The 70,970-nt window shown below is 49.4% G+C and overlaps 3 long non-coding RNA genes across 5 annotated transcripts in view; 2 read left to right on the forward strand and 1 right to left on the reverse strand.

Moving 5' to 3' along the window:
- Positions 1-1,263, forward strand: part of LOC129137362 (uncharacterized) — a 15,107-nt gene extending 13,844 nt beyond the window's left edge. The window contains exon 2 of the long non-coding RNA XR_008539849.1: positions 1-1,263. This exon is cut by the window's left edge and continues 1,274 nt beyond it. This is a non-coding gene — a long non-coding RNA (uncharacterized LOC129137362).
- A 21,803-nt stretch (positions 1,264-23,066) lies between these two features.
- On the reverse strand, positions 23,067-27,250 carry LOC107968922 (uncharacterized). Its single transcript, XR_001710488.3, has 2 exons — positions 24,147-27,250; positions 23,067-23,579 (listed from the first exon to the last, which is right to left on the reverse strand). It is a non-coding gene; the product is annotated as an uncharacterized LOC107968922 (long non-coding RNA).
- Positions 27,251-29,674: 2,424 nt separating this feature from the next.
- LOC104002707 (uncharacterized) lies at positions 29,675-51,387 on the forward strand. 3 transcript variants are annotated; one of them, XR_675100.5, is made up of 8 exons: positions 29,675-29,909; positions 30,241-30,340; positions 34,903-35,155; positions 35,533-35,752; positions 37,232-37,315; positions 38,951-39,172; positions 39,818-42,311; positions 42,523-51,387. It is a non-coding gene; the product is annotated as an uncharacterized LOC104002707 (long non-coding RNA). The 3 variants fall into 3 exon arrangements; XR_008539851.2 differs by lacking the exon at positions 30,241-30,340 and having other exon boundaries at positions 29,676-29,909; XR_008539850.2 differs by lacking the exon at positions 35,533-35,752 and having other exon boundaries at positions 29,677-29,909.
- The last annotated feature ends 19,583 nt before the right edge of the window (positions 51,388-70,970 follow it).

Here is a 70,970-nt window from a genome sequence, read left to right on the forward strand (position 1 = left end):
TGGGACTACAGGCACGTGTCACCACGTCTGGCTAATTTTTGTATTTTTAGCAGATACCTGGTTTCACCGTGTTGGCCAGGCTGATCTCAAACTCCTGACCTCAAGTGATCTGCCCGTCTCAGCCTCCCAAAGTGCTGGGATTACAGGCATGAGCCACCGCTCCCAGCCTGGTGTTTTTCATGATTAAACTAATCAGGTTTTTGGGAGTGACACTTTTTAAACCCCTTGTTTAAGTTTCTATTATGAAGGATAGGAGAGAAGAGCTGATAACTTTTGGGGATAGCTAAGAAGAAAGCATGTTGCTACATTTTTGCCTCCACTCAATTAGTGAGTGTAGTTTGAGGCCACCTGACTACAGGGCTGCCTTCTCTCCCCTTTCCCATCTCTACGCTCCAGTCTCCACTGCCTGAAGGAAAGAAGCTTTTGAAACTTGAATCCCATCTCATCACTTCCTGGCTGAAAGCGCCGGCGCTGCTGTGGCTGTGGTCCTTGGGCAGGATTCCAAATCCTTCTTCTGAGCTTTCAAAGCCCTCATCTGGCTCCAGAAGTTCCTTACCCCTGGTCTTAGTTTGAGACAAAAATTTGGATGCAAGTAGTTGATTTGGGGTGGGACTGGTGATCCAGGAAGCAGGGGAGAAGGGGTGGGGTGGAAGGAAACTGTGAAAGGGCATGGGCAATGTCAGCAAGGGGGTCTCGTTTCTGCTGGAGACCCCCAAGGAGTGTGCAGAACCTCCTCTGAGTCTGCCAGCTCCTGTTCTTTTTGATTTGGGGATGCTCCTGGGTCATTACTGTCTGGATGTCCAGCCTGCTTCCTGTTAAGCAGGGTGGTGTTGGGGACCTGCCCCCTCCAGCTGTGGGGGCATCCAGGTGGGCCATGGGAGGCGGTGGGCCCCACAGCCTCCTTCTCTGATGGGCTTTCCTGGACACATTGGACACTGTCTTCCCACCACCCCACCTCCCGGTTAGCCTGGCCACCTTCTCACTCAAAATGCATGGTCTCCAAAGTGGGTGCTTGTGGGTCAGACCACCTCAGAAGTGACCTCCAGGAGAGGGAGGTAAATAACAGAACTTCTACTTACATCTTTTTTTCATCTCAAAGTAAAAGAGACCAAGTCTTATGAAGGCACTGACACCATGGCATGTGTTCTGTGAGGTTTTCCTCCATTTGGAGGTGCTGTATTAAAAATGTAAGAGATTTTTTCCCTTTCTGAGGAGCACTCAAGAGGGATATTGAAATAAACTAAACTCAGAACCAGATTCTTACATCTCTGTGTTAAAAAGTGTGAAAGATTTTCAAAACAACATTGATCTGTAATCACAGTGCCTCTGAAAAAAAATGAGAGCAAAAGTTTTTTTACTGTTTATAACATAAAATGATACTTAATTATTGCTTTTTTGTATTTAGCATATTCTTTTAATTTTTTCTATTTTTGTTTTACAAAGTAGATGATGCACATGGAGGGCCTGTATAGAATTTATAATAAATGAGCATGGATTGTGTGGCGTCAACATTTTTTACCTGATGGGAAGCAGATCAGGAGGGTTTGGACCAGGTTTAGGTATAGCTGACACGCTGCTTCTTCCAGCTGTGCCCTGATTGTCCAAGTACTGGTTTGATAACTCGATGACGAGGTCCTACACTCCCTCCACCTCTCTCCTCTCCCATTCATGTTCCTAATCTCAACTGTGTCCCCGATGCCTTTGTTCTGTGTGATGTCATGGTCCCATAGCTTAGTGCTGATGAACAAATATCTTTTTATTTGGAGGCCCCTGAAAATGTGTTTTTTGTTTTGTTTTGTTTTGTTTCTCTTTTGAGATGGAGTCTTGCTCTGTCGCCCAGGCTGTAGTGCAGTGGCGCGATCTCGGCTCACTGCAAGCTCTGCCTCCCCGGTTCACACCATTCTCTTGCCTCAGCCTCCCCAGTAGCTGGGACTACAGGCACCTGCCACCACGACCGTCTAACTTTTGTATTTTTAGTAGAGATGGGGTTTTACCTTGTTAGCCTGGATGGTCTCTATCTCCTGACCTTGTGATCCATCTGCCTTGGCCTCCCAAAGTGCTGGGATTACAGGCGTAAGCCACCGTGCCCAGCCGAAAATGTCTTACTCCTTGGCCAGCTTGTAATCTCCACAACAAAAAGATCTAACTGTAGGAGATGACAGAAACTCCAGGACTCAGAGCAGGGTGCAAAGGTTACCAGGGGATATTCAGGGGATGATCCTAACCCACGGGGCCCGCCAACACCCTGACAGGTGGCCTCTGCGGGTTTGTGCATTGTAGGCAGACCTGTGGACAGGTGAAGAGGGCCAGGTTACTTCTCCTGCTCAGCGAGACTTCTCAGGTGTGCTCTTTGAGGGCCTCCGCTGTTTCTGGCTGTAATGTTCTAGAGTTTGCACGTGCGCGGTATCACACGCACACATACACACACCATGCTCACATGCAGCACACCCCAACACACACCCTCTTTGTACAGTGAGCTCATTGTGAGTTGGTTGCCTTTCTGAATACTGAGCTCAACAGGGTTTTTACGAGGTCAGGTTTAGGGGATTTTATGTAACAAAATAAACTGAACATTGATAGAGTGAAATATCTTTCTTTAAAAGGCTGGGCTTGAAATGGCAAAAGAAAACAAGACTGCACATCCTCAAAGTGGCAGAAGGAGACAGAAAATGAGCTTCCTGCATTTCTTGATGAATTCAGCTGCAGGACCTCAAACAGAGAGGATGAGCTTTTCTTTTCTTTTACATTTTTGTCTTCTCTTTTTAAAAATAAGAATGAATCATGCTGAGAGAGATTTCTCTACCAAGAGCTCTTCTACTGGATGGAATCCAATGGAATGTCAACTTGAAATGTGGGCTCACTGGTGAGAAGGGGGCTGGTTGGGTGACAGCCTCCCACCCCATCCTTTTTCTTCCATTCCACCCGCCTGGGCAATTGCATGTGGTTCCAGCCCTTGGTCCTGGAGAAGAGCCCAGGGCGGTGTCAGGGGAGCTGCCATCAAACCTGCAGCCTCTTTTGCCAATCTTCACCAGCCGTGCTGCCCGCCCCACCTGTGAAAGCAGGGGAGTGAGGCTGCTGGGAGGGTGAAATGCGACGGCTCACAGAGGTCGCAGCCCACGCCCAGCTGTGGGAGGGCCTGTCGAGTCCCCGTTCAGGAAGGCCCACGTCCAGATGCCTTGGAGATGCCCCGGGTTTTCATCTTGGAGGCATCTCAGATGTAAAATGGCCAAACGGGCCCTCTGGGCTCTGCCGAGGCCTGCTCTTCCTCTCCTCCTCCATGGCTCTGAAAAGGGCACCCCACCCTCCACCTCCCAGAGTTGTCTTTGTTGAACTCCCCCGTCCAGCCCTCCTTGACTGTGGACCGTGCAGCCTTCCATGGGCACCCAAGAAGCTCCACAGCCTCCACACCTGAGCCAAGCTCCATCCTCTCCTTCCGGAGGACAGAGCCAGCTGCTTCCCTCATCCTCCGCCACCTGCAGTCCCCGTCCCACCGTGGCCCGGGTCATGGCTTTCCATCACCCTTGGAATCGAATCCAGAGGGCTTCTCTGGGCTCCCACAGACCTGCACGATCCAGGACCTGCTCCCTTGCTCCCCTTTTCCCCTTCCCCTTCCCGCCCCCCATGGCCACCCTGGCCTTCTCTGTCCTCCTGACTTTCCGCAGGGTTCCTGCACCCATGGTGTCCCCCCTGTCTGGCAAGCTTTTCCCTGGTAGCTTCTTCTGTCCTCAGAGGGGTCTTTCCTGAGCAGCCAATCGAAGCCCCACCCCATAGTCTCCCTGAGTTGATTTCCCATGGTTCTCAGCGCCCTCCGAGGCCTCGCACTAATTTCCTCATTACCCACCCCCACCCTCACAAGCTGGGAGGGCACGGACCCTCCCCATTCTGTTCCCTGATGTACCCTCTGTGCACGCACCCTGCGGGCATGCAGCAGGTGCTCTGAAACGCCGATGAAATGAACCAGCGCGCATCACAGAAAGAGCTAAGGGACCTTCACACCTGCACCTGTCGGAAGACAGTTGGGCGGCAGACACAAAAGGAGGCAGAGACCCCACTGCAGCCTCGGGCCCTGTTCCTCAGGCCAGGACGCCCCACTCCGGGAGACCATATGGAAGATCGGTGGCCAGCACTTTGGATGCGGTTGAAGACAGATGTGCTTTTCGCGTAAGTGCTTTGAGCGCATAGTTTCCCTTCAAGCCCTGACTTCCTCTTTGGTACAATAGGGAATTGTGACCGCCTTCTGGGGTGAGGCTCAGGTGATCCTCAAGTCTTGGATACCTAGAGATTCAGGTATCTGCAGGCCAGCCACAGCCAGCAGGCCGGGGTTGTTCCCAGCACTGCCGCCTGCATTCTGCCTCCTCCAGAGTGAGTATCCAGGCAGTTTCCTGGGGAGACCTGGGTTCCCATTTTCATCACAATGACAACAGCTAGTTTCTGGCACCCAAAGCAGGACCACAGCTTTATAAAACTACCTCTTCGATAATAGAGAGGAGAGAGGGATAAATACTTCAAAATGGTGTTCCAGGACAAGATGACCAACAGTTTTTGAGAACGGAGGTTTTAGAAACTATCTGAGCCAGGCACGGTGGCTTACACTTACAATCTCAGCACTTCGGGGAGCTGAGGTGGGAGGATCACTTGAGCCCAGGTGTTCAAGATCACCCGGGGCAATAACAAGACCTCAGCTTTACTAAAAATTGTAAAAATATTACCCAGGCATGGTGGCACGTGCCTGTCATCTCAGCTTCTCAGGAGGCTGAGGTGGCAGGATCACTTGAACCCAGAAGGTTCAGGTTGTAGTGAGCTGAGATTGCACCACTGCATTCCAGCCTGGGTAACAGAGTGAGACCTTGTCTCAAAAAAAAAAAAAAAAAAAGCAAAGATTCCATGTCACACCGATTAGGACGGCTGTTCTGAAAGAGGCAGGGAATAACACATGTTGGCAAGGACGCAGAGAGGACAGAAACCTTGTGCACAGTTGGCGGGAAAGGAAAATAGTGCAGCCACAGTGAAAAACACTCTGAGGTTCCTCAAAAAATTAGACAGTTGCCATATGACCCAGCAATTCCACTCCTAGGTATATACCTACAGGAGCTAAAAGCAGAGTCTTGGGATTTTTTTTTCTTTTTTTCTTTTTTTTTTTTTTGCGATGGAGTCTCACTCTGTTGCCCAGGCTGGAGTGCAGCAGCATGATCTCAGCTCACTGCAACCTCTGCCACCTGAGTTCAACTGATCCTCCTGCCTCAGCCTCCTGAGTAGCTGGGACTGCAGGTGTGTACCACCAGGCCTGGCTAATTTTTTGTATTTTTAGTAGAGACGGGGTTTCACCATGTTGGCCAGGATGGTCTCGAACGCCTGACCTCAAATGATCCACCTGCCTCAGCCTCCCAAAGTGCTGGGATTACAAGTGTGAACCACCACACCTGGACTTGGAGAGATTTTTGCATACCCACATTCAGAGCAGCACAATTCACAATAGCTAAAAGGTGGAAGCAATCCAAGTATCCATTGACAGATAAATGAGTCAACAAAATGTGGTCCATCCATAGAGTGGAATATTACGCGGCCTTAAAAAAGAAGGAAATCCTGACCCATGCTCCAACATAGATGAGCCCTGAGGGCATTATGCTCAGTGAAATAAGCCAGGTGCGCACACACACACACACACACACCCCACACACCCCCACACCCCCACATACCACCCCACACACACACACCCCCCCGCACACCCACACACCCCCACACACCCCCACACACACCCACACACCCACACCCACACCCACACCCACACACACCCACACCCACACACACACAAAATACTGTACAACTGCACATATACGAGGTGCCTAGAGTAGTCAGATTCATGGAGACAGAAAGTAGAATGGTGGGTGCCAGGGCTGGGAGAGGATGCATGGGAAGTGTTGACTTAGCGTTTAATGGGACAGAATTTCAGTTTGGGAAGATAGAAAAATTCTGGAGATGGATGGTAGTGATGGATACAAAACAATATGAATAAAAATGGTTTAAACGGTGATAACAGGTATATTTTGCTGCAATTATATAAAAGTCTGGCAGCCACTAGCACCTGTGTAGGGTGTCACCCTTGCCACCTTCCACGCGTGTGGAGCCCGCCTTGCAGAGGAGGAGTTATGAAAGGAGACAGGTAGACGGGGCAGGTGCTGGGTGCAGGGCTGGGCTGGGCTGGGCCCTGCCTCTGCTCCATCTGTCTGCAGCCCAGGTGCCATCTTCAGAAAGCCCAAGGTCACCCCGGGGACAGGCTCCTCCACACAGAGGCTTGCAGCTGCCAAGGCCTCACCCCCAGAGACACTGGGAAGATAAGAAGAGGTGTAACTTCACCTGAAAGCTGCCAGGGCTCAGACGCACTTCAAAGGCAAGACTCTGGGAGGAGGCCCCGGAGCAGGAAGAGGCGTGAAGGGGATGATCGTGTTCCACCAGAGTGAAAAGGGCATTGCAGGGAGAAGCTGATGGGTTCATGGGGATGGTAACTGTCTCCCTGGAAGCCCCAAGAGGGTGAGGTGAGCTCTCAGAGCTCAGGGGAGGTGAGTGAGAAGGGCCCCTCAAACCCCAAAATCCAACAGCAGAAGCAGCAGGGCGGCAATGCAAGGGCCCCAGGTGGAAAGTGTGCAGCCTGCCTCCTGGAAAGGGCATGCAGTGCCCCCGGAATTCCACGCACATTCCAGGAAAAAAGAATGAGGATGAGAATCAAAATCCCCCAACGGTAACTCTTCCTGCAAAGAAGTAAACCCCCAAATTTCCTGAAGGTGCCCCTCGCCGCCAAACTCAATGCCTTCTCACTAAATGGCAAAGGAAAGTAGGATTTCTTCTCTTGGATTGGATCTTAGTTTTTTAAAAATGCACCTTTGGAAACAAACTCTAAAAGCATCTCAGGAGGGCCCACTCCTCCCAGGAAGCAATCCTGATTTTACCAGGGATGCTCGCAAGACTGCAGGGCCCTATTGCTCCTGCTGCCCTGACCCCTGACCACCGGGGACAGGAGCTGGTGGGCAGCTTCAGGAAGTCCAGGTGGGGGAGCCCAAGGTGCTGGGATGTGAGGGACAGACAATCACTGCCCTCATGGAGCTGTTCATACAGCGGATGAGGTTGACACAATCCAGAGGGAGCACCCAGTAATGGGGGTCCCGAGTTCAGAGAGCAGAGGGCTTCCTGGTGGAGGCGACACTGAAGCCTAGAGCAGAAGGGTGGTAATGACCAGATGAGGAGCCCATTCTCTGTTTCGGGGGTGGGTGTTGAGAGAGGGAAACCAGCAGAGGTAGAGGTGAGATGGGGTTGGGATGTAGTAGGGCCCACTGATGTCTTCAAACTGCATGGGTCTTGAGGACCCAGGGAAGACTTGAATGGTTTAAACAAAGAAGAGAATTGGTGTTGGATCATTCAAAGCCATGCTTAACTCTGTGAAACACTAAGTGGTTTAACCTTTCTTTAAACCCTGCTGTGGCCAGGCGCGGTGGCTCACACCTGTAATCCCAGCACTGTGGGAGGCCGATGCGAGTGGATCACCTGAGGTCACAAGTTTGATTCCAGCCTGACCAATGTGGTGAAACCCAGTCTCTACTACAAATACAAAAATTAGTCAGGCATGGTGGTATGCGCCTGTAATCCCAGCTACTTGGGAGGCTGAGGCATGAGAATCACTTGAACCTGGGAGGCTGAGGTTGCAGTGAGCTGAGATTGTGCCACTGCACTCCAGCCTGGGCGATAGAGCGAGACTCCATCTCAAAATAAATAAATAAATCAACCTTTGCTGAGCTGCAGGACATGGACTGGGTGGGGGTGGGAGTCAGGGAGCCCCGTCCAAACTGTGGGATGGTCCTGGACAAGGCGATGCCGCATGGCCCAGGGTCCTGGCAGTGAGATACAGAGGTGGACCAGACTGAGAGAGGCTTGGGGGAGGGGCTTCATGAGTCTTCCCTAAAGTGCCTGATAGGGTTTGGCTGTGTCCCCACCCAAATCTCATCTTAAATTGTAGCTCCCATAATCCTCATGTGTCATGGGAGGGACCCAGTGGGAGGTAATTGAATCATGGGGGTGGGTTTTTCCCTTGCTGTTCTCATGACAGTGAATAAGTCTCACGAGATCTGATGGTTTTATAAAGCACAGCTCCTCTGCACATGCTCTCTTGCCTGTCGCCATGTAAGACATGCTTTTGCTCCTCCTTTGCCTTTTGCCATGATTGTGAGGCCTCCCCAGCCATGTGGAACTGTGAGTCCGTTAAACCTCTTTTTCTTTATAAATTACCCAGTCTTGGGTATTTCTTCATAGCAGTATGAAAATGGACTAATATATGCCTTATCGGAATTTTAAATTTTTTTTGGCCAATGTCTGCATTCTTTCTTAGAAAATGGGCCAATTTTCTAAAATATCATGTCTTAAAAAATGAGTCATGAATTCTGGAAGGAAAGGGAGGCGATGTGGGCAAAAAGAACACGCTAAGACCTAGGTTCGAGTCCCCTCTCTTCTGCCAGAGCTTATGTAAGGATGGTGCTTGGGAATGTCGAATTAATCACATCACCTCTCCTCTAGGGTAGAAAACCACAGAGCACAGATTCGAGGAACCACGAGGATCAACGTCCAGAACCCTCTTTGTTGCTGGGGAACCTAGATCTTGATCTGTATGGCCCTGACCTCACCAGCCAGCGGCAGGCACACACGCCCCTGCATCCTCCGACCGTGGATGCCCCTGGCTGTGTGTTAAGGTGGAACTCCTGGCCCAGGGAGCACCAGGCTGACCTGCCAGATAAGCCACCCCTCCTTCCCCGTGGGAAGAAGCCTGTGAAGCCTGAGGGTGGCTGGAGGCCAGTGCTGCAATCCTAGCGTGTGTGCTCAAGAGAGGAAAGTGGACATCCCTGCATGGGAGAACAGACGGAGTGGTAGGGTCCCCAAATAGTTGTGCCTTACCTCGGCGATTCTGATTTGGCATCTGTGTGTAGCAGGCTCCAGGGGGCATTTTGGGGGTACAGCCATGTACGTATGAATGGGGTGGTTCAGAGAGCCATGGCTGCAGCAGGAGCCTGGCCCTGTGACCGGGGAAGCTCCTCACCCTTCTCATCCTGTGTCCTTAGGAAGACAAGGTGAGTAAAGTTTGACCTTCCCATTGTGAAGGCCAAGGTCAGTTTGTAACCCATTGAGTCTGAGGCAGCACTGGGGGCTGAGCAGACCCGTGGGAGGCAGTGGGAGAAGTAGGGGCTGCTCTCCAGAGTCAAGCGGCAGCTCGGGAGGACTCTGGCTCACCGGTGTCAGCTGATGGCTCCCCAGATGGAGAGAGAGCCTGGGCCTGGAGCTGGGGGCGGGTGATTTCACCCTGCTGGCCTCAGTTTCCCCAACTGTAAGTGAGGAATAAGAGCAACATCCACTTCCTGGAGTTGTGAGAAGTGCGTAAGCTGCACGCGGAGTGGGCCTCGGCAGCTATCAACCCCGTAGTTCCCCTTATTGATCAGCACTGTGCCGAATATTCTGGAATCGAGAGATATTAGAGTGTAGGAGGAAGTGTGCAGCCCGGCGTGGCCTTGTCAATTTTGAGCGGGTGCCAAAAGCACCTCTGATTTAACTCTGCGAAACACTAAGGGGTTCAACCTTTCTTTCAATAAACTCCCTACTCCACTGCGGCGTGCTCCTGAATCCGCCCTGGCTTGGAGCAGAACCAAGTAAGCGCCGTTCATTCATGCCCCTCGTGGAGTGCGTGACTGCAGTGATACCTCGAAGTGTCAGATGTGAGCGTAGGGCTTTGAGAGACAGCTGCTGACATCCTGGCTCGATAAAGACGCTGCCTTTTCGGTTACTCAGTTACTGGAATTTTCCGCCTTCTGCCAAAGCCTGTCAAGTCAGGACACATCTCATTTGAAGAAAACAAGGGTTTTACAGGAAAACGCCAACGCAGCCTTTCATGGGCATGAACAAGGGCCACTGTGCTCTGGCATATCTGTGGACCGGCGACATGGCCTGAGAGCCATGTGTGTTCACAGCGCTCCCTCTTTTCATGCACAGAAACTTACTGGAAATCCAGATATGAAACAGTGCAATCCCAAGGAGAGGCTCATGGATTGCAGGCCGTCTACACCAAATGCGCTCTGCACGGCCCCGTGACGGAAACCCAGGCTGCTGAGTCAGACATGACCGGAGAAGACAGCCAGCGTTCAGGGACCCGATATTCAGGGAGTTGTGGGCTCTAAGACTCATTCTCCTTGGTCGGAGGATTCTGGCAAATGACTTCCACCAACGCCATTTGAATTTCCCATGTCTCTTATCGCATCTCATACTCTGCTTTCTGTCATTAGATTCTTATTCCACGGCTGAATGAGACACTTCTACACTGAAGTGTATGGACTCTGATTTCGGAAGGCCAAGTACAAAGCAGACAGGCTTTATGTGAGCAACATAAACACTGATGTTTCTTAGGGTCCCATTTTCACTGAAGCTCACCCTTCTCCTCCCAGCCATCCCTGCTTTCTGGACATTTTGAAGGCCATGATTGCAAAGCTTCAGCCACTACCAAAGAGAAATGTTTCACTTAACGATGTCCCAGCGACAAGTGGTGAGAAGTCTAGGTACAGTGTAAACACGACTTCTAACGCTCTCTCGTGAGAGGCACAGACACAGCGAGCCCAGGTGAGTTCAGGGCCCTAATGATGTCACCAAGGCCCAGGTGTGTCCAGACTCGGTGTGATGGCACTTCGTCCTCAAGCTATAGGAAGGGGCCACAGACTCGAGCATCTCAACCTCTCAAGACAGCATCCAAAGCCAGCGTGGGGCAGGGGGCCTGCCTTTGCATTTTCCGGAAGGAGACTTCCCCTTATGTCGACTTGGGCCAAAAGACCCTTCCTCAGTGGACCCCTGGACCCCACCATAGGTGCCGTGGTAGCTCCCCTGCCGTGCCTCTGGACCCCTGTGGCTGGATGCGTTACCTGGCCTCCTGCCATGGGTGCTGTGGTAGCTCCTGGAAGAGGAGCATGTTGCATTTGCAGCCTGTGTCACGGGAGGCCAACTGTCTGTGTGCAAGAACGGAAGGGCTGGCTGTGGGGAGACGACTCATGCCATCTGCTGTGGGAAGCCCCTGGTGGGGATTCTGATTGGGAAGCTGTGGCTAGACCCCAGGGCCATCTGAGGACAGGGACAATAGAACTGGGCTGAGATAGGCTGTCTGTATTTCTCACAGTGTTCTAACAAGTCAGGACCAGACCTGGAATCCGGGTCTCCCATTTGCTGACTTCTTGTCAGCAATTCTCATATTGTCCCCAATTCGGTTGGCTGCAATTCCCATAAAACCTACAATATAATCATAGTGGAGCATTGTGAAAAGCAATTCAGGGAATTGCTTCCTCTCTTCCTTCCTTCCTTCCTTTCTTCCTTTCTTCCTTCCTTCCTTTCTTCCTTCCTTCTTTCCTTCCTCCTTTCTTCCCTCCTTTCCTCTATCCATTCTTCTCACCTCTCTCCCTCCATCTAATTCTTTCAATGTTTAGAGTAGCCATTTGACCCAGTTCTGCCCAACGAGACATAAAAAGTCTGTTTCTGGGGAATATTTTTCCTCCTTATGTAAGGGAGAGACATTCAAAGAGAAGTCTCAGAAGAGGATGTGATGCTTGGAGCTGCAGCAGCCATGTTGCAACAATGAGGCAAGATCCCTGGGGATGAAACGTTCTGAGCCTTGTGCTGGGGACACACAATGAAAAACAGGCACTTTCTGTTCTAGACTCCAAATTCAGTGCAAGAGACAGAGATAAACAGCAATTACAATCTTGTGTGAGTCACTGTAGGGGAAGTGCTGGGAGGGAAATCAGGGGCAGTTTTGGGGGCGGTGAGGTCCATGCAGAAGCTCGGGGAGGAGGAGATGGTAGCAAGAGAAGAGCGGGCAGAGGGCACAGCCTGAACAGAAGTGGCATCAAGCAAGCTGACTTCATGTTGGGGGAGTGGCAATGCCTTCAGGGTGGACGCAAGGGAGACCCATCAGGGAGAAGCAGTGAGCAGTGAAGGTGGGGAGAAGCAGTGAGCAGCGAAGGTGGGGAGAAGCAGTGAGCAGCGAAGCTGGAGAGAAGCAGGGACTGGATGCGGAGGATGGTGGTTCCCCACTCCTTCAGGATCAAGCCCCACTCTGCTCTTTTCTTCCACCCATGCACTGGATATGTGCATCCTAGCCCCAGGCCCAAATCTTTAAGGTGCAACAACACAAACTTGTCTGAATGTTAAGGTCTGTTTTCATTTAACCGATCCTTCTGAAAAGTGTAAAGTTAGAGATCTGATGCAATGATATTCCGTTTGAAAAATCCCGAAAGGCTAATGATAGGGTTTGGCTCGGAGTCCCCACCCAAATCTCACCTTGAATTGTAATAATCCCCACGTGTCAAGGGCAGAGCCAGGTGGGGATCACTGAATCATGGGGGTGGTTTCAGCCATGCTGTTCTCGTGATAGTGAGTGAGTTCTCACGAGATCTGATGGTTTTAAAAGCATTGTCTGGCATTTTCTCTGCTGGCGCTTCTTCTCTTGCCTGCTGCCGTGTAAGATACGCCTTTCACCTTCCGCCGTGATCGTGAGGCCTCCCTAGCTACGTGGAACTGTGAGTCCATTAAAACTCTTTTTCTTTATAAATGACCCAATCTCGGGTATGTGTTTATCCGCAGCGTGAAAACGGACTAATACAGCTTCGTACAAATGCACTCACAGAGCAGAGCGCCTGCCCCCCGAGACGGCCTGGTAGCGGCTCCTACGGAGTCCGAGGTGGCCTTTCTGCCTGTGCCTCCCCACCAGGGCCCTCCGTAAGCACTGACTGCGGTTGGGCAGAGGGCGCTGCAGCCTCGCTCCTCACCCAAGGCGGGCAGAGCCTCCTGGCCTCTGATAGCGGCTCTGCACTCCTGCGTCCTGTTCTCCATGGTCTGGGGATGACCAGAGGAGGATGACCAGCTCCTCCCTGGCCACCCCTCCTGGCCTCTCCCTTGCTAAGGAAGGTCAGGCCGTCCAAGGCGGGTAGGGAGATGCATCAGAACTCATAGGCCCCTTGCTGGAGCTGACAGAGCCATCGCTCTTGGAGGCAGCTGATGATCCAGGCAGCCCTGTGCCACCACCACGCCACGCTCAGCACTCCTGCAGCCACCAGCAAGCAGGGCTCATGGCAGAAAAACTCCCAGAACACACTGTTGACAATTGGAAAAGAAAACGCCTGAAAGAGCACCGGTCATGGACAGGGCCAGGGACCAGTCCCCAAACACTTTTCCTGTGCCAAGGTGGGGCAGAGGAGGCTGGAGGGGTGCTCAGAGCTGTCCAAAGGAACAAAGGGATGGGGACAGGTTGGCAGAGCCCCCTCCCGCATGGCGTCATCTGCTGCCCCTTCCTTCAGATGGAGCAGGAAGGGGGCAGTGAAGGAAGTGGAAACTGCACACCAACTCAGCTTTCTGCTGCTTGGAGCTCAATTTTTTGCTAACTTTGGATATCCCAGAAGAGAGGGGTGTTTTGTCAAGACATTAAAGACATTATTTTTGAAGGGAAACAAGACAGGCTATTCATGAACAGCAGGGAAGCAGCCTGTTTCGGGGCCCGGCACTCCCGCTGTGCCCGTTAATTTGATTTAATGAGATGAAGAGGCTGACTTGGGGCATCCATTCTCGGCCACTGGGCCCCCACCTTGGTGCTCCGGAGAGGGCGTTAACGCGAAGAACAGCCAAACTTTGAAGCTTTATTTTGTTTCCTCTCTCCCCCCTCCCACCCTCTGCCAATTAACACGGGGGAGAAATTACATCCAGGTGCAGCCTGTCACTGGCAGCTGCCAGCTACAGCCGTCTTCCTCCCTAAGGGTGAGGGGAAGCAGTGAGGCTGGAGATGGTGGCTTCAGGGCCCAGAAAGGTGCCAGGTGTGCCACTAACCTGAGTGCCTGATGTCTGAGCCATGTGCCCTGGACATCTGGCATGCTCTCGGGCCACGGGGTTGCTCCACTCAAGGGCCTTTGTATCTGCTGGTCCTGCGGTGGGAATGCTCTCCCTCCAGAACTCTGTGTGGCTGCCTACTTCCTGTCATCCAGATCTGGGCTCAGACGGTACCACCTTCCAGAGGCCTCCCCTGACCACCCACATCTAAACAGAGTCTCCCCAAAATGAATCACCTTCCATCCCTCACCTGGGATTTATTTGCATGTTCGTTTTTCTCCATGGCACTTGTCATTACTGAACACACAGTATTTGCTTGGCTGTTTCCTCACTTGTTTCCTGACTCCCACATTGGACTGTTGACTACATGCGAGCCGAGACTGTGCATATTCGTTCGCTTCCGTATCCCCAGTACCTGGAGCACCACCAAGCACACAGTAGGAGCTTAATAAGCACACACTGGGAAAATACATGAACGAGCAACACTGATTGCACCTGTGCATGCCACACGCCAGGCTCTGTGTTAGATTCCGCACACACACGCACATGTGCACACATGTACAGGCACACACACGTGTCTGTCATGGACTTACCTAGCTATTTGCTCAACTAACCCTCACAGCAGCTCTTTGAAGAAAAGATCATAAATCCCCTTTTACAGATGGAAGAGCTGAGGCTCAGAGAGAGGCTATATGACTTCCCAGTCACAGCTGGGGGTTCAGGTCTGGGGCCAGGGCTTCCTGATACCAGCATTCCCCTCCTTCCTCCCGAGCACCCTGCTTCCCCCCTGTGGGTGCTGTGGCAGCTCACCTGCCCTGCTCCTGGACCCCCGCAACTGGGTGCGTTACCTGGGGCTACGTCCGTGTTGCCCTGGGCAGTTTCCTTGGCGGGGGCAGGTCTCCTCACAGGGCAACCACGAGGGCACCTGGCAGCTGGTCTCCTGCTGTAAGAGCCATCTCATTGGTCACTCATCCCATGTGTGAGTGCCCACAGTGGCCTCTGTACCACATGGCTCTGGGCACTGGTCCATGAGGAAAACCCTGGACAAGACCTGCTGCACGGCAAGAGTAGACATACATCACGTGCGTCATGTCGCCTTGTGTCTTGGTGACAACCCATTGACCCACTTTACACACATGTACTGGCACATACATATATACACTTGCACACATGCACACACAAACCGTGTACACACACATGCACATATGTTCACACATAGAATGCACATCACATATTTGCCCACGCAACACACATATACACACATGCACAGATATACACATATACACATGTCTGTACACCTACACACACTCACACATATACCACATACCACACACACCACATACCACACACATACATGCACACAATGCAGACACGACACACACATATACACATATACACCCACATGCACCTCAAGGCTCACTTAAAGACAAGTGTATCCCCTTTTCCACACTCCTGAGCAGGGAGCTGAAACCCCAGGGTCTGGCTCTGATGCCCTCTAGGCTGGGGAACCTTGGTCCGTCCACTGTGACCACGAGCTTTCGGTGCTGGTTGCTGGACCCGCGGTCATGACCCTGAAGGGAAGAGTGAGGGGTGAGGATGCTGGTGCCTCCCAGAGAGGCTGGCTGCGGTGCTGGCGTGGTTGGACGTGGTCGGCTGCTGACGAGATCTCCCACCTCGGAGGCAGGTCCTGACTGCAGGGCTTCCCAGGAGAGCCACATGCAGAGGCCCAGGGGGGTCTGGGGCTTCCCTTCTTATAAACTGTAGGGAACAAGGCCAGGCAGCCCAGCGCTGGCATCACGAGAGGTGAGTGACAGCAGGACCTGCTTGCGAGGTGCTGGGAGGATTCGCCAAGACGGCTCCTAAGGGGCCTGTTCGCAGCAGCTGCTCTATTGGCGCTGGCCGTTACTCCCGCGGCTTCCTTCAGGGGAACCTCTGAGCGGCCAAGCCAGCCCCATCCTGCTGGCCTCAGCCCCAAGAGTACTCTACAGACAGGTCATGCCCAAAAGCCCAGGAGGCTCTGAGGCATCCCTACTTGCCCCGGCGGGTGCCGAGCCACAATGAGCCCAAGGACCCAGTGGGCTTGGAAACACCCGGCTTTGAGGGGCAGAGGCCAGGACAGCCCTGTTTGCTCCCCTTTCCATGGTGCAGATCCCAAATGGATGCAGAATTTAGACAGGACCCTTTTCTGTGTGCTTAGCAGCTCACAAGCTCAAAGTACCCCCTCAGCCCACCCTTTGGGTCCCCATCCTGTCTTGGTCTGTTGAGAAAGCACCTCAGGTCCTGGCATCTTCAGAGAAGCATGACTGACAGTTCCAGGCCTTCCAGCTACTGATGGGACCCAACACTTCATTGTAAGAGAACAAGTCATGCTTCCAGTGGCTCTGCTCCTCTAACTTCTGTCTCTTGGAGCCGTAGAGCTGCTCAGAATTTAAATCACAAAAGTGTTATTGTCTCCCTGGCTTTAGAAAATCATCTGTTGGATTATTGCATTCTTTTCTGTCTTTTGTGTGTGTGTATGGAGAATAGGGTCTTGCTATGTTGTGTAGGCTGGATTTGAACTCCTTGGCTCAAGCGATCCTCTTGCCTTTGTCTCCCTAAGTGCTGGGATTACAGGCATGAGCCACCATGCCTTGCTGTGCTTTCTTTTTTGGTCAATATTTGAGCAGGACAAGCCCTCCTGGTTCCACTGGCCAGCCTTGCCAGACACCCCGAAGATGCTGGCAGGGCTGTGGGCACCTCCCCTTTCACTGCTGTGCTCAGGACCCAGCTTTGTGTCTGGGGCCTTTGGGCCACTCCCTTCCCTCTGCTTTTGGGGAATGAATGAATTTCCAGTGGACAGCGACAGGTCCTGAAACTGAGTCTAGCCTGTGTGTCATGTCCCGTGGGATAACTGGGTGATGGTTAGAATGGTGCTGATGGAGAGTATTGAAATGCCCATGCCTGGGTCTTCAGACTGGGGCTGGGGGTTGAGTGATGAGTCAAGGGGGCCATGGAGAGCCAGCCCAGGGCAGGGAGGATCATGGACTCAGTGTGGATGCACTGTGGGGCCCTGGGCACATTACTCAGCCTCTTTGGGTCTGTAAAGTGGGAGTAATCCCAGGGTTGCCATGAGAACACGTTGTCTTAAATACCATAGGGGGATGGGGCCAACGTGCACAGGCCCTGCTGAAGGCACTGCTTTCACAGCACTTTAACTGGCCCACCACGTATGTCCAGCCTGCACTTGCTGTTCCTCCTGAAGACCAACACGTGGGCTTCCGTGTCTGACTTCTTTCACTCGGCGCAATGTTTTTGAGACTCATGGTGTGTGGTGGGGGTACCCGCGCTTCCTTCCTTTCCGTGGCTGAGGAACATTCCCTTGTATAAAAAGACCATATTTTGTTCATCATTGATGGATATTTAGGCTGTTCTCACTTTTGGCTATTGTGAACAAGCTGCCGTGGACATTTGTTTACAAGTTTGCAAAACGTTATTTGTTTTATTTTTATTTTTGCATGGAAGTTCATTTTTATTTCTCCTGAGTAGATAGGTGGGAGTGACTCGCTGGGTCCCAGGGTTGCTCCAGGTTGTGGAGGACCTGCCATACTCTTTTCCAAAGTGGCTGCACCAAATCATATGCCCAAGTGGTTGTGTTCCGATGAGCATTCTTCCCTCTTTTCTCCTTACTTGTATCTTCTAAAATTTCTGCAGTGCTTATCTCCTACTTAGGTTTTTTTTTTTTCTCTGAAGGTCAGGTTTCCTCACAGAGCAGTGGCACGTGAGATAAGGCACAGCTGGTCACACCACCTGGGATGTTCTGGGACTTCAGAAGTGGCCTCATGCTTAGAGATGATGGGGACACTTCTAAGGTGGGACACTGTAAAGGAGGGGGGCTCTGGGTAGGTGGACAGTGAAGGCACATGTGGGGATTCACAGGCTGAATGGGAATTAGTGTCAACCACAGGCTCCGAATCCAGTAGAGACTTTCCATAGTTCAGCTTGAATGGCTGCTATAAAGTGAGGCTCACTCCATTTTAAAATTTGTTTTATACTATTTTAATGGTTTCAGCTTTTATTTTAGATTCAGGGGTACATGTGCAGTTTAGCTACATAGGAATATTGCATGATGCTGAGGTTTGGGGTATAGATGGTCCCATTACCCAGGTAGCAAACACAGCACCCGGTAGATCGTTTTTCAGCCCTGTCTCCCTCCTCCCCTCCCATCTCTATTAGTCCCAGTGTTTATCATTCCCATCTTTATGTCCATGTGTGCTCAGTGCTCGGCTCCCACTTAGAAGTGAGAACATGGAGTATTTGGTATCCCGTTCCTGTGTCAATTTGCTCAGTATAATGGCCTCCAGCTGCATCCATGATGTGCAAATGACATGATTTCATTATTTTTCATGGCTACGTAGTATTCCATGGCATGTATGGACCACTTTTCCTCATCCAATCCGCCACCGATGGGCACCTAGGTTGACTCCATGCCTCTGCTATTGGCTCACTCCATTTAAAAGTGAAGAAAGGGATTCCTTTCACCCTTGCCACATCTGGAGTCCTGTCTCCAGCCACTGGGAATCTTGAATGGTCACATGGGACACCACTGCTAGTCACATCAATGTCTTTAACATTAATAATGTGAGTTCACAGCTAAAGGCCCGTACCAGAGACCAAAGGCTGATGGCAGCTTCTGGGCCTCATGCTTGCAGGTGGGGGACAGTAAACCTCAGGACAGGTGAAAACCCAGGTAGGCACCCATAGCTGGGGCTAGACTCACCAAGGCTGACCTGGGGACAGGCTCCCAGAGGTTGAGAGCTCTCATGTCATCCACACATAGCAGACATTCCTGACTTACATTAAAAATAGGCTCTCTCCACACCCCCCACATGCACATCTCCCTTCTTTTTGGGTTTAAAAGGATCCAGTGCTTTTATTCAAAGGGCGTCCTATGATTCAGATTTTGTAGAATTCAGAATTCTCAGATTCGAGAGCTTTGAAGACTTCAGAAGGCCATCCAGTTCAGACTGATCCCTCCTTCTATCCAAACAGATCATTAGACTGATGGGAAGATCAGGGAAGACCCTCCAGGCAGTTACTGGAGCTCTTCCTTTAAGCTTCCTTAGCAGTAAACTCGGGCAAACTAATAAGATCCACCTCCGAAGGTCGTCATGAGGATTAAACCAGATATGCATGTAATGTTCTTAGCAGTATGCCAGACACTCTGCAAATATTCAATAAATGGCAGCATTGTGATTGTCTTGACCATCTTCCACATACAGTGTTTTCTTTGTTTCCACACCACCCTTTTGAGTCCGTCAAGCCTGCAGTTGGCTCACAAGTGAAAGCTTCCTTCCCGGGCTCTGTTACAACATAGGAGGCCGAGCTTAAAGCTCCTTCTAGACGGGCAGGAACCAGCTCTCACCTCCGACAGGGGTGAGGCCAGAGGCGTGGGAAAGCCAGATGGGGTGGCAGACGCCACAGTGCCATGCCCTCCTTCAACCCTCAGGTGTGCAAGGAGGCAGGTGACCTGGGATGTTCTGCAAAACAGGTAGGTTTTCATGCCATTGATTTGATTCTCCTGAAACTTAGCCAGGAAATTTTTAAAAAGGGATAAGCCTCAAAGACAATGTAAACAAAACATATGTCCTGGGCTTTACATCGGTAAAATGGTCTTTTCCTGCCTCGTGTTTTAAATGCAGGCTCAAAACAGCAGGATGAGGAAGGGTGACTGTTAACAGGTGCACAGATTCTTTCTGAATGGATAAAAATGCTCCAAAATGGACTGTGTTGAGGGTTGTCCAGTTCTGTGAATATACGAAAACCCACTGAATTGTCCACTTTAAATGGGTGAATGGTGTGGTACTTGAGTTATATCTCGATAAAGCTTGTTTTAAAAGTAGATTTTAAAAAGTGTTTCGTTATTTTTAGACATTTTCCCCAAACACGTATTACCAACACTGGGAGAGACGTAAAGAAACAGACTGTTTTCAAACCATTTTTGAGTTATTTGAGTTTCAGATGTGTTTTGTGGTTTTCCTCATTGGCAAAAGTTTACTGTGAGTGAATCGAAGCTTCTTGTCATGTCGAGGGGACCAGACTGAGCCTTGGAGGCAACTAAGGAAAAAGAAGGAAGATGGCTCAAAATAAGGGCCTAAATTATTCACTGGGTGCATTCAAAGAAGAAAGATACTAAGGAAGGTCGAGCTAAGCCAGGAGGGCTTCATGGAGGAGGGAACTGAGCTGGAACCTCCAGATTTAATAAAAGTAACAAAGAGTTCTAATAAATAATAGCAGTGGCCCTCCTTCACCAGGCACTGGCCCTTCCCCAGGCCCCCTGCCTCCTGCACTTCACAGTTCTCCGGGAGACACAAGCGCCATTTGAGGAGGGGGATGTCCCTGCCTGCCTTGCCTGGCCGATCCCCTGCCAGAAGCCAGAGAGCAGGGGCCACTGAGAGCCCACGTGGGTAGCGCCCAGGGTACTGAGGAAGAAGAGAGGCGGTGATGAGGAGATCCAAGCCTGAGACATCCAGCACCTCATGGGGGACTTAGGGTGGGCTGGAGAATAACAGGCGCAAAGGCGTGGGAGGGACAGAGGGGTTTCATCAAAGACAGCAGGCCCTGGCCTGAGAGGTGGGGCTGACTGAGGATGGCCACGAGGTACCCAGCTGTCCTAAGCTGGTGAATGATAGAGGGGTAGGTGGTGTCACCTTTCTCATTAGAATGTGCTGGGCTGTTGTGTAAGTTCTCTTCATTCACTCACTCTAGGTCCTCACTACCCAAGGCGTGGTCCTCAGACATCACCTGGGAGCTGGTTATAAATGCAGAGTCTCAGGCCCCGCCCTGGAGGCCCTGGTTCAGAACCTGCGTTTCAGCAAGAGCTCGAGTGATTCAGGCAGGTCACTGCACTGCTTTAAGTCACCCCCCTGGTTCGGGGATGTGGGAGTGGCTGGTGGCCAGGAACAATCAGTTTCAGGTTTAAACATGGGATTTTCCACCCTTGCGGCAGGGTAACATTGTATCAAGAACAGGAAATACTGGCTGCTTCTCGCCTTCCTTCGTCCCAGGACGAATGCCCCTCATCAATTGCTGCCTGCTTCCCTGCAGACCCCGGGGATGGCCCCATTATGCCTCTCAACACAAGATGCCTGTGCCTACATTGTGTCCATTTGAGCTGGCAGATGTATATATAAGATTGCTCACTTATAACTTTTGGCAGAAATATAAAACTCATGGATTATCAGAAAACAAATCCTATACCTGTCTTACATACAATCACTTATACCCATGCAACGCCACGGCCAGTAAGGAAAGAGGGAACTCAGCGTGGAGGTCAGGGCACAGGGAAATGACACGACACCTTTGAAGGGTAAGCCCCGAAAGGTCACTCTGTGTGCTGGGGGTCCCGTGGACACATCTGTCCCTGGGCATCCCTCCAAAGATGAAGGCTGAATATGGCCCTTGAGTTTGGCGTCGAAGGATGGGCCCAAGAGGCCAGAGGACATGCAGCAGAGGGAGACAGAAAGTCCTTCAAGACAGAGAACAAAGCCACCAGCTCTTGTGCAGAAAGGTGAACTGTGACCTCAGTAGGCGGTGCTCATCTGTCACAGGTGTTTGTTTGAGTTTGACAATGTGGAGAAAACAGTAGTTGTGTTCTTTCTTTGATTCCCAAGCATATCTGAACAATTACTCTTATTTTTTAAGCATGTAAGAGCTAAGTTTCACACAGAAATGACAATACCGATAAAGCCATGTGACTTTGACGATTGTGGAAATGGGTCAGTGGGTGAATTTAAGTTCTTCTTTCTTATTTAAAACACTACACTTGAGGTGGATGCTTCAGTCCCCTAGTGTACTTTGTTGAGAGAGGCAAAGATCCAGTTCTGAATCCGTGCTCGGATGGCTCTGGGCGAACTGGAGGACGCAATTGAAAGATGCAGTTGTTCCAATGCATGGTGGCTCGACTGAACAACGATGGACCTGGACCTGGACCGTGCAGGTACCTACAGGCCCTGTGAGTGGGCCTTGGGAAAATGGAACAAAGCAATCACATGCTGCATCTGATCGGATTGCTGTCAGTGCCAAGTGCAGTATAGACAGAAGCTAGCAGTGTGTGCAGGGCAGCGTGGCGTGCTGGGAAAGAGCTACCATGCTGTCTTGAGATGTTGCTGGCAGAGCCTCAGTAGCTTCAGACCCTGCTGGCTTGAGATGATGCCTGCAAAGCCTCAGTACCTTCAGACCCTGGCACTGACACACCGGAGAGTCACTGGGTGGGGGGCGGGCTCTGCGGCTCCCCGTGGTTGGGGTTTTCCTGGCTCAAATGGAGATCACGGTTGTGTTTCAGGTAGGGCCTGGCACTGAAAATGCTTGGTATGGGTGGAGGTTGTTCTTTTTACCCACACATGATCTTTAAGATTGTGCTAGCGCATCTCACAAGACATTTGCTAAAACCGAATTGTATAACTTGCTTTGTGTTCAATGAGGAGGGAGCAGCCACACTGGAGAAAGATTTCAGCCGTGACTACTGTGTATCACACATGAAATCCTGGCTTAAGGCTGTAGGACTCCATTACGCTGTTCCATGCACACACTACGTCTTCGCATGTATCATGTCATTAGGTGTGATAACAGCTCAGCATTTTTACATTCTCCAAGCTATCATCATGTGCAAGGCATATTAGCTCCTCCTAGCCCAAAGCCAATAGAAATGTCAGTATGGCCCAAGGGGTGCCTGAGAATTTAAACCATGACACTTGAAGCAGGTCTAGGAGAACCACCCTGGAGGAATGGGCTGCAGGTGCAGCCTCTCCTGGATTTACAGGCTCATTCCCCAGTGAGCATCATCGTGGCTCCCACCTGGGTTCATCTCTTGAATCAGTTCTCTCTTCTGCATGGGTATCTGGGTATCCCTTGCAGAGCACACACCTTTTTTATTTTTTGACATGATTTCAGATGTGCAGAAGAGGAGCACAAAAATCTCAAGATACCCTTCACCCAGAGTCCCCAAAATTAATATTTACCATATTTGTTGCATCTCTCTCTCTCTCTCTCTCTCTCTCTCTCACACACACACACACACACACACACACACACAGAGGAAGTTGCAGACAAGATGTGCCTTTACTATTAAATACTGCTGTGTGCATTTCCTGAAAACAAAGGGATTCTCTTCTGTAACCACAATGCAATTAACAAAACCAAGGATGTGGCATTGACACAATTCTATTAGCTACAGACCTCATTCAGATTTTTTCAATTGTCCTAAGACTGTTTGAGCCAAAAGAATATCCAAGATCATGCCTGGCATTCAGTTGTCGCATCTCTTTAGTCTCCATTAAGCAGAAAATCTTGAGTCTTTGTCTTTCATGACATTGATGTTTATTTTGTAGAATGTGTCACCATTTCAGGTTGTCCGAATTGTCCTTGTGGTCAGATTCACGTCAAGACTTGGGGCAACAACACCAGGATGTAATGTCCTCATCACATATATTGATCACGGGGCCTGCGGTGTTGATTTAGCCCGCTGCTGGTGGTAATACTTGGGTTGTAGTTTTTGTACTGTAAAGTCACTATTTCACCTTATGTAGTAAGTTACAAGCATCTTACTAGGAGATCTTTAGTTAATTTTCCAAAGATTTAACGTGGAGCGCGGAACTCAATCAATGTTGAGCTCCTCTGAGAATCTAGCCCAGCAAATCCCAGTAGAGTACAGACCCGGGCTGTGGGGAAGGCACAGGAGAAAACCTTTGAGGGGCCTTCAGGCCGGAAGGAACTTTAGCTACTCACCAGGTCTGCCCCCTTTTTGGCAGAAAGAGCAACTGGGATCTACAGGAGGGGCGTGCCTAGGGTACAAGGCAGAGAAGGGCACAGATGGCCAACTTCACCCTCTTGTGCCCTGGGATGATATAGGTTCCTCACATCATGGTAAGAGAGGACATGCACCCTTCTGCTCACCAAGGGAACAAATGCAAACTAGAGAACTTGTGGGCATCTTAGACAGGGCTTTCATCTTTTTCTTTTCCTCACCTTCCTGATCATCCTCTGGTTCCTATTATTAAGAAAAAAACAAACCTGTCTGTCTGTCCAACTGTCTTACTATCTCTATCTGTGTATCCTTCTCCATAGCCAACCCTTTTTTATTTCTACTATGTATATATTTCTATACATCTGCGTCTATATCCACATTCCAATCTCTCTCTTTCTCTTGGTTTTCTTACCTTTCAATGTTAATTGCTAAATGGGAATAGAGTGAACAACAATAAGAGCAAAAATATAATTTCCTTTACCTTCGCAATAACATTCATAAGGTATTACTGGGAAAACATTAAAAATGGGACCCTTGTTTGAAAGTAGCAGGCAGGAAACACCAAGAAGCTAGAGAAATTCTCTTCAGAAGCCCCCTCTGGCCCACTGAGGGTCACCTTGCCAGAGGTCATCCCTGTCCCTACAGTGGCATCTTGTATAGTGTAGGGCACTGGCTGGGTGCCAATCCCGAGTTGAGTGTTGTCCGATGCAGACACCCTTGGCTGATGACCTCAGACTTGCCTCGGAACCCTGGCTTTATGACCCAGCTGTGTGCTATGGTCCAAATGTGTGTGTCTCCCTCAAATTTGAATATTGAAATTCTCACCTACAATGTGATGCTATCAAAAGGTGAGGTCTCCGGGAAGTGAGTGGTTTGTGAGGTAGAACCCTCATGCGTGGGAATAGTGCCCTTATGAAAGAGCCCCAAGCCCGGGCACGGTGGCTCACACCTGTAATCCCAGCACTTTGGGAAGCCAATGTGGGCGGATCACCTGAGGTCAGGAGTTTTAGACCAGTCTGACCAACATGATTAAACCCCGTCTCTACTAAAAATCCAGAAATGAGCTGGGCATGGTGGCGGGCGCCTGTAATCCCAGCTACTTGGGAGGCGGAGGCAGGAAAATCGCTTGAACCCAGGAGGCAGAGATTGCAGTGAGTGGAGACCATGCCATTGCACTCCAACCAGGGCAATAAGACTGAAACTCCATCTCAAAAAATTAAATAAATAAAAATAAAGTAATAAAAAATGCCCCAGAGATGCCCCTTGCCCCTTCCAGCATATATGGACTCTCGAGAAGGTGCCATCTATGAATCAGGAAGTGACCTTCACCAGACACTGAAGTGGCCAGGGCCTTGATCTTGGACACCCCAGCCTCCAGAACCGTCAGAGATAAATCTCTGTTGTGCATGGGCTGCCCAGTGGATGATATTTTGTTACAGCAGCCCAGGTAGACAAAGACACCAAGTTTCCTTGTCATGAGATCTGAATGAATAATTCACTGTGTGTGGTTTGACACTGCAGTGGCTGTTCTGACCCTCCACCAGCCACAATCTCCTTCCTGGATTAAATTCCTTCTCCTGTACATGCTGAGATGTTTCTGTTCCCCGGTTGTGTCTTGACCAGCAGTCTTCATGAAGTCTTTCTTTTCAAGCTTACTCTGTCATGATTTTGGTGTCTGGTCATGCCCGGAAATGGAATAGAAAGACCTAGGATTCTCCCTTCACCCTAAGGGAAATCCTTGCTTCGCTGAAAATGGGTGAAGCTGTGGGCTGAAAAAATATGTGTTCCTTCTTTATCTGGCTTGTCTTCACTCAGCTTCTCTGTTCAGTCCCTGCATTATTCATTTTTGGTGCACTTCCAATGATGTCTTATTTCACAATCAGCCGTAATACTGATCATAGAAACTTTTGTATGTGCTGCTTTTTCTGTAATAAATCTCTATTTCAAGCAGTACTCCAGTGACTAGCTAACAGGCTATCTGTTTCACAGCTATGTAGGATAATTGAGGCCTACTATTACTTTGAGGTTTAATTTCTGAACCTAATTGTGTGTGTGCATGCGTGCAGGTGCGTGTGTGTGTGTGTGTGTGTGTGTGTGTTCGGGGGAGTCTGTGCACCCATGTGTGTGAACCCAGAATCATACAGGAGACAGGTGAATTGGTCGGCGTCTTTCAGTGGTGGGCTTGAAGGCACACAGCCTTCCTGGTTGACCTTAGACTGGCAAATTCAGTTCTTTGGGGCCTGTTAAATTTCAGGGAAGGTCACTGCCATTTAAGGAGATCTGTTTTGCTTGAATATTCTGACTCTCAGTCCGCAGACATAGGGAGTGTGTGAGTGTGAATGTGTACCAAGATGAGGAGGATAATCAGGCTCCGGCTCCGTTTTTCTGACACTTTTACGGCTGCCTTTCTTCTGTGCCTGGGCTTTGTTCTCATGCTCCTTCCCTCGTTGTTGCGGGATGGCGGCAGCATCAGCAGCTGCAGAAACTCTTGTTCATTTCCTAGCTCCGAGGAGCGTCATTTCTCCAACTTGGAATAAAAGCCCATCCTCTACCTGATTGGGCCACTCAGATCAAGGGCCTAACACTAGCAACAGTTGCTAAGGCACTGCTAGAAACCGATTAGCTGAAGCCTGAGTGTCTGAACCAATCATTGGTAAGGGGGCGGGACTTGCCCCATCCCTGGAACTATGAATGTCTCAGCCCCTTGAGATCACCTGGGCGTGGAAGAAAGTTGAAAAAAGAAATCAGAATTCGCTTAGGATGTAGGAGGTAGTGTGGATGCTGGGACAGAGACCAGTGCTGTCTACTGTAATTCCCATTTTGGTGACGAGCAGCGTGAGGCTCAGAAGGATTAAATTTGCCTAAAGTTGCAGCTGGCCAGTCAAACATTGGAAACCAGATGTATTTTGGCTCTAAAGTCTTGTGGGTTTTCTTTGAACCCACAACTACTCCCTATAGGTTGGGGACGCTGTGCCAAGCAGCTTTGTAGACTACCAATTACTCAGCCAGCCTGGGAATCGCTGCAGCATTATTGACAATAGCCAAAAGGTGGAAGCAACCCACGTGTCCATCAATGAATGAATGAAGAAAGAAAATGGTGCATCCAAGTAATGGAGGATTATTCAGCTTTAACAAGGAATGAAGGGCGGACACCTGCTACAACATGGATGAACCTTGGGGACATTCTGCAAAAGAGCCAGTCACCAAAGACAAACACTGTATGATTCCACTTTGATGAAGCACCTAGAGTAGGCAGAATCATAGAGACAGAAAGTAGAAGGCACCGGACGCAGCGGCTCACGCCTGTAATCCCAGCACTTTGGGAGGCCGAGGCAGGTGGATCTCCTGTGGTCAGAAGTTTGAGACCAGCCAGGCCAACATGATGAAACCTCGTCTCTATTAAAAATACAAAAATTAGCTGGGCGTGGTGGCATGTGCCAGTCATCCCAGTTACTCAGGAGGCTGAGACAGGAGAACTGTTTGAACCCAGGAGGCAGAGGTTGCAGTGAGCCAAGATCGTGCCATTGCACTCCAGCCTGGGCAACAAGAGTAAAACTTCATCTCAAAAAAAAGAAAAACAAAAAGAAAAAGATAGTAGAAGGGTGATTGCCAGGGACTTATGGGGTGGAGATGGGGAGTTATCATTTAGTGGGGACAGCGTTTCAGCTTAGGAAGATGAAAAAGTTCTGGAGGTGGATGGTGGTGATGGTTGTACAATAGTATGAATATAGTCAACACCACAGAACTACACGCTTGAAAGTGGTTATTGTGGTAAATTTTGTTATGTATATTTTACTACAATTTAAAAAAAAACAATTTTTTAAAAAGTTGTCCTCCAGAGAAAGTGGATATTTTAACTTCTGCGTGGAGGGGTTTGGCTACAAGGTTCAAAACATCTATCATGACTCTGGAGCCTCCGAAGCCTCCTAACTTCACTGGCCGGTGATGTCCGCTGCCTCTTCCTCTCTTGAATGTCATCTGGAAAAGTGAGCGGTGGTATGTGGAAACGCTTCTTGATGCTCTTCCTGACAGCAATAGTTGGCCTGACACTAGAATTCTTCTCCACTTTACACTGACCCGTTGTGTGTCTGTTATCACCACGTTACATGCCTACATTTTTAGCAATGTGTGACCTTGCACGTTTCCTGCCACCCTCCGCCCCTGACATCAGTAGTCTTGCATCTCTCTCCCCAGCCAGACAGCATGCATGGGCCAGAGTCATGTGCTTTGGGAAAAGGTGGGTTGTATCGACTTCACAACAAGTCAGAGTGCAGTGGGCCCATGTTTTGTAAAACATATGTTTGGCAAATGACTCCCTGTGGGTTGCAGAAATCCAGATGGGGGAAGTTTTCTAAGTGTGATGTCAGAATGTTACATCTGCTGATCCCACGGGTACATGGGGCCAATAAGAAGACGTGAGTTGGTTTGTCTGAGAAATTGCATGGCATGGAGATCTGAGGGGCACATTCGAATCTGGAAAACAAAGGCCATAATGTGCACAGCCCTCTTTGGGCTTGGGTATTGTTAGAGCTGGGAGAAGTCTTAACATTGCCTAAAATAGCTCCCAATTTTATGCACGAGGAAACTGAGGCATGGGGTGGTGGGTAAGGTGAGTTGCTCAAGGCTGTCTAAGGCTGGAACTTGAACCTGGGGCTCTGTAGTCTCAGCACAGCACCCTCAGCCCCATCACGCTGGACTAAGGCAGAGATTAAGGTTCTGGGTGTAACGTCAGACTGCCTGGAGGGCTAAGGCTCTGTTCCATCTGCTGAAAAGCTGTGCCACCCTGAGCCTCAGTTTCCTCATCTGAAAGCAGGGATTACAACAGGGCTTGTAGGTAGGGGTGTGTGTGCTGGGGGGTGCTAAGTGATAGTGAAGATGATGAGTGTCAACAGATGATGGACAGCAGCATGTGCCCAACACCGTGCTCAGCATTTCATGTCCAAATTCTCACTATGCTCACTCAGCCTCCATGCAGCCCCACAACATGGGCACCACTATCCTATCCTCTCCCATTTAATAATGAGGCGGCCAAGGCTACTTATGAAAAGAAACGAGGCGGTGCCTGTTGCATACAAAGATCCCAAACCCTAAACCTCTTTTACACATAGCTGGGAAGAAATGCATTTGCTTTCCCTGGCCTTGGGCCAGTGGGTTGTTTAGAAACCTTCCGGGGAGCAGGAAGATGCAGCCCACAGCACAGAGATGGCCTTCCCGGGTCCTTGAGAAACAGGTATTTCATGCTGTGTTGGCACACAAGAGCCCGCCAACAATCCCTGTGCTTGTCTGCCTGGACTGTTGGGTAATTTTACAAATTGGCTTTTACTGGCAGGGGAGGTGGGCAGATGTAGGTAGTGGAATATTCCAGTAGGTCACAGGTTCAGATCCAGCCTGGTGGTTGGTGACTTCTGGGGTCATCTGCCCTCTGAGAAGCTGTTTGTCTATACTGATTGGGAACCTGGATCAATGCATTCAGCGAAGCCTGTTAACCTACTTGATTCCAGGCCTGTGCTACCTGCTGAAGACACAGTGGTGAACAAGACTGATAGAAATCATGTATTGATGAAAGTTTGAATCTAGTAAAAAAGAGAGATAATCGTCCAAGCTTTAACGAAGACTGAGGGTGCCCAAGTTACCCCTCCTCCTGTTTAGTTTCTCATGGTTGACAAGTTAATAAATAAGCAAATTTAAAAAATACATATGTATATCTCAAGATGAGGATGGAAGCCTCATTCATGAGTGGGGTTATTGATGTGTCCAACGTAAAGCCTCTGGGAAAGACAGCGTTCTGGGATAGCCCATGCTTCCCTTGTCTTCTCCCTGTCTCTACCAGAATTGAAGGTGGCTGGACCCTCATCAGGAAGGATAGACATAGCTTACCTGTGCAGGTGCAGGCTGAGGTGCTGAACATCCAGGAGTGAAAATGGGAGCTGCTCCAAGAAGAGGCAGAGAACAGAACTCGCCTCTAGGATGCTGAGTCAAGTTATCATGCACTTGTGTCAGATGTCACTGCTCAAAATAGCTGCATGAGAGGCTGCAGTGAGCCGAGGTCGCGCCACTGCACTCCAGCCTGGGTGACAGAGCAAGACTCCATGTCGAAAAATAAAAAAAAAATTAATAAAAAACCAAAATAGCTGTATGACTCCTCCCCCTTTTTACTTGGGGGAGAGAGAGTTTGAGATGGAGAGAGGAGAGATGGGCAGGAAGGATGGATTGTCACCACGCTTTCTCACTGGGGAGAGAACAGGTATGTGTCCTCCCCTTGGGGAAAATACAGGGGCAAATACAGGGCACCAAGACAGCGAATTTCAGGGACTCCTCCTTGTCTTTAAGGAAGAGACCATGGATTCCAGATCCAGAGGACAGGTAGATGTTGGCCTGGCAGAGGTGGGGCTGGGGAGGAGGTTTTAGCCGGCGATTACTGCAGATCAAAGTCCCCAAGGAGAAAGAAAATATGGTCGGCCTAGGAACTGAAAGAAGTTTGGAGTGTTCAGCCTAAAATGAGGCGTTTTATGTAAATTAGTGGGCATGATTCCTGCTACATCATATATGCCTGATGGCTTATGGTTATTTTGCAGAAGTTTACTTCTTACTGGGTGGAGACACTTGGCATTTGTAAATGAGAATACCAATTTCAAGGAAGATAAGAGAAAGAACAAAGCCTCCTAGCATAAACAGGTATCCTTGTATTAAACATCTCTGAGTGGATTCCTAAGAGCTGTGAGTCCGTGGGGAGGGGGTGTGGGAGAGGAAGGCTGGAGAGGAAAGCAGGTGCCAGTCTTGGGGATGTTTGCACCTTCTCTTGAAGGCAATGGAGAGTCATTTAAGAAGGAGCTGGTTGTGATCAGGTGTGGGTTGGAGGACATCATAGCTTGCAGGGGGACCAGCTGGGAGCAGCTACCAGCATCCAGGTAGGGAATGCAGGAGCAGGGTGGTGGTGATAAGGTGCTGCCGGGATCCAGGAGACATTTGGGGAGCGTGATTGACAGGTCCCTGTGCTGATTGGATGGAAGGTAGAAAGAAGGATGAGTTGGAAATGATTCCTGGGGACTGCCAGGCAGGAGAGGGGTGAGAAGGAGGGATGAGATGGTGCTGGGAGTCCAGGCAGGGACATCAAGCTGGTCAGGACTCAGGAGAGAGCAGCAGGCTGGGGAGAGAGGCGGTGATGAGTGTGGTGGTTTAGGACAAGATTCCCAGGGAAGGAGGAGCATGAGAAGACCTGGAGTAGAACCTTAAGAAACCAGTGTATGAAGAGCGAACAGGGGATGGGAGAAGGCTGTTTCTTGGACAGAAGGCGCCATCGATCAGAACCCTCAGCTGAAGGGGACAGAGGGCTCAGCTTGGATGCTCATGTGACCTCAGTCAGCAGATACTCTATTAAAGTGCCAACTGTATGCAGAACCCAGAACTAGGAGCTTTGTGAGCCCTGAGGAGGTTTAAGACACAGAACCTGGAGGCTTTGTTATTTAATGCTTCTATTTCTCACATACACCACTTGAGATATTCCTTCCAGAACTTTCTGTGCCCCTCAAAAATGGGGATGTGAGCAGCCTGGGTCTGTGGTCCCTGAGTTTGGCGATCTCAGGACCAGATTAAGAAGTGAAAAGAGGTGGATGCTGGGACTCTTCCCTAAGCAGAGACTAATTCTATATGGGCATCACCCGAAAATCTCTGTTGAAAGAGTGTACCCGTTTCCTGTTGCCGCTGTAACAAATTGTCACAAAGGCAGGCCCTTAAATCAATACAAATATATTTTCTCATAGTGATGGAAGTTAGAATTCCAAACTGAGACTTACGGGGCTCAAGTCAAGGTGTCTGCAGTGCTCGTTCCTTCTGCAGGCTCTGGGGGAGGACCCACCTTTGTCCCTTCAGCCTCCAGAGGCTGCCCACGCCCCTTGGCTTGTGGCTACGCCACTCCAATCTCTGCTTGTGTCACCCCCTCACCTTCTCCTGTCTGATCTTCCTGCATCCCTCTCACAGGGGACCCCTTGTGAGTATAATCTAGGATAAGCTTCACATCACAAGGTCCTTAATCCTGTCTGCAAAGTCCCTTCGCCAGGTAAGGTCACATTCACAGCTTCCAGGAATTAGGATGTGGACATCGTTTGGGGGCCGTTACTTTGTTTATGTCACGGGGGAAAGACATGCATCTCTAGGCTGTCCTGCATCATGGTTATTGGCACTAACCAGCCAGGTTCCCCCACGCCCCGGCCACTGCTGAGCCCACCCTGCACCCTGGCTGCCCGCCACACCACCGGAGAGCACCTCTGCTCCACTGGGGCCGCTCAGATCTTCCTTCCTAGATCTTCTCTTCGTGCCTAGTGCAATGCTCCTTAAACCTTATGGCCCACTCAAAAGGCCTAGGGGATATTGTTAAAATCTAGCTCCAGCTATGCAGCCTGGGGAGGTGCCTGATACTGCATTTCTAGAGACTTCTGGGGATGCAGATGGTGCTAGTCATGGATCACATTTTGAAAGGCGAGGCTCGAAGGGGCATATTTCATTGAGTTTCCATTCACTGCGGACCCCTTTGCCTAGAAGAGAGCTTAGCACACAGTAAGTGCTTGACGAATGCTCATGAATGAATGGTGTCTCCACGGTAACACCCTGTTTCTCAGGACCAGGATCTCAGCATCTTTTTCCAAGTCTTGTCAACAGGCCCTTGGCTAACTTTGGAGCTGTGAACAGAGATGAACAAGCCACAGAAGGTACCACACTGGCTTGATGAATAACAGACCAGACAGGCAGGCAGACACACACTGGCCCCCTTTTCCCCTGTAACACGCTACGTCTATTATTTATATGCTATTTGACTTGCTTATGTGTAACTCAAAACCTTAGGTTACCTCACCAACCCCACTGCACCCCTGTTAAATTAGGGCCAGTTGGGCTGAAGCAGCCCCTCTGAGCCCTCCCCCATTGTCTGTGTGCATTCCTGACTACTGTTAGGTCTCCCAAAGCTTACTGGGAATGGCCCCCAGCCCCACCCGGGCTTGGGAGCCTGCCACAGACTCACTGCAGGTTCTGTTTATTATTGTAGAGAAGCAGTTTTCCAGGGGGTTGAAATACTTGTTAAAATTAAGGTGAAAAATGTAAACCACAGCCAGGTCCTGTCACCTGACGCTTCCAAAGCCTCTTGTTTCTCCAGGCACCCCCTTCTGCAGGTCTCAGCTCCGGTGAAGAAGAAGGCTAGCTGCCCAGCAGACAGGGACAAGGAGTATGCCCACATCTCTGGGGCAGGCACAGCTGTCCTAGGAAGTGGAGGCACCTGCTGAGCTTGTATAAAAAAGGCCGCTTGGGAAGGTTGAAGAAATCCAGTTGCGTGAGCTTGACAAATGATTAGAGGAGAAAGAAAAAGAGCCCACAAAATCCACGGGCATTTGAGGGACCGACCATCTGCTTGGAGTCAACTCTATCTCATAACGAACGAAGTAAATATTCCACCCCAGCCTGAGGACTCTCGGCATCTTGGCATCTTGGGGTCTGCGTTACATCAAAGGGAAAGGATGAAGCATTCTGACAACTTTAAATACCAACGGCAGTGCCTATTCAAGGAAAACCACAGAGGGGCTGCCTTCCCTACCCAGAACGCCAATTCTGTTTCCTAGGAATTACTACTAAGCAGCTTTTTATTTCCTGCAGGAACCCTCCCTCACTTTTTTTTAAAGATGGGAAAGGAGGGCGATTTAGGGAGACTTAGCCTTAAAAGCTCGTTAAAATGGCACTGGCTGCAGCGGGAGGATGGAGCTGGAAGTGCCCTGTGTTATGGCGCGGGGACTGTCACCTCAGGGCTCTGCAGGAAGCCGCATTCTCCCAGCTAGGTCCAAAGAGGACTCAGGCACCTTCAGAGAGGCCCTTCCCAACTTCCTCCAGAGATTAGATTAGCAAATGGGGAAAATAGTAGATTTTTATTAAACATTAATGAATCTGAACTTTTCTTCCAAAGCAGGTTCAAGTTCAGGATACATCTTTGACAGCTTTTAGCAGCCAGCTCAGTGCTGGAATGTGCCCTCCATATATATTTTTTAGGTGATGTATCATTTCTGATATAGAAGATGATGGAATGTGGATTTTAGGACCTGGGTTCAAAGCCCAGCTCTTCAGCTGTTTGGGGCTGAGTGATGTCAGGAAAACCCTAGTCTGTGGGACTCTCTCCATCTGTGAAGGTGCCTTCCTTTTCACAGAGACGTTAGGAGGCTAAAACCAAGAGGCGACCCTACCAGTTCTCACAGGTGACATGTGAGAAGGCGGTGATGGGATGCTTGGAGTTTTGATGGAGGAGGGGCTGTTGGAGCCAGGCAGGTGGGACTGTGATGAACCTCCCTCTGTCTCAGACTCTGCTGCTGTGCAGGGCGAGGGGCACCTGTGAGACTTCCAGTCCTAGGGAGCTGTTTATGTTCATGGCACTGAGATCGTTAAAGACCCATTTATCCCAGATTAGAAACAGGGTGATACCTGTAAGAAGCAAAGACTTATGACTGCAAATGGTACCTCTCCACCTGGCGTTGTCCACCTATCAGATCATCAGGAGATGATCTGTGGGAACTGCCAGTGGGGGCACCACCGTCAAGGATGCTGAAAGGACTCAGAGACCTGGTTGAGGTCCCAAGATGAAATACCATGGTGGGGACATCCCCTCTGCCCCTTGAGCAAAGGAAGAAGGAATTAGCCCAAGTCTCAGAGTTTATGGGACCCCTGATTCAAGACGTACCTAGTTATTCTGATGTCCAATGAAAAAGGAGTTATAGTGGGGATTTCTGCTGTTCAATGAGCTTTGGAAAAAAGTGTTGATGGACATCAGTCAGTTTTAAAAATTATCAGATGAAACTTCTACCTTGTAACTAATTTAAAATAGTATAGATAAAGGTACTTCTAGAGCGAGGGTCTCCAGGGCAGCTCACTAGATCCAGGTGCTGAGCTGAGCACTGTCCGTTCCGTCTCTCTCAGTTCTCAGAGCCAACCTGTAGGGAAGACACTGCCGCTGCACCCATTTCACAGATGTGAAAGCATGCACAGAATAATTTTTAAAAACCACACACCAAAAAGTGAAGAGAAATAGTGAGTTAGGGAGGAGGACCTTGAACCCAGACAGGCAGACATCAGAGCCAGCATGGTTCTACCTGGCTGTCAAATCAAGTCAGGGTGTGTTTGTGTGTGTGTGTGTGTGTGCGCGCGCGCGTGTGTGTGTGTGTGCGTGTGTGCTAAACACATATTCAGTTCTGCCATTTTTTCATTTACAGAAACGTTTTGGAGTCTATTAATCTGCTGCTCATTTTCGAAAATGCCATCAGCATCTTTCCTGTAACATGTAGAGGGCCCCCTCCTTTGGAAACTGCGGTGTATGGCTGGCAGGTGCAATTGTTTGACCATTTCTGAGTAGCGCTCATTTCTGCAGGCGTCTGCCAGTTTGGAGCTGTCACAAGCAAGGCTGCCGGGGGCCTCTTTGCTCCTTTATGTTTGGACACCAATGGTTGCTTTGCTGTAGGAAAGACGGTGAGATTTCGGGGTAGGATACAGGCGCTGTTGGTGCTGGGTCGGGGGGTGGCAGTAGCTCTGCTGGCTTGGTGCGAACTGTGCGTGGTTGGGGGGGTGAACTGGGTGAGTAACTGTGCAGCCTGCCAGGCCCTTGTGTGAGTGTAGGACAGATGAGGAACGCAGGAATTTAATTCCAGATGATTACCTTCCTCCTTTTGAACGCTGAATCTTGCAGGAGAGCTGCCAGGGCTCTTCACAAATCGAAGGCAATTCAGATGGTGGGTGGTCTTCTAATCACCAGGCAATTAGATGTGAGGAAGCATTTCCCCGCAGACGTGCGCATTTATTCAGCTGCTTGGTGAGCTCAGCGCCGGCCTCCTCCTGCATCCCGACAGCGCAGGAAGCCGGGCCTCCGCGTCAGTGCCTGGGAATCGCCTGAGGATTTCTGGGCGACCAGGAGCCAGGGCCGCCACCGTTCCCGGGACGGGGAAGAGGAGGTTCACATTTCACTCCTGGAAGGAGAAAATGGAAAATGTTCTACCAGAAGGCACGAATCACTCTGGCACATGCGGTGATAGCTGCAGCAGGAACGAATTCAGCCCATGACATTTGAGTGTACGAGAAATTCTCTTTATTATCAGTTTCTTCTCAATCCCAATTGCAACTCTCGCCTGCCCAGCCCCATGCATCAGGGTTTTTGAGAGATTTAACTTTGGTCCTTTTACCCTTTTAGGGGGTTGGGCTGAGACCCTTAACATCCTCCAGAGTATGTTAAGGGTCTCAGGGGGTCTCAAGCCATCAGAAATATTTGGGGGAGGGGGTCTGGTGCTCCTTCCACCAGGGTCACTGTGGAGACACCTGCGGTGCACGGTCACAGCTCCTGTGGGCAGGAGCTGTTGACGACACAGGTGCGTGGCGGGGGCGGCCGGAGCCTTCTAAGAGCTGCAGGAATGCCCGACCCACACTCTAGGGCAGGAAGAGCAGCGGGAAGCCGTGGGAGGCCAGGCAGCCGCTTAGCTCCTCCCTGGGAGCCATTCTCCAGCAGAGCTGCCAGATTCATAAATAAAAGTACAGGATGCCCGATTCAATGTGCGTTTTACATAAGCAATTCTAGTCATGGTCCTGTGGCTGCTGTAACAAATCACCTCAAACTGGGGCGCTTAAAACGGCAGAAATGTATTATCAGTCTAGAGGCCAGAGGGCCAACGTCAAGGTGTCAGGGCGGGCTCCCCCAGGAGGATCCAGGACCCTTCCGGCCTCTTCCTGCTCCTGGGGGCTCCAGGCATCCCTTGGCTCGTGGCTGCATCGCTCCAGTCTCTGCCTCCGCCCTCACGCGGGCTCCTCCCTGCGCGTCTCTCCTCCTCTGTCTTCACCTCATTGGTATGAGGACACCAGTCACTGGACTTAGGGCCCGCCCTGCTCCAGTATGACTTCGTCTTAACTAATTACCTCTGCAAAGAACCTATTTCCATATGGAGTCACCTTCTAAAGTTCCGGGTGGGCATGAACTTCTTGGTGGACGCTATTCAACCCATAATAACAATGAAAAAGTTTTTTTACTTCTACAGGACCTATTCTATGCTAAAATTGTTCTTTTTTAAATCTGAAATTCAAATATTACAAGACATACTTATACTAAAAACTATTCATTTTTACCTGAAGTTCAAATATTGCATGAGATGTAGATATTAAAATTATTTATCTGAAATTCAAATATTGCATGGGATATACTTATACTAAAAAGGCATCCCTATTTTATCTGGTAACTCTCTTCCTGCATCCCCCCGCGTCCGTGTGTGTCCTGCCCCTGTGCGGTTCTGCCGTCTTTCAGGCCTCCGTGTTTCCGTGGGAGAGAGAGAGAGCGCACAGGTCACCCACCCCCCGGGCACTGCAAGTGTTAACCGCCCTCCCCCACCCCACTGGCTGCAGGCCCCAGTCCTGCGGGTGTGAGGAGAGCTCAGACTTTGGAAACTGAATAATGCTGCTCTCGCCTTCCTGCATGGGGGTAGGGAAAGGAAATGCTTTAGTGAGATTGCAAAGCAGGAAAAAAAAAAAAAAAGGTCAATCAGTAACTCTTTTCTCTGTATCCATTAGAGATTGCTGGTGAGACAGCAGCCACTGCTCCCAGGCCCGAGAACAGGGGCAGCACCAAAGCTGGTCAGTGTTTCCTCCTTACAGGTAAGGGACGTGGGGAAGAGGAGAGAACTTGACGGCCTTGCTTATTAATTCAGAAAATGTATTAAGGTTGGGTGTGTGGGGGAGTGTGCAGTGAGCAGATAGGGAATCCACAGGCTGTGACCCAGATCCTTGTTTGGGGCAGAGAGACCCGGGCACAGGCACGTAGCACATGGCATCGGACGGGCCCTGTGCCCGGTTCTGTGCAGAGCCCTGAACAGGACAGTTCTCACAACAGCCCAGCAGCCTTAGTGAATGTCCTGTGGACACCTGAGGGACGCTGAGAGGTAGACCATGGTCCTCAAGGTCACGCAGTTGCTAAGTGAGGGAGTGGAAGTGACTGACTCCCCTGGCCTGACTCAGAACCCACAAACGCGGAAATCCAAACTTCTGAGGCTGTTCCTTCTCTTGGATGTGCATGTATTTCTTTGTTCCTTGAGTAATGATTGCATTTTACTATGGGCTGGAGGCTGAGAGAGGCTCAAGGCCACATGTGGTAACATCACACATGGCTCCAGACTCAACAGATAATATGACAGTCCTATTGCACTTCTAGAAATTCAGGATAAAAAAATAATAATGTGCGTACCCAGGGAGAAAAAATGACAAAGCACCCATCATAAATATTTATGCCCCAAATAACATACCCAAATAACATGCTTTACCATTTTTGTAAGAAGCAAAAATTGGTTAAAAGTACAAAAAGGAATAGCGAGAAACACCACGAAAAGGGATTCTCTAAACTTTTAAACGATCAGGTAAAATGAAATTTGTTTATTAAGTTGATGTCTTGGTCTGTTTTCTGTTGCTATAACAGGACACCTGAGACAGGGTAATTTACAATGGAAAGGAATTTATTTCTTATAGTTCTGGAGACTGGGAGGTCTCCAGAAGGGGCGGCATCTGGTGAGGGCCTTCCTGCTGGTGGGGACTCTCTGCAAGGTCCCATGGGGGTGCAGGAACTTACTTCTTACAGTTCTGGAAGCTGGGAAGTCTCCAGAAGGGGCGGCATCTGGTGAGAGCCTTCCTGTTGGTGGGGACTCTGCAAGGTCTCATGGGGGTGCAGGCATCTCAGAGTGAGGGGGCTGAGCCTGCAAGTCAAGCCCTCCCTTTCTCCCCTTGGAAAGCTGCTCGTTCCCACCCTCACGACCTCATCTAATCCTAATCACATCCCAAAACTTCCAACTCTCCAATAGCAGAGGCAGATTTCCTATCCTCTTACTGTCACCACGGGGATTAAGTTTCAACAGGAGTTTGGGAGAAGACAAACATTCAAACCTTGGCAGTTGACTTAATGGATACAAACAAAAGTTATATTACAAACGGAAATTCAAGGGTGGTGTCAACACAGATGCCACCTTCTCCCCCTTGTTTTCAGAGACTAGGCTTTATTTCCAACCTTGGCCTTCTCAAGGAGACTAGTTAAAGCCCTGCCATCCTGGAGGGACCTGGCCAGTCCTAGCCCCAGCCCACCCTGACAGCTCTAGAGCTGTCCTTCCGTTAGATGGCCCCCTATACCCTGAAGCCTTAAACGACACCCAACACCATGATCCTACTGGACAGTGCCCTAAAATGCTCCTGGGTCATTTCATGCCTGGAAGGCAGGAGGAAGCTAAAATCCCACCGTGTTTTCTCCAGTTGTTGGACTGTCTGCCCCATGAGGGAACAAAAGCTCCATCGACGAGCGTGGATCCAGAAGCCCAGGAAATCAGGCTGGAGCCTTCCTTACTTCTGCTGTCTGCAGTGACCACTCTGGATTTGGGATCCAGCCTCCCTGAGACTGTAAACATCTGGGTGAGAGCCAGCCGTGGCTGAGCCCGTAATTACTGGCTGCAGCCTCCCTACGGCGGCACAGAGGAGGTGGGTGGAGAAGGGTTAGCAGGGCCTGTGTGATATGAGTCCCTAAAAACACTCTCAATCAATGGGCAGATTGAGCCTTCTCAAACCATGTCACATACCAGCATCTGTGACATGTGGTCCAAATCAAGTTGGCTTAGCCTTCCATCTGGAAGGATATCATTAGAGGTAGTTGAAACCAGGAAACTTCACACCAAAGACATGAGGCCATAGTTTGAGACAATGTGGTATTCACTTCCAGCTCCATACAGTCTTTGGGTAAATGGTGGCTTAATGTTTGGCCTCAGAAGACTTTGCTCTTTTACTAGAGGCTAAATTTGTCCCCGAGTGCCCATGGCCCTGTGGAAAACTTGGGCTAAGACTTCAGATATGACTTAACTTTTGGTCAAGATACAGACATGCATTCATGCAAGTAAACAGACGCATGCCTGTGTGTCTGCCGCATGCAGGGGGTGGTGGGGAGAGGAGAAGGAAACCCACAGTTTCTCTGTTGTTTCAGGGACCTGTTTCAGGCCTAAAGTTTCCTAAAACAGTCATGCACGTGTTTGTTCTCCATCCTCACTTCACTCTGAGCACTGTGAGTCCAGCTTCACGGCAAAGCCCTGTGTGCAGTGAGCAGTGGTTCACTCCTGGCTTTTGTACATGCAGGTCTGAATGTGCTGCAGAGGAGGGTGCTCCCCAGAGATCACCCCTGTGACAGATCGATTGAAGGACCCCTGAATGGCTGAATTGAGAAGAACAAGCATATTAGGAGGCCATACAATGGGAGCCTCTCAGGCAGACAGACAAAGCCATGGAAACTGCAGACTTATTTGTATGTTTTAGTAAATACCTTTGCTTCATTTTCCCCGTCTCCGCCTGGACTGAGGGTCACCTCACCTCTCCTGGTGTCCAGAGCCTCCTTCAGGACAGATGTTTCAAACCTGAGTTCTCACAAACAACGGGGTCCAGCCCTTCTCAACACGGGAAAGCCCTTGAGCCATCTTTGATTTGTGTGTTTTGATGTAATTGCACTACTGCTTGCAATGCTTGTTTTTAGCGGTGAGTGCTGGTTTAATTTGTTTCTTTCTGGTCTCCCAGCCCCACTCCAGAATTTTGGCTCCTGGAGAGGAGGGGCCCTGAACTGGCATTTTCAGTGAAGCATCCCAGTGCCTTGAATCCAGTAAGCAGCCAGGTGTCTGTTGGCTTCATGGTTTAACAACCTACCATTTGAAGAATCGCAGAGATGAATTAAAAAGAGCCCCGGAGAGGCTCCCCGATCCAGTTGCACTTCCTGCTTAAGCAAAGTAAAGAAAAACAGGAATGAAAACATAACCCAATGGGTTAGTTCCATGCTGGCCATTGATGAGGTTGCAGCCACCATCAGAAGAAGGCCAAACGGTTAGAAAGACACGACGGTGAGGAAGATGAGCCTCATTATCGACCGTCACCTGCAGCCCTGCACAGGTGCTCAGAATCTAACACTTGATGGCTGGTTGAGATTCGTGGAGTCCTAATTAGGAATGGGGAGTCAGGCTGGCAGGACCCAGGGAAAGCAAAAAGAGAAGGCAGAGAAGCTCCAAGTCTGCCTGTCTTCATGATCCAGAACACATAGTCCTGCTGCACAAGTAACTCACAATCTTCCTGTGTCTAGCTGTCATTAGGCTCTTGGCTGATAGAAAAATGCAAGTTAGCACACCGCAGCCTTGGTGTTGTCAGTACTGCATGTCGCTCTCTCCAGCACACCGCAACCTCGGTGTTGTCAGTACTGCATGTCGCTCTCTCCAGCACACAGCACAAGCACCATCCTATCAAGTCCCCAGCAAGCCTTTGTCTCCTTGCAGTCAGCTCCTCTCTTGCTGGCCTGCCTGTTGCCTCCTTGCTGTGTATTTTCCTACTTTCTCTAATTTGCCTTTTTTTTTTGAGATGAAATTTTGCCTCAGCCTCCCAAGTAGCTGGGACTACAGGTGCGTGCCACCACGTCCATCTAATTTTTGTATTTTTCGTAGAGACGGGTTTTCACCATGTTGGCCAGGATGGCCTTACCTCTTGACCTCCTGATCCGCCTGCCTCGGCCTCCCAAAGTGTCGGGATTACGGGCATGAGCCACCGCACCTGGCCTAAATCTGCCTTTCTTAACCTACAATTGTCTTTACCCTGAGCCGCTGGCCCCAGATAGTCGCTGCTCACCCGTGACAATATTTCACCACTGAGATCATTTATCCTCAAAAAAATGAGTAGAATGGCCACGGAATTGTGTCCAAAGAATGAAGGAGCAAAACAGTCTTGGAGTCTTAGGAGCAAAACATCTGCATTACTAATATCCTCCCAAGTCCACCAAGCCTCAGCTAGGAACGGTTCCCCACTTGTGAAGTGTCTGATAAGTTCTAGTTTCCTTCCTTCCTTCCTTCCTCTCTCTCTCTCTTTTTCTTTCTTTTCTCTTTCTCTCTTTCTTTTCTTTTTCTTTCTCTTATCATTCTTTCCTTTCTTTCTATCTTTCTTTCTTCTATCTTTCTCTCTCTCTCTCTTTGACAGTCTCACTCCATTGTTCAGGCTGGAGTACAGTGGCACAATCTCAGCTCACTGCAACCTCTGCCTCCCAGGTTCAAGCAATTCTCCTGTCTCAACCTCCTGAGTAGCTGGGATTACAGGCTCTCGCCACTACATCCAGCTGATTTTTGTATTTTTAGTAGAGGTGGGGGTTTCATCAAGTTGGCCAGGCTGGTCTCGAACTCCTGACCTCAGGTAATCTGCCCAAACGTAATCAAACACCACCTGTTCCCCAAAAACCAATGGAAATAAAATTTAAAAACAAAAACAAAAAGCATCTCCTCAGCATTGTGTTCGAAGAGAGGCAGCTGCGAGGACCTTGCTGTTCCTCACCCTCGGAAGCCGTGCCTCTCATCTGGGCCCTTGGTCTGGCATCCCCGGCCAGTGCAGCCCCTTCCACCGTGGGGTAGGTGGCGGGCGGAGGGGCCAGCCTGGCTGCCTGGCATCCCCATGGTTCCTGTAATAAATAACAAGCCTAACTGACAAATTTGCTGTTTTCTTATACAACTGCCACGCACGCTACGAAGTGTGAGGCAAACCGCAAGTCATCGGCATCACAGCAAAACAAAAACACACACACAACAGAAGAAACCACGCTGGTGAGGTCAACAGGGTAAGTTCTGCCTTGTAGGGTTTGCTGGGAAAAAAAAAAAAAACGTGGAGAAGGAGACGTGGGGGCGGGGAGGGCTGAGGTCAGAGCCAATATTGAAAGAAATCTATTTGTGGCTGTGGGAGGGATGGGGACGGCGGCAGGAATTTAAAGAGGCAGAAGTTCATTTCCTGTGATTTATGGGACTTTGCTGACTTTCACGCTCCGGTTCTAGGGACAGGGAGACCCTCCCTGCGGGAGCCGCTGCTAGAGGGAAAGGCAGCGTTGGATCGGATGCCGGCCCCAGCCTGGGAGACGTGCTTCCTCTGCAGCCTGTGATCAGGAGCGAAATGTAGAGACCAGAATCGTTCAGAGGCAGGGCTGGTCCCTGTTGATTTATGACTCAGGCAAACAGTCCATTCATCCGTCAGCGGCTCCACTTCTATCCCCAGCTTACTGGAGGCAGAAGAATGTCCCCTGGAAGTGGTCTGAGCTGCTTCCTGTGGTTGCCCCATTCCTCCGGGTGGGGGATCCTATTTTTAGAGAGCCACCACTGCCATGAAGGTCCAGCCAGCTCATCGGCACCGTGCGGCATGGTGGGACGCAGTACTGAAATTCGAGGGGGAGCTAGGCATTCATAGCTGTTTCTTACAAACGAGAAAGGCACTGATTCTGAGGCTCCATTTCCTCCTCTGTAGGTGGAAGATAGAGGAGGCTATACAGGGAGGCTCAGTTGTGCCTGACACACAACATTCTCCAGGAACAGGAGATGAATGAATACAAAATCAAATAGGTGATTTCCCTCTACTTCCAGCAGACAAACCCAGAATAGCAAAGATCACTTTCATGCGCGTCTGTGTGAAAAGACCACCAAACAGGCTTTGTGTGAGCAATAAAGCTGTTTATTTCACCTGGGTGCAGGTGGGCTGAGTCCGAAAAGAGAGTCAGTGAAGGGAGATAAGGGTGGAGCCGTTTTATAGGATTTGGGTAGGTAAAAGAAAATTACAGTGAAAGGGGGTTTGTTCTCTGGCGGGCAGGAGTGGCTTTTTGAGCCAGGATGAGCCAGGAAAAGGACTTTCACAAGGTAATGTCATCATTTAAGGCAAGGACCGGCCATTTACACTTCTTTTGTGGTGGAATGTCATCAGTTAAGGTGGGGCAGGGCATATTCACTTCTTTTGTGATTCTTTAGTTACTTCAGGCCATCTGAGCGTATATATACGTGAAGGTCACAGGGGATGCGATGGCTTGGCTTGGGCTCAGAGGCCTGACATTCCTGCCTTCTTAATAAGAAAACAAAATAGTGTTGAAGTGTTGGGGCGGCGAAAATTTTGGGGGGGTGGTATGGAGAGAGAATGGATGATGTTTCTCAGGGCTGCTTCAAGCGGGATTAGGGGCGGCGTGGGAACCTAGAGTGGGAGAGATTGAGCTGAAGGGAGGTTTTGTGGTAAGGGGTGATATTGTGGGGATGTTAGAAGAAAGATTTGTCGTATAGAATGATTGGTGATGGCCTGGATACGGTTTTGGATGAATTGAGAAACTAAATGGAATAACAGAAGGAGAAAAACAGGTATAAAAGGTCTAAGAATTGGGATGACTCAGGATATCTGATTAGAGAGCGCCTAAGGAGATTCAGCATAGTCCTGCCAGCAAAGATTATTTATTTACTTCAAGAGTTAAGAGTGGCAGTTTGGGGATAGCACCAGGAGATATCAGCTGTGATGGCTTGGAGAAACAGTGTAAACCGGCAGTGTAAACAAGAGCAGGGCATGTATGAGTAGTTGAGAACGGTGAATAGGAGTATGACTAGACAGAAGATGGTAGGGACGACAAGCTTTTTGAGGCACAGTCTAAGTTGGTCTGGTGTCTGGAATGAGACTGGGGCCTAATAAAAAGGAGCGTCTATACAGGAGCTTAAATGGGCTGTACCCTGTAGCATTCCGAGGACAGGCCTGAATTCTGAGAAGGGAAAGTGGTAAAAGTATTGTCCAGTCCTTTTTAAGTTGGTGACTGAGCTTGGTGAGGTGTGTTTTTAAAAGACCTTTAGTCCATTCTACTTTTCTTGAAGACGGAGGACCGTAAGGGATATAAAGGTTTCACTGAATACTAAGAGCCTGAAAAACTGCTTGGCTGATTTGACTAATAAAGGCTCATCTGTTATCAGACTGTATTGAGGTGGGAAGGCTAAACTGAGGAATTATGTCTGACAGAACGGAAGAAATGACTGCGATGGCCTTCTCAGACTCTATAGGGAAGGCCTCTACCTATCCAGTGAAAGCATCTCCCTAGACTAAGACATATTTTAGTTATCTGACTCAGGGCATGTTGAGTAAAGCTAATTTGCCAGTCCTGGGTGGGGCAAATCCTCGAGCTTGATGTGTAGGGAAGGGAGGGGGCCTGAATAATCCCTGAGGAGTAGTAGAATAGCAGATGGAACACTGAGAAGTTATTTCCTTGAGGATAGATTTCCACGATGGAAAGGAAATGAGAGGTTCTAAGAGGTGGGCTAGTGGCTTGTACTACAGCATAACCTGCCTTTGCTGGTGTGTGGCAATTAGGCCTGGTGGAACCGCCATCAGTAAATCAAGTGTGATCAGGGTGAGGAACAGGAAAGAAGGAAATTTGGGGAAATGGGGTGAATGTCAGGTGGATCAGAGAGATACAGTCATGGGGGTCAGGTGTGGTATCAGGAATAATGTGGGAGGCCGGATTGAAGTCTGGGCCAGGAACAACGGTAATTGTGGGAGACTCAACAAAGAGTGAGTACAGCTGAAGGAGCCAGGAAGCAGAAAGTATATGCGTCAGGTATGAGGAAAAAAATAGATTTTGGAAGTTATGAGAACTGTAGAGAGTGAGTTGAGCATAGTTTGTGATTTTGAGGGCCTCTAAAAGTATTAAAGCAGCGGCAGCCGCTGCACGCAGACATGAGGGCTAGGCTAAAACAGTAAGGTCAAGTTGTTTGGACAGAAAGGCTACAGGGTGTGGTCCTGGCTCTTGTGTAAGAATTCTGACCATGCTAACCATGCCTAGGAAGGAAAGGAGTTTGTTGTTTTGTAGAAAGGTTTGAGAGATCAGTCGGACACGATTGGCAGGGAGAGCACGTGTGTTTTTTGAGAATTATGCCGAGATAGGTAACAGTTGAGGAAGACATTTGGGCTTGATTGAAGTAATGGGGGCTGTCCGTGAAGCTTTGCGGCAGTACAGCCTAGGTAATTTGCTGAGCTTGATGGGTGTCAGGGTCAGTCCAAGTGAAAGCGAAGAGAGGCTGGGATTAAGGGTGCAAAGGAATAGTAAAGAAAGCATGTTTGAGATCTAGAACAGAATAATGGGTTGTAGAGGCAGGTATTGAGGATAGGAGAGTATATGGGTTTGACATCACGGGGTGGAGAGGCAAAACAATTTGGTTGATAAGGCGCAGATCCTGAACTAATCTGTAAGACTTGTCCGGTTTTTGGACAGGTAAAATGGGGGAATTGTATGGAGCGTTTATAGGTTTTAGAAGGCCATGCTGTAGCAGGCGAGTGAGAACAGGCTTTAATCCTTTCAAAGCATGCTCTGGGATGGGATATTGGCATTGAGCAGGGTAAAGGTGATTAGGTTTTAATGAGATGGTAAGGGGTGCATGATCGGTCACCAAGGAGGGAGTAGAGAGGTATCTTATACTTGTGGGTTAAGGTGGGGGGATAAAAGAGGACGCAAAGGAGGCTTTGGGTTGGGGAGAAGGGCGGCAATGAGATGCAGCTGGAGTCCAGGAATAGTCAGGGAAGCAGATAATTTAGTTAAAGTGTCTCAGCCTAATAAGGGAACTGGGCAGGTGGGGATAATTAAAAAGGAGTGCTTAAAAGAGTATTGTCTAAGTTGGCACCAGAGTGGGGGAGTTTTAAGAGGTTTAGAAGCCTGGCCGTCAATACCCACAACAGTTATGGAGGCAAGGGAAACAGGCCCTTGAAAAGAAGGTAATGTGGAGTGGGTAGCCTCCATATCGATTAAGAAGGGGACGGACTTACCTTCCACTGTGAGAGTTACTCGAAGCTCGGCGTCTGTGATGGTCTACGGGGCTTCCGAGGCGATCGGGCAGCGTCAGTCTTCAGCCGCTAAGCCGAGAAGGAGTCGGTCAGAGAGCCTTGGGCCAGCGTTCCAGGGGCTCTGCGGGTGAGTTGAACAGTCCGATTTCCAGTGGGGTCCCACACAGATGGGACGTGGCTTAGGAGGAATCCTGGGCTGCGGGCATTCCATGGCCTGGTGGTCAGATTTCCGGCACATGTAGCAAGCTCCTGGGGGAGGAGGTTCTGGAGGAACGCCTGGCCGCTGCGGTTCGGGCGTTTGGAAGTTCTTGTGTGCTGGAGATGTGGCTGGGGTTTCTCTCACAGTGGAGGCAAGGAATTGCAAGTTTTTTCTATTATTGTACACCTTGAAGGCGAGGTTAATTAAATCCTGTTGTGGGGTTTGAGGGCCGGAATTTAATTTTTGGACTTTTATTTAATGTCGGGAGCAGATTGGGTAATAAAATGTATATTGAGGATAAGATGGCCTTTTGACCTTTTAGGGTCTAGGGCTGTAAAGCGTCTCAGGGTTGCTGCCGAACGAGCCATGAACTGGGCTGGGTTTTTATATTTGATGAAAAAGAGCCTGAACGCTATCTGATTTGGGATAAAGAAAAAGGAGCATTAACCTCGACTATGCCTTTGGCTCCAGCCACCTTTTTAAGAGTAAATTGCTGGGCAGGTGGGGAAGGGCTGGTCACGGAACTAAACTGTAAGCCGGACCGGGTGTGAGGAGGGGAGGTGATAGAAGGATTATAGGGTGGAGGAGCGGAGGCTGAGGAAGAATGGGGACTTAGCTCGGCCTGGTGACGAGCAGCCTGGGGAGGAGGGGAAAGGTCAGATGGGTCTGTAGAAAAGGAAGACTGGGAAGACTCAGCGACGCTTGGGGTTGGGACTGAGGGGGACAGGTGGGAGGGAAAGAAGGAAGATTTGGGATGAGTTGCATTGGGAACAGAGACTAGGAAGGGACTGATGTGTAAAAGAATGCCTGGATGTCAGGCACCTCAGACCATTTGCCTATTTTACGACAAGAATTATTTAGATCTTGTAGGATGGAAAAATTGAAAATGCCATTTTCCGGCTATTTGGAACTACTGTCGAGTTTGTATTGGGGTCAAGTGGCATTGCAGAAGAAAATAAGGCATTTAGGTTTTAGGTCAGGTGTGAGTTGAAGAGGTTTTAAGTTTTTGAGAACACAGGCTAAGGGAGAAGGAGGAATGGAAGGTGGAAGCTTACCCATAGTGAAGGAGGCAAGCCCAGAGAAAAGAGAAGAGACACGGAGAAGGGGTAGGGGTTTCTTGCCTTCCAGAAAAGCAGAGAAAGTGTTGGGGCATGGAAATAAGGAATTGGGGCACAGAGATAAGAGGTTGGGGTGTGGAAATAAGGGATTGGGGCGCAGAGATAAGAGGTTGGGGTGCGGAAATAAGCCATTGGGGGGTTCTTGCCCCCTAGGAAAGCGGCACTTGCCGCTAAGGGTGAAGGAGAAGGGGTTGAGGGGTACTTGCCCCTGCCCCAGGAAAGTGGGACTAGCCGCTAAGGGTGAAGGAGAAGGGGTTGAGGTACTTGCCCCTGCCCCAGGAAAGCGGGACTTGTCGCTGAGGATGAAGGACCAAGGCAGGCGTCCCTGCGTGGTCTGACACCCTTGAAACGTGGTTGTATAATCAGAGAGGCGTCCCTGCAGTGATTAAACACCAAGGGAAGGCTGCCTTCCCAGTCCGTGACCGGCGCCGGAGTTTGGGTCCATGGATAAAACGTGTCCCTTTTGTCTCTACCAGAAAATGAAAGGAATTGAAATTAAGAGAAGGGAGAGACTGAAGTGTGGCGCCAAGATTGAAAGGAGAAAGAGGTTGAGGGATAGTGAGGGAAGTTGGAGAAGAGAGTAAAAAGAGGCCGCTTACCGGATTTGAAATTGGTGACATGTTTCTTGGGCTGGTCGGTCTGAGGACCTGAGGTCGTAGGTGGATCTTGCTCACAGAGCAAAGAGCAGGAGGACGGGGGATTGATCTCCCAAGGGAGGTCCCCCAATCCGAGTCACGGCACCAAATTTCATGCGCGTCCGTGTGAAGAGACCACCAAACAGGCTTTGTGTGAGCAATAAACCTGTTTATTTCACCTGGGTGCAGGTGGGCTGAGTCCGAAAAGAGAGTCAGGGAAGGGAGATAAGGGTGGGGCCGTTTTATAGGATTTGGGTAGGTAAAAGAAAATTACAGTCAAAGGGGGTTTGTTCTCTGGCGGGCAGGAGTGGAAGTCACAAGGTGCTCAGTGGGGGAGCTTTTTGAGCCAGGATGAGCCAGCAAAAGGACTTTCACAAGGTAATGTCATCAGTTAAGGCAAGGACCGGCCATTTACACTTCTTTTTGGTGGAATGTCATCAGTTAAGGTGGGGCAGGGCATATTCACTTCTTTTGTGATTCTTTAGTTACTTCAGGCCATCTGGGCATATATATACGTGCAGGTCACAGGGGATGCGATGGCTTGGCTTGGGCTCAGAGGCCTGACAATCACCCCATGAACTAATGCAACCATATCAGGCAAATTGCACCCCCTTTTCTGTCTTTTGTTCTCCCCCAGGCACACTTGCCAGCTTCCTCTTTCTACGTCCTCCTGGGCATACCCAGCCTTCATCATGAAGTTGTGTCTGTTTTCCACTCACACGCTTCCCAGGAAGAGTCCTGGACAGCGTATCAGGATCTCTCATTTTTTTGCTTGAACTCACTGCAGACTCATCTTGTGGCAAGGCTCACTACCCACCATGCCAGGCCTTGTCAGTGCCCTGGGGCAGCGTGGATGGGCTGCCCATGCTTTCAGCTGACAGACAGCAGCAAAGGCCATCGCCTCCTTCTGACGGAATCAGAAGGTGGAACCAGGCCAGTGTAGGGTGGGACCAGAACTGATGTCTGGACACATGACCCATAGACTGTCCCTGCCATTGGAGAGCTGGGGACCGCGCCACAGGAGGCTGCGTGGTTATCGCCTGTGAGCCACGAAGACCTTCATTTCGTTGTCTGTGTTTACTTTGTGTCTCCTCTGAATGTGATCCTATGTTCTGGGTTGTTGTTGTTTCCCGAAATGGCTGCATTTCAAATATGCTGTTCTTTTCCCATCAATAGTTTCTTGCCAGCTGGGTGCAGTGGCTCACGCCTGTAATCCCAGCACTTTGGGAGGCCGAGGCAGGTGGATCATGAGGTCAAGAGCTCGAGACCAGCCTGGCCAACATGGTGAAACCCCGTTTCTACTAAAAATACAAAAATCAGCCAGGCGTGGTGGCCCGTGCCTGTAGTCCCAGCTACTCGGGAGGCTGAGGGACGAGACTCGCTTGAACCCAGGAGGCGGAGGTTGCAGTGAGCCAAGATTGTGCCACTGCACTCCAGCCTGGGTGACAGAATGAGAATCTGTCTGAACGAACGAACGAAAGAAAGAAAGAACGAAAGAAAGAGAAAAAGAGAGAAAAAAAATTCTTGCCTTGGTTTGAGTTGCCAGGAGCAAATTCTAGATCAAAGATTCACATATTTGGGAGGTGATCCCTGGCCACACCTGTAGAAGGGTGGGAGGGGAGGCAGCGAAGGGAAAGGCCCATTGAGGGCGTGTGATCCCACCCAGCATCACTCAGGGCATTTAGACCTGAATCCCGCTGGGGGCCCTGGTTTACAGTGTACACCCCTGCCCCAGTTACCCCAGCTCCCTTCAGTCAGTGGCCGAGAGATGTTCAGGGACAGCTGTGGCTGGGACCTGATGATCCACCAGCCCTGGGGCAAGGCACAGTCAGGCACATTGATTCCAGGCTTTGGTAACTGGGGGATGTTGGTGCTAGAAGCAGAAGAACGTAGGCAAGCAGGCATTCCTGCATAGGAATATCATTGGGCTAGAGCAGACCTTTCTCATCTGTAAGAAAAAAGCTATTAATGCCTACTTCCCCACCCCCAGCTAATGTCAATGCTCTATAAGCTTCTAGCCTGTCGTATAACTTACAACTCTTGCTTTATGGTTATGCAAAGACCATAAACTATTTAAACCTCGCTAACACCATTGTGTCATCCCAGTCATGGATAGGCTGGCTATGCCTAGGAGGATGTAGAAAGAGAGGGGCTGGAGGGGCAGGGGAGCTGCTGAGGGGCCTTGCTAGCCACGGTAAGTGCCACCGTGTGATGTTGGCTCCTGGACTCTGAAAGCCAGGGGGAAACACTTGCCTACACTTTATCCTATAGGTGGGAGGTAGCCACCAAGGGCTTTGTTCAGGGCATGGAGTGCTAAGAACTGGGCTTTGGGCCAGCAGAAGGCCGTGAATGAGGTTCCCATCACCTGTGCCCTACCTGGCCTTGGCTGTCCACTGGTCCATCGCCTCCTGGGGCTGTCCCCACAGAACCCTGCCAGCATCCCTGGCAAGCGTGTGTTTGGCATGGACTCGTGGCCAGGTGTGCTCGTGTACACATGCGTGAGCAGCGATGCGTATCAGAGCCCCCTGAGATGCATATTTTCTTAGAGGTCAGATACAGAGATGTGGACTCACAGAGCTCCACGGGGAGCAGGGAAGGGACTGAACATGAGTTATATTAGCCAAGCCCAACCCCCACTTTATTTTTCCATGCCTGAAAATAATCATACCTTTTTAGTCGTGTGAAGCCTAGTACTCCAGGAAAAAGGCACAGAGATTTAAGAAGCCCTGAATACGGTTTTGGCCAAGCACTACCTCCTAGATTCCCCTCCAACATTCTGAGACTTGGAGAGAAGAGGGGGAGAAGACCCCAGCTGTCATTCTCTGTATTGTCCATTTCTTCTCCCTTGTTCCACATTCATTCCCTAACATCCCTCTGCAAGTTACTTTTCATTTAAACACCGCACGTAAAAGCACAATGTCTGGTTTTGGTGGCACAGGTCGTCTATTGCAAAAGGATGTCTAAGAGGGATAACTAGAGTGTGCTTTCGGGGACTTCCCAAGGAGGGATAACTAGGGTGTGCTTTGGGGGACTTCCCAAGGGGGCCTGAAACAAAGGAATAGATACAAAGCCTGTGGGACCTGTGCAGCCCTAAGCTGGAAGATTTCCAGCCAAGTAACAGCAGTTAGGGGAGAAAGATCTTTGATATATTCCAATCAGACCAAGTCAAAGTGAGCTCAAAGTCACTTCTTGATAAATGTCTGAAAAGACAAAAGTCTGTCTCTAGTCCTGTATCTTCCTCTGTTTAAACTTTTCTATTTATTTATTTATTTATTTATTTTTTAGATGGAGTCTTGCTTTGTCACCCAGGCATAAGATATGCAGTGGCATAATCTCAGCTCACAGCAACCTCTACCTCCCGGGTTCAAGCAATTCTCCTGCCTCAGCCTCCTGAGTAGCTGGGACTACAGGTGTGCACCACCACACCCAGCTAATTTTTTTTTTTTTTTTTTTTTTTTTGTATTTTTAGTAGAGACAGGGTTTCGCCATGTTGGCCAGGCTGGTCTCAAACTGCTGACCTCAAGTGATCTGCCCACCTCGGCCTCCCAAAGTGCTGAGATTACAGGTGTGAGCCACTGTGCCGTGCCCGGCCTTCTCCTTTATTTTAAAGCAACTCCTTTCCCCTACATGCTTGGCCCTCCCCACCATCCACCCATCTGTGATCTTGTGGACCCTCAGCTCCTCTGCCCTACCAAAACTTATTCAAAGGAAAAAGAAGGAAAAAGAAAAAAAAATGATGTCAGTCATTTACATGTTAGTATAAATAAGCTGTGGAAGGATTCCATTTCTGGGCTGAGCTTGGCCTTTTGGTACCAGTTGTTTCAGGGCTTGACCCAGCAGGTGAGCTGTAGCTGAGCCCGTCTATAGCTGTGGTGGCTCCTGCCTGGGGTAGATGTAGACACTTTTCCAGTTGCAAACTCATGAAAGGTGTTTGTGCACACACGTGTGCATGTTCATTGGGTCCGTGCATGTGTGCCTGAAACACTGCCCGGGTTGCCCTCCAGAAAGGAAACAAGTGTGCATTCACACATTGGAGCAAGCCAGCCATGTTTCTCCGTAACAAGAGAGGAAGCGGGGACTCCAGCATTTTTTTTAAATGGTAGTGGGCACTGACTCAAAGACGCCTGTTAAGAAAAACTCCATGTTCCTCTCTCTGCTGACTCATTTGGTGAGAATTAGAAACCCAGATGCCAACATGTGGCCAACCACATGACCCTGCACTGAGGAATAAAAGACAGGATCATTTGAGTTCTATGTGAACAAACAACAGAGATTCAGTTACATTTTCTCTCCATCTTTTTTTTTTTTTCAATGTCAGGAATTTCAGCAGTTCCACATTAGGCATTCTATGGGACCCCCTTGTGTCAGCAGCTCCAGATTGGAGGGAAGAGGCCACACACTGGCACCTCTGTGTTATTTCTTAAGGAGGGGAGAGAGTCTTGCTATGTAATGGGGACAAGAAATCTAAAACCCTCAATTATCTGATTCTCCAGCTGAGTCCTCGAAGTAACAACATGGCCAAGGTTGGGAGGAGACTGGCCTGGGAGTCCGAAACCCTGGCTCTCGCCTCACCCTCCACTGCTGCCTTGCACCCTCATTTTCTTATCAGCAAGTGGGAGAGTTGGTGTGGCTCAGGGGAGGCAGTTCCAGGGCACACACACCCAGCAGAGCCCGCACCCCCACCAGAGCCCTCCCCAGGCACCCTCTGTTGGTGGCCACGCATTCCCGCACTGACCTCAGCATCTTCCTCAACCCAGCTCTCTGTGAGTGATTAAGGATTCAGCAGAAACCTCTCTATTCTGTGTGGTGGTCACTGGTGCTGTTTGCCAACCATTTCCTGCCACGCCCATCCATTAGTCCCCATTGGGGCTGGGTGGGCACCTGACTAATTCAGCCAATGAAGGATGAGCCAGTGAAGAATTGGTTAGGGCGTTTAATTGCTAAATGGCGGCCTCCAAACCCCCTTTTGGGGGTTGGGGGAGCAACTGAAGTGGCCAAGATGGCCACCACTGCATGGGCCATGTCCTTGGGAGCTTCTGTGAACAGCAGCCCCTGCCTTCCTGTGACGGGCCTGCAGCGTGAACAGGGAATGGCCTGTTCTCTGTTTAAACATCAACCTGGAGGTCAAGGCTGTTTGTGACCTGGGCGAGGCACAGCCTCTCCTCGATGATCCATCCCCTACAGCCCCGTGCTCTGCAGCGTTTCAGGTCTGGGTCTGGTCACTGGACCATTCTGCCCGACTCCAAGCATCCCTCGGAGTTCATCACATCCTCACACCCAACCGGAGAGTTGATTGAAGGGACTCCCACGGAGTCAGCTCTCAGATCTGTGAATTGATCTTTAGGATCAAGTTTTTCAAACATCGGGAGGCACCAAAGCCAGTGTCGGAAGCCGGAGCCCACAACTTCCAGGGCAGGGACGTGGAGAACGCAGCGTGTTCAGGGGCCTCAAGTCACTCACGGATCTTAGCAAATAGCAGCTCTGTGTCCAGCTCTGTCTGCATAACACTTTCCATGTTGAAAAGCCATTTCTCCTCCCATTTTTCCTTAAGGCTCCTAACCCTGGGGTGTCCAGGGCTGTCCGAGCCTGTGTCTTTATTCCTAAACCTTTCCTCTAGACCAGCAGGAACTAGGAAGCCTCTTCTGGCACTAAGCGATGTCTAAGGAGAGGGAAGCAGCGCTGCGTGGGCTGCCGGCTGATGCAATCCGACTCACCCAGAGGCTCCTCTCCTGCAGGACCCGAGCATCACTCAGCACCAGCAGCCTGCACAGAGAGAGGCGCTCCTTCCCTCGAGGGCCTCACAGACCGAGGATGGCAGACTGGGCAGCAGAGAGGAGCCACCTGAGTGAGGCTTGGAGAGGAATCTGTCAGCCTCGAGGGCCCCAGGGAGAAGGCTGGCTTCCCGCAGCGAAGCTTTGGAAGAGAACCGGCGTCCCATGACGGTTCGTCCCTTTGGGGTCTGGCGGCCGGCCTCCGCAGCTGGGCTTTCCCACTTCAACTGTGCGCGCACTGGACACCTTGAAAAACCATCTGTAAAACAGGCAGCATAATCCACTCCTCATCACCTTGTGGAGGAGGGATGGAGACCTAGCTTGCTGAGGGCCTGAGCCTGGGGCCTGATGCCTTCTGAAAACCCATCACACGCCAGCTGGTGTTCCCGTATCTCCAACAGGAAAGGGGCAGCTCGAAAATCTAATGCACCCCACACACACATTTTATCCCTGCCACGCCTGGCCATAAGCCAGCATGAGGACTTACTTTGGACATAGGAGGAGGCTTTTAGAAGCCTGACAAGTCTTTTTCTTCCCCCCTTCAACTTTTATTTTAAGTTCCAGGGTACATGTGCAGGATGTGCAGGTTTGTTACCTAGGTAAACGTGTGCCATGGTGGTTTGCTGCTCCTGTCAACCCATCACATAGGTATTAAGCCCCGCATGCATTAGCTATTTATCCTGATGCTCTCGCTCCCCTCACACTCCTGAAACAGGCCCCGGTGTGTGTTGTTTCCCATCATGTGTCCACGTGTTCTTGTCGTTCAGCTCCCACTTATCAGTGACAACATGCGATGTTTGGTTTTTCTGTTCCTGCGTTAGTTTGCTGAGGATAACGCCTCCCAGCACCATCCATGTCCCTGCAAAGAGGCTGACAAGTCTTAAAGGTGCGGCAGCTCCATCTAGCAAGCTTCCCGGCCCACGAGATGTTTGCCATGTGCACAGAGCCCTTCTGTTGAACATGCTCAGAGCTGTTGAGGAGAAGAAACATTGAAGATGCTCTACTCTTGTTTATGGCCATTTACAACATTTTCATTTAAAAATTAGTTTTCCAAATTTTGTTTTGTAATGATGAAATCATTCGCTGTACAGCGGGGACTTGGCACCGCACCCTGTTCCCTGGAGCTGTAGTGCACACCCACGGGCACACATGTATCAGAACGCGCGCTGTGCAGAGTGAAGTCAGCTTGATTAGGTGGCACGGCCAACACCTCTCTACCCGCCTCATGGAGTTCGCAAGCCATTTTAACAGTGGAATGGGATTCCTGGCCATTTTTGTTCCCTCCTTTGCAATGTGCTGTTTTAGTTTTTTCTAAATTCTGTATACGGGACACACATTACCTTTGTAATCACATTTTGTGGTTAAAACAATAATGCTTCTTCAACTCTGTTTTCTTTTTTTGAGACGGAGTCTCGCTCTGTTGCCCAGGCTGGGGTGCGGTGGTGCGATCTCTTCTCACTGCAATCTCTGCCTCCTGGGTTCACGCCATTCTCCTGCCTCAGCCTCCCAAGTAGCTGGGACTACAGGCGCCCGCCACGCCACCATGCCCGACTAATTTTTTATATTGTTTTTCTAGTAGAGATGGGGTTTCACCGTGTTAGCCAGGATGGTGTCGATCTCCTGACCTCATGATCCGCCTGCCTCGGCCTCCCAAAGTGCTCGGATTACAGGCGTGAGCCACCACACCCGGCCTACATCTTTAACTCTTTTTAGGAACTTTTACATGCATTATCTCATTGCATTTCCACCACTCCCCTGTGAGGCACTTGGAGTTAGTGCCATCTTACAGATGGGGACATGGGCTAAGAGAGGTGCCATGACTTGCCCAGGGGTGCACAGCTCACAAGAGGCTGAGCTAGAATTTGGAATTGTTTTTCATCCAGGACAGCTCTTTCTGTGGAACCGCAGCTACCTCCTTTGACAGATTAAAGGTTCTTGGGGAAATATCACTGTTAGGATGATAGGTTTTCAGCCTTAGTTGGAAGAACCATTTTCTTGAGCAGGCAAGAGGTAGAATTCACTCTCCTTGAGAGAGGACCCTGAAAACAACTGAACCCTTTCTCCCTCTCCTTTCATGCTCAGCTTCAAAACAAATATATTTTAACTGTGTTTAGATTAAAAGAAAGTAGAGAGAGAGACATTTACTAGTGGTCGGTAATGTGTACATTCTGTAACTACAAAATCATTTCTATTTATTTGGAAAGGTCTAACCTCGTATTCTCTCAAACAACCCATGTGATGGCCACAAAAAGGAAAACTCAGTAACAATAGTGATCGTTGAAAATGGAGAACTTAGAGGACATGGAACTGAGTGTGGGGTTTGTTTTGTTTTTTTGACACGTGAGGGACTCAGAGATCATGGAAACTGGTGCTTTTCTAACTTCATGGTGCGAAAACGCTTCTGTTCCAAGAACACCTGACACATAAAAAATACTGAGGATCCTCAAACTGTCCCTTCTGCGGGTCATAGCCATCAACATGTATCGTATTAGAAAATGAAACAAAGTAATTTTTAACGTATTCCACGTCTTGATTCATTTTAAAGTAATAGCCCATTTCACATTAACACGAAAAATATACTTTTATAAGAAATAACTATCTTACAAAACCAAAAAATGTGGTGAGGAGAGTGGCCCTGGTCCACATTTCTGCCTCTGTCTTTATTTGGTATCTGGCTTAGCAGAGTGTGGCTGGGTCCTTGCGCTCCACCGCTCTTTATCACAGCCAGTTTCCCGGAACTCACTGCCGCTCACCAACAGAGGAAGAAACCGAGGCCCAGAGGGTGGAAACCCGGGCCTGAAGTCACGCAGCTGTGAGCAGCCGAGGCCGGGCCTGGATCCAGCTCCATCTGACTCCAAACCCAGTGTTCTTCACCACTGCGCAGGGTCCTCCCCCAGGTGGATGGAGGCAGCAGTAAGGAATTGGATTGCAGGCTCTTTTTAAAAAATCTCCACCTGGTTGGGTGTCATGGCTCACGCCTGTAATCTCAGCACTTCAGAGGCCGAGGCTGGTGGATCACCTGAAGTCAGGAGTTTGAGGCCAGCCTGGCCAACATGGTGAAACCCCGTCTCTACCAAAAATACAAAAACTTAGCCAGATGTGATGTAATCCCACCAGTGCGTGCCTGTAATCCCAGCTACTCCAGAGGCTGAGACAGGAGAATTCCTTGAATCTGGGAGGCGGAGGTTGCAGTGAGCCCAGCTATTGCACCACTGCACTCCAACCTGGGCAACAAGAGCGAAAAAAAAAAAAATCTCCACCTGAATGCTACTTTGAAGCTGCTCGAAGACCCCAGAGTATCCATCCCATGCCTGTTGTCTGGGCTGAACCATGTATGTGCCCTGTCTCACTGTCAAGTTTTAGTTACCAATTCTTTTGTTTGTTTTTTATTATATTAAATCTACTATTGTTATTATTATTTTGAGACAGAGTCTCACTCTGTTGCCCAGGCTGGAGTGCAGTGGCGCAATCTCGGCTCACTGCAACCTCCACCTCCTGGGTTCAAGCGATTCTCATGCCTCAGTCTCTTGAGTAGCTGGGATTACAGGTACATGCCACCACGCCCAGCTAATTTTTTGTGTGTTTTTTGGCAGAGATGGAGTTTCACCGTATTGGCCAGGCTGGTCTTGAACTTCTGACCTCAACTGATCTACCCTCCTCGGCCTCTATTATTATTATTATTATTATATTATTTTGAGTCTCATTCGGTCACCCAGGCTAGAGTGTGGTGGTGTAATCTCAGCTCACTGCAACCTCAACCTCCTGGGCTCAAGCAATCCTCCTGCCTCCGTCTCCAGGGTAGCTGGGACCATAGGCACATGCCACCATGCCCAGCTAATTTCAAAATGTTTTTGTAGAGACAGGGTCGTTACTATGTTGCCCATGCTGGCCTCAAACTCATGGGCTCAAGCAATCCTTCCACCTCAGCCTCCCAAGGTGCTGGGATTACAGGTGTGAACCGCCACACCCAGCCTCATTTTTATTTGATTCCATGAGCTTTCAGCAATTGTGGAGTACTTTCTGTGGCTGGGCACTCCTCTGAGCTTCTCATAAACTTGCACTCTGTTCACCCTCATGGTAACCCTATAGTGGAGGTACAGTTTTCACTCCCATTTTATATGTGAGGAAACAGACTCAAGGAGCTGAGACAAAGCCGAGATTTGGAGCCAGGCACTCCAGCTCCAGCTAAAGGATTTCTTGTTCTGGTCTAGGAGGTCACCTGGAGGCAGCGAAGGGCCAGCCTCTGCCTGGAATGTTTGGAACAACTTCCCATTTCAGCATCAGCTTACTAGAGAGTGCGTGAGTTGTTGAGATAATGAGAGCTGAGAAAGTGCCTGCAAAGCACCTAACACAGGAAAATGAGCTCTCATTAACACCTGTCTTAGGATCCACGATGCTCCCCCTTCTCTCTCCTTCCTGTCTCTGTGGAGCCCCCGCCGCTCATTGTCCTTCCCTCTCACCCTGAGGACGGTCTGGCCAGCAGCATGAAGTCCCCCCACAGCCTCCATGGGCCAGGGATGTGGAAACTGGCAAAAAGGCCTTGCCTTGGTGAATGGGGGTTTTCAACCTTATCTCAGATTCTCTTGAATTTGGCTGGTGGGTTTGCGTCTGCGGGTGTTTCTGAAAGGGTTTTTTGTGGTCAGAGTGTGGAAGAAAAATGAGAACCAGGAAGGAAACAGGCTTGACTTTGTGAAGCAGCATTCCAGGTTTCAAAGGAAATTGAGGGTGAGTCTGGGGTAAGGGCCTGGCTATGGATTTGAAGCAGGTTCCAGGACTGTGGGCAGAGCTTGGAAGGAACCTGTCGCCACCGCACCCTCCTGACCCCGCTGTGCTGTGTCTGCTCTCCTGCACTGACCTCACACACAGACTTCTGTTATTATTGCCCCGGGAAAGCAACTCTGGTTAACCCTTGTCTTAATATCTCCAAAAAGTAGCAGGATAGGATCCACTGTTGGGTAGCAACTTGCTCAAGCTGTGTGACCCTGGGCAAGTTACTTACCCTCTCTGGGCCTCAGTTCCCATATCTGTAATATTAGGTTGGGCAAAAGTAATTGTGGTTTTCGCCATTAAAAGTGATGTCAGCCAGACACAGTGGCTCACGCCTGTAATCCCAACACTTTGACAGGCCGAGGCAGGTGGATCACCTGAGGACTGGAGTTCAATACCACCCTGGCCAACATGGGAAACCACATCTCTACTAAAAACACAAAAATTAACCAGGCGTGGTGGCATGCACCTGTAATCCCAGCTACTTGGGAGGCTGAGATAGGGGAATCGTTTGAACCCGGGAGACAGAGATTGCAGTAAGCCGAGATAGTGCCACTACACTGCAGCCTGGGCAACAAGAGAGAAACTCTTTCACAAAAAAAAAAAAAAAAAAAAAGTAATGGCAAAACCATAATTACTTTTGCACCAACCTATGGTATTGTCAACCTAATGTAAGGATAACACTAATACTTTTTTTTTTTTTTTTTTTTTTTTGAGATGGAATCTTGCTCTGCTGCCCAGGCTGGAGTGCAGTGTCACTCGGCTCACTGCAAGCTTCGCCTCCTGGGTTCACAGCATTCTCCTGCCTCAGCCTCCCTAGTAGATGGGACTACAGGTGCCCTCCACCATGCCCGGCTAATATTTTTTGTATTTTTAGTACAGATGGGGTTTCACCATGTTAGCCAGGATGGTCTCGATCTCCTGACCTCGTGATGTGCCTGCCTCGGCCTCCCACACTAATACATATCTCTGGAGATATGTTGTGAGAATAAGGAGGCTGAGGTTGTACATGCTTCCATGCCCCTTACTTGGGTGTGGAGGCAGCTATTAGGACTATGGTCCTCAGTTTTCTGTTCCCATATTCACAGATCTCTTCCACGTCTCTCCTTAACTCTGACTCACAGTGGCCGCCGGCAAACTGAAATGCCCTCCGTTTACTGACATTTCTCATCTGGAATTAAGATGTAATAAGTGATCTGTGTGGACCAACAGAGAAAAATCTTTTCCTTCCAAGAAGTAGGAACTTACTCTGCAGTACCAGGCAGTATAATTTGGATTAATAGAATGAATGAATGGATGGAGCAAAGGAAAAATCAAGCCGGATATCAAGAAGTTTTGCCCCGGTAACAGCTATTAGGGGATTTGGTGACAGGTCCATGTGTTGAATCAGATGAAACTAGGCTGGAGAAAATACTGGCAATTTGTAATTTCACAGGGGAGTGCCGGGCAGCGGGAGGCATCATGCTCCTATCCCGACAGAGAAGGAAGCCGGGAAGTAGGCGTGAAGGAAGGCAGCCTGCACATGTGCTTGTTGTTACAACTGCTATTGATTATTGCAACTAAGCTGGGTCACTTTATCCTGGTAAATCTCAGGATAATGCAATTATAGAAGATAATCTGGAATCGGGCACTGTAAAAAAAAAATTCATTCATTTAAAAGAGAAGCTTAAAAATAACCTGAAAGGCACAAGATCTTCTTTATTTTCACATCAGCTAAGGTTTCATTTTCCAGCATATGGCCCTCCCCACCCCCAACTCTCTTTTCCCAGACAAATTAAGTGCTTCATGTAGGTGCAAAACGCAAAGTGTGCTAAATCGTGCCTCCGTTTAAGTCTTGCACATGGGCCCACTTTAGTCTTCAATTAATTTTTTTATTTTTCATGAATCGTTATTTTCGAGTGTTCCAGAAATTTTGTGATTCTGGAATTTTCTTTTACCCTTCCATTTTAGAGCTTTCCAATAAGATAAGAAAGTTAGAGTCTGTTTGGGGAATATCAGGGGATGATGTCAATTAAAAAGAAAAAGCAGAAAAGCAGAGAATAAAAACCCTGTGTTTCCACATCCCCAGGGTCCTAATCCATGTAAATGGCCTCCTCATTCCTTTCTTGTTTTGGACACTGTCTGGGAAAATCCCTTAACAGTGCATTCTGCTGCTTGCAGTACTTTTTTGTGGCTCAGGATTAACTGTTTTAGTGCAAAAGGACGGGAGATGGGCCACCTCCTTGGGGCTCTGCTCCACACCCAGCTATCGCAGTGGCTGAAACCCAGCCCCACGGGTCAGAAGAGCTACGGAAAAACAGCATAGAACTCAAAGACTTAGGCTGATGGGCTCATTACAACAAATGGAGATTTTTGTTCACCAGGTTAAGTGCTGTGTAGCCAAAGGGAAACTGAGTCAAGGAATGTTAATTACTTCTGGTACTGTCGCGTTTAGCCATGGATTAACCCTTATCAGCAAGTGGCTTCTTAAGTCTAATTCTCCCCCGAGAGGAGGCTCAGCATGTGCCCCTTCGCTGAAGTCACCCCTCTCTTCTCAGGATTGCCTCAGTAGGAAAAATCCCCTGGTAATCCTCCCACCTCATTTTAGTTAATTTCCACCTCCTGCACAAACCCGTTTCCTCAAAGCTACCAATACGAGACTTAAAAAGCCGGGCTTCGCTTCATCCTCCTGCCCTTGCCCAGATTTTTGCAGAGATAAGAAAGACCACGAAAGGGCCACCCTGCAGTCTACACAGTTGTGGGGAAGGGGACAGAGCTTTCCTAGTAAAATGGATATTTTCTCACTTTTTCTTCCAGGCTACATAGAAATATCATTCTATCCCCATCACGGTGCCTTTGACGCATGCATTGTGTATTGGCAATAAATGCCAACGGCATTTTTTTTTTTTTTTTTTTTTTGAGACGGAGTCTTGCTCTGTCACCCAGGCTAGAGTGCAGTGGCGTGATCTCGGCTCCCTGCAAGCTCCACCTCCCGGATTCACGCCATTCTCCTGCCTCAGCCTCCCGAGAAGCTGGGACTACAGGCACCCGCCACCACGCCCAGCAAATTTTTTTTTTTTTTTTTTTTTTTTTCAGTAGAGATGGGGTTTCACCGTGTTAGCCAGGGTGGTCTTGATCTCCTGACCTCGTGATCTGCCTGCCTAGGCCTCCCAAAGCGCTGGGATTACAGGCGTGAGCCACCGCGCCCGGCCAATGGCTTCCTGTTCTAATAGCTGAGGTGGCCAAACGACAGAGGGAAAGGGGCTCACCACATTGCGTGCGGGCCCTTATGGTCGCCCTGGGGAAGCTGCCTATGCTCCCTGGACCTCAGCGTATGAGGCGGGGAGCAAGACCCCTTTCACGGGGCTAATTCAGGCTCGAAGCCTCCCTTGGCATCCTCCACTGAACAATACTCTAGGTGTTCAGTAGCTGGCGCTGAGATTGCAAGGCGCCCGCAGGAGACCCTGGAGCACGGAGGATTGCTGCGGGATCTGGCAGTCCCCTGGACGCTGCAGCTCTTTTTCTCTCTGTCCTTTCTTTCCCAGACTGACAGGGAGAGTGGATTCTGCAGAAATAACCAGGAAGGGCCTGTGAGTCTGGGGGGCGGCCACACCAAGCCAGCTTTCCGTGGGGATTAACAGGGAGGGAGAAGGAAGCGTGTGGCTGCTTGAAGTCACGGAGGACTCAGAGGAGGACTGAGAAGGAGCTGCGCAGATAACGCTCCCGAGATCAACTCCTGGTGGCCGGGGCTGGAACTGCAGCCAGAACCCAGAACTAGGGGGGAGCCTGTCAGGGAGGGCAGGGAGCCCCCCACCCGGGAGAGAAGGGGCACTCTCGTTCCACTGGGCTTTTATTAATGCATTGGTCTCCATTTGAATTTCCTCATGTAAGCAAGTGAACAAGATAAAAATTCAAAACACCTGGTGGTTTCAAACTTACTCATTTTTTTTAGAACAATGCTACTAATAAAGATGATGGCAGGAACGATGGAGTCCAGATGAACCGCAGCAGCCAGTTCAAGTGACACATTCGCATCCCTTTCTTCTCTTTGGGGAAAAGGAAAGGCATCAGCAGTTTCAAGTCATTTAATACAGATTTCCATCATTGTTATCCTAAGCAGAATCACTGTTATCGCTGTAATAACATTTGCCCGGCATCCCAGCACGCTGGGTGCCGTGCATGTGGTGACCACATTGTCTGCACCAGAAGCCTGGAGAGTCGCCGGCTTTGACAAGGAGGGGGTGCTCTGTGGGGCGAGTGGGTGCGGTCAGGGAAGACCTGCGGCTTCTGTCCCGAGGGATGGATTCCATTAGGCGGCGTTTCTCAGGGTGTCTCCGAGGCTGGTTGCATCACAATCGTGAATACCTGCTAATTACATCAGAACGAAAAGAGACTTGCATTTTTTAAGGCAAATTTTGCAGATTCTTCTTATCCACGTGGAAGCCTGAGTGTCCTTGCTTTGAGCCAACACAGTATCTGCTGCACTAACATGGAAAATCAGAATGAGGAAGGCAACCAGGACAAGGTGCTCACAGGGCTGCCCGGAGGCTTTTGTTTGTATGCTTTTGTTTTTCCTTCTTCTGCTCTTCTATGGGGAACAGAACAAAAAGTAGGTCATGAAGAAGCAGGAGAACTGGGAGAAGCACAAGATGAGAGGTGTGAGAGAGGAGGGGAGACGCCTGCACAAGGCTCATCTAGATAGAACCAGAGGAGGGTGTTGCTGGCCGTGCTCATGACCCAGAGGGGGCCCTGCGGTGTGTGTGGGTAGGGGGTGCTGAGAGTGGACGCCCGGAGGATATGGCGGGAATGGGACAGCCGCCTGTATTCACCATGTGCCCATGGATCACAGCGTTTCTGTCTTGGAGATGAAAGTTTTCTATGCTGGGAGGTGAGGGGGCTCTCAGGTCCTCAATGTGGTGGATTCATGGTCTTTTTGGGGGGGGGGGGTTAGGAACCCCTCTGAGAATCTAGCACAATCTACGAGCATGCAGAAATGCCTGTGTATATTCACATTCCAGTCCATTTCAGAGGCTCACTGGATCCCTGAAACCCACTGCCTAGTTACTCCAGGTTGAGAACCCCAGCTCCAGCTCAAACCCCTATTTCACAAGGGAGGCAGGATAGCTTTGTGGTGAATAACACGGGTCTGGAGTTAAATTACCTGGTTCCGATCCCAGCTTTGTCACCCACTTGGGCCAGTTACTTCACATCCCTGTGCCTCAGTTTCTTCATCTGTAAAAATGGATTAATGCTCATGTCTACTTCACGAAGTTATGATGGGCACAGTTCTGTATAATGACATAGCCAAAGGAGGGGTTTTGTGCAGACAGGGAAGAAGGACTATTCATATTCAGCAATTATGATTGCTGCTGTCATTGTTATTACTATTGACAAGTAAACCTAAGCCAGGGAGGAAAGATAATTGGTCCAGGTCACAGAGTGTCCCATGGTGGCCCCCACTTTGGGGCTTTTCTCAGGCTCCCCCCACCTTGTTCTCTGCCATCTCTTTTTTTTTTTTTTTTTTTTTGAGACGGAGTCTCACTCTTGTCCCCCAGGCTGGAGTGCAGTGGTGTGATCTTGGCTCACTACAAGCTCCACCTCCCAGGTTCATGCCATTCTCCTGCCTCAGCCTCCTGAGTAGCTGGGACTACAGGCACCCACCACCACGCCTGGCTAATTACTATTATTATTGTATTTTTAGTAGAGACTGGGTTTCACTGTGTTAGCCAAGATGGTCTCGATCTCCTGACCTCGTGATCCGCCCGCCTCAGCCTCCCAAAGTGCTGGGATTACAGGCATGAGCCATCAGGCCCGGCCCATCTCCTCTTCATCATGGGGCACCCCCAGGGGGCAGGACTCCTTCCAGGCTGAGAGGAGGGATTGGAATACTTTGCTTTCACATCTGGGCTCCCTACACACCCTTCTCCAGAAGAGGTGTCCATGGCTCCCAGCAAGAAGAGGACATTTCAGTGTTCTTTCCGCTCCAACTCCCACGGAAGCTGGAGCTCCAAATGTAGCTAGCACAAACTATCTCAAATCACAAGGGTCCATTGGAATAAGCTTGTGGCCCTTAGCTCAGGAAAATGGAAACCTCTCAAGCCTTGCTTCTTCTGATCCCCACAGACCCCCTCCAGTTGAATGGGAAGTCACTGAGCTTGCATCATTTTCTCAGCATCCAAAGTTTTCCTCTGTTCACCCCAGCACCCCATTCAGTATTCTCAGTCAGTGTTTGTGGGGGTTGTAGCTAAAAGTTCCAGTGTGGAGCCGCAGTCACAGCCTGCAAGCACATCTCCATGACAGGCAATTTTGATTTCAGTTGAACAGAAGCAAGCTTCAAGTTCCAAAGACAGCCAAGTTGCGTGAGCAAAATGCTTACAAGATTCCCGAGTTCACACATCGCCTTGAGATTGCCCCAGAAGCCTTCCTGAGAGGTAGTGGCCGCCTGGGCAGTCTGCTTGGTGATTGGGAATGATGATGAAAGCCTGTCCAGTGTGTTGGGCGGGCTTCAAGTGAACACGTATTATCGGTTGATTACAGGATCGGACGGTTTAAAAATGTACCACGTCGTGTTCTTCATGTTCTTCACCGGCCGTGGGTGGAAAGATGTGGATGAATTGAGAAGCAGCTTGAATGCATCGCTAAAAGATGCCAGGTGGGGTTTGTGATGTTAATTCCTACCCCCGTTTCTGGGCAGGTAAATTTTAGCAGACATAAGGGGCAAAGCTTATTACCTTCCATATTCATAAGTTTTTCTATCTGGAATAAACCAGGAAATAGTGGAAAATGTGCAAGAAATCTCTCCAGATGTGTTTCTAGAGCAAAGAGGTTGGAACCAAGAGATCTTGAACCACTGACTAACCTCGGATAAGTTCTGAGGTTAACCCACCCATCCAGTGAAGATGCAGGTTGGTACCTGGTCTTTGGCTAGCTGTGTCTGAGGGTGCATCTAGGAAGGGCTAGTTAAAAATGGACTCCCTCTGTTTGTGTTTTATTCTAGATCAGTTATGGCTTGCATGGGCTCCAGAGTGTGAGATCTGGAGCCAGGCTGCCTGGGTATGAGTTCTGTTTCCCGCTTCCTTGCTGTGTGTCCCTGGGGAAGTCAGCTAACCTCTCTGTGTTTTGTTTCATCATATGGAAAGCAGGGATATTAAAGCTACTCTATCACGTGACATTGAAGATGGGGTCAGTGCATGTAAAGTGCTTTGTATAGTGCCAGGCACAGGGTATAAGTGCCCTTTAGGGACATGTTATTATCATTACTGCTACGATAATGCTTCAGACAGTGCCCATTAGTCAGCAATGTCAGAGGGCTATATTGGGTGATTCCAGCTTCTTCTTTGGGAAATAGAGCTTGAAAGGAAGCTGGCAAAACCAGGAAGAGAAATGGGTGTCCCTATTTTTGAGAAAATGTCACTAGTCTTTCTGAGCCCATTTGCTCCATCTGTGAAACTGAAGGCATCTAATTAAATTAGGTCTTTAACATTTTAAAATTTTCTTTCTTTCTCTTTCTTTCCTTCTTTCTTTCTTTCCTTTTTTGACATTTAAAAAATTTCTTTCTCTCTTTTTATCTCTTTCTCTCATTTTTTTTTCTCTTTCTCTATCTTTATTTTTAGAGACAAGGTCTCAGTCTGTCACCCAGCACCCAGGCTGGAGTGCACAGTGGTGCAATTATAGCTCACTGCAGCCCCAGACTCCCGGGCTCAAGCGATCCTCCCACCTCAGCTTCCTAAGTAGCTAGGACTACAGCCGCATCCCTTCATGCCCAGCTATTTGTTAAATTTTTTGTAGAGATGGGGTCTCAGTATGTTGCCCAGGCTGGTCCTGAACTCCTGACTTCGAACAATCCTCCCACCTCAGCTTCAAAAAGTACAGGGTCATTGAGTTTTTGAAAGGGCCAGGAGTTAACCAAGGACTCTGTCTACGTGAAATGTGCTCTGGGGCCTTTCCTAGACCTGGTAGTCCATCGCTGCCGTCCTCTTATGACTTTGGAGTTGAGCTCTGCCAGTCCTTTGGAGTGCTGGTGCTTGTCTTGTTCGGGGCCCTCAGAACCAACCTTGAGACAAGGATTCTGGCACAAATCATTAATTTAGGAGGTGATACCAGGAAACACCAACAGGGGAGTGGACAAGTAAGGACATGACCCAGGGAAGGGGAGGACCCTCTGTGAGGGGGACGTCATTAGGTCAGTGTTAAGCAATAGGAAACCATACAGCACAGACCTTGGAATTATCCCACCCAAAGAGAGGGAGCTGGGGTATTTATACACCAGCTGTCACCTGACATTGGTTCAAAACTACCCTGAGGGTAGGGATGCCCTGGCACTCCAGGGGCTTTAGATAGCCCTCAGCCAGTGGGTTTCAGGTGCTGGGTCTGGATGTGGTTAGGGTGAAGGCAGTACCTGACAGCAACTGCATTTGCTGTAAGACCTTTCAGGAAAATAGTTCTGCCTTTCCAGGGTGTCTTGACTTCCTCCTTCGTTTTGAGTTCTTTGGTGTTTACATTCCCAGTGTGTAATGATTCTGCCTTTGTGTTTTCTACTTGTTTTACTAGGTGTGTCTTGTGCCCTGTGTGCATATGAAGTTCTTTGAAGGCAGAAACATGGTTTTTGCTGTGCTCAGATAACAGAGCACAAACTATAAACATAGATGTGTTCAGGTGTTTCCTCTACCCCCTAGGGCCACTACAGAATATTCTGGAATGGCCATGCTCTTCTCTGCCTCCCTCCTCTTCCTCAAGGAATGTCTTTTCAGCTAATAAGGAAGCAGATGTATGGCATAACAAAGGAATGAGGGGGCTGGAGAAAGAGAAAAGTGACCCAGAGTGGAGTTTCTGAAGCAATTGTAGCCCTCATGCAGTACCCAGGTGTGAAGGCAGAGTGGATGCGGAAAGGTCTTCTGTTGGGGATGGTGTGCCCAGATCCTTTTGTGGTTTTGGAGAAATGTATGGAAAGGATATGAGAAATTCTAAAATTGCTTTTGATTTTTTTTTTTTATTCAGGGAGCACATGGGCAGGTTTATTGCATGAGTATATTGTGTGATGATGAGGTTTAGAGTACAGATGGTCCTGTCACCCAGATAAGTGAGCATAGCACCCAGTAGTTAGTTTTTCAGCTCATGACCCCTCCCTCCTCTTTCTAGCAGTCCTGGATCCTATTGTTGCCATCTTTATGTTCATGCATATTCAATATTTAGCTCCCACTTATAAGTGAGAATAAGCTGTATATGATTTTCTGTTCCCTCATTAATTAATTCACTTAGGATAATGGCCTCCGGCTGCATCCATGTTACTGCAAAGGACATGATTACGTTCTTTTTTATGGCTGCATAGTATTCCATGGTGTATAGGTACCACATTTTTTCAATCCAATCCACCATTGATGGGCACCTATGTTGATGCCACATCTTTGTTACTGTGAATAGAACTGCAGTGAACATGTGAATGCATGCGTCTTTTTGGTAGAATGATTTTTTTGCCTTTGGGTATATACCCAATGATAGGATTGCTGGGTCAAATGGTGGTTCAGTGTTAAGTTCTTTGAGAAATCTCCAAACTGCTCTCCAGAGTGGCTGGACTAATTTGCATTCCCATCAACAATGTAAGTGTTCCCTTTTCTCCACACCCTCACCAGCATCTGTTATTTCTTGGCTTTTTAGTAATAGCCATTCTGACTGGTGTGAGATGGTATCTCATTGTGGTTTTCATTTGCATTTCTCTAATGATTAGTGATGTGGAGTATTTTTTCATATATTTGTTGGCTGCTTGTATGTCTTCTTTTCAGAAGTGTCTGTTTATATCTTTTGCCCATTTTTAATTGGATTATTTGTTCTTTACACTGTGTATCTTTGAATTGCAACAGATTTTGGAAATTGAAACACATAGACTCTGGGCTTATCAGGGTTCCAACTGTATTTCCCAGAAAGCAAAAATATATATGCCACAGGCACCCAGTAAGATTACTGAATGAGTTGATGGCTATAAACTTTTAGATCTGAAATATACTTCACAAACCCTCTAGTCTACGAGTCTCAAACTCAAATGCTTCTGTGAAATGCCCAGATAAAACACAGGATGCCCAGTTACATTTTAATTTCAGATTAAAAATTAATACTTTTAAAATATAAGCATGTTCCAAATACTACACAACACATACTTATACTAAATTTACTAAATCTGGCAGCCCAGCTTTAGGGCATGTGCCAGTCATAGAACTTAAAAGAATGAAATGCAGGGCCAGGCACAGGGGCTCACGCCTGTAATCCCAACACTTTGGGAGGCCAAGGCCGGCAGATCACCTGAGGTTAGGAGTTCAAGACCAGCCTGGCCAACCATGGCCAAGATGGCAAAACCCCGTCTCTATTAAAAATAAAAAAATTAGCTGGACGTGGTAGCAGGCGCCTGCAATCCCACTACGTGGGAGGCTGAGGCAGGAGAACTGCTTGAACCCAGGAGGTGGAAGTTGCAGTGAGCCACGATTGTGCCACTGTACTCCAGCCTGGGTGACAGAGGGAGACTCCATCTCAATCAATTAATCAATGAACTGAAATGCATCATTAGACAACAGAGAGTGGTAGGGAGTGGAGAAGTTTTTAAATCAGTGAGCACATGCCCTAAGTGGGCAAAAACCCATCTTCTGAACCACAGCCATATTTTAAGTAAAGAATGTGCAGTGCAGAGAGGAGAAGCAATAAACCAAAGAACGCCTGTGTAGCCAAGGCAGAGGGGAAGCCACGTTCGGGATTCCTCACCCCGGCCGCCGTCCCTCCCACTGTGTCACTGTGGGAAGCTGTGTGTGCGTCAAAATGTGCAGCCTCAGATGCTGTCCCTCCCACCTTCAAAAGGGCAGTTGATGAACGACTCTTCAGGGTAATTGCAATTTCATGGATCAGGAGGTGTAGCCAGTTCACATTTTTTTCCCGCAAGATAATTAAGCCATTACCAGACTCTGAGCCACAGAGGGATTGTCTTGGTCTCCCGTGGCCTCCAGGGGCACCCTTCCTTTTCTCCCTGACGCAGCCAGCTGTATGACTTTTCTCCCATTGTTGCCATGTGAGGTACTCTTGATAAAGGTATTACAATAGTAACGTTGTGTGATGTGGTCCAGCTTCCTGGGCAAGTCATCCCCCATTTTTGTGTCTCAGTTTCCTTATCTGCAAGAGAGAATTGAACAGATAATCCCTAAGGTCTCTCTGATCTGTAATGAGGGTGATCAGATGCCTGGTCTCTAATGAAAGTGACCAGATGCCTGGTCTGTAATGAGAGTGACCGGTTTGCCTGGGGAGCTCCTGATTTATGCCCGTTGCTCAGTAGGGACCTCAACAATGTCCCCCATTACCCTCCAAAGTGTCCCCATTTGCACGAAAAGTCATGCCCCCCTCCAGCCAGTGGTGTGTGGAGTCTACTCAGACCTGCTTTTCAGGGTTGATTGTGCCTGGGTTCTGCACTCGAAACTGGCCATGGTGAGAGTGTTTACACCACAGCCAACAGCAGGCCCCACAGATCAGAACTTCCCCTGTAGAGCTATTGCTCAGCATCCATCAGCACCGCGCCCACTCTGGCTCTAATGATTGACTGCTTTGCATACATGTCTGGGCCAGCTGCCAGGTTGTCAATGAGCAAACATTTGACAACAAAGTCCACTAAAAAGAAATACTTTGGTGACGATCCAGTTGGCACAATAAGTATTTTGGTTATTCCAATGACTGAACCATGAAAATTCCACTCACCCCAGTGTCAGTCCTGGTGCTCAGTGGTTACAATGAGAACGAAAGCAAGACCCACTGGTTTTGAGTGTGTTTTTCTGTTTCACCAGTTGGTATCCTTGAATTGACACAGATACTGGGAAACACAATGTCTTGGCCATAGCAGAGGCTCCCAGCACTCTGGGGGAAAGAAGAGCCTGGAGTTGCTTATTCCTACATCTCCCACTGACCCACTGACTAGCAGGGTGACTGTCTTTCTTGATCTCAGATGCCCACTTGAAAAAAGAACAGTTAAAATACAGCCCGTACCCATGTGTGAACAGGCTGCTGATGAGGTCTTCCCTCCTCATGTCTAGGCCTTCGGACTGCGGGCCTTCTCTCCTAGGGGTCTTTTCCCACCCCCACACTCAGGAGCGTGTACAGATGTTCCCTCTTCCTCCAAGAAAGTGTACCTGAAATATGCAATACGTGTGCCCAGGAGCCACAGCC

This window comes from Pan troglodytes, chromosome 18, assembly GCF_028858775.2.
Source record: "Pan troglodytes isolate AG18354 chromosome 18, NHGRI_mPanTro3-v2.0_pri, whole genome shotgun sequence".
Taxonomy (NCBI): Eukaryota; Metazoa; Chordata; class Mammalia; order Primates; family Hominidae; genus Pan; species Pan troglodytes.